Here is a 72,089-nt window from a genome sequence, read left to right as displayed (position 1 = left end):
TTGCCTAAGGTGTCTAAGCTGTCCTGTGCACAGATGGAGCAAGAGAGTCTTTGTCATGCTGGGTAATATGCTTCCCTTTTCTTTTTCTATTGCTAGATTAAAAGGTACTTATTTAGGGGTAGGAAAAGTTCACTAAAATGAATGAAAAGTCCACTAATGTTGGTTGTGAGTGTCTTTATTCTGAGTTGCTTCTGGATCTGATCATAGAACTCCTGAGTAGTGGCATATGGCTTGGATAGCTTGTAAGGGGCCTGAAAGAAATGAGATGAGAGTACAAACCTCCAGAATGAAGTGTATGCTGTAAACTAACAACCAACATATACAACTGTGTCCCCAATAACGAGAACTCATGTCCCAGAAACCAAGGGATGGGAATATGATTGGCTTCTCTCCTCATCACTCACAGTGACCCAGCTTTGGAGTTTAAACTTGAGTTCACAGAGGTGCTGAGTTCACAGAGGTCTTAGTTCACAGGGAGAAATTCTTCTGCCAGAGTCCTAGTAAATGTTCTACTGAACTTGAAGTTGAAATTACCACTTGGTCTTCTTGGGCTCTTCGTGGCAATAGGCTGTTGTTATTGTTGTGTACCACCAAGTTTATTCCAACCAATAGCAACCCTATAGGACAGAGTAGAACTGCCCCATAGGGTTTCCTAGGCAATCTTTACGGGAGCAGATCACCAGGTCTTTTTTCCCTCCAAGAGGCTGGTAGATTCAGACGTCTGACCTTTCAGTTAGCAGCCAATGGACTAGCAGGTTAAAATATGTCTCTACTGATAACCTTAATTTACCCTTATGATGATGAGCTAATGGTGCTGCTGCAGAATGGAGGGAGGGATAAATATATCTGGAACCTAGGGGATTAATCAGCATGTCTTTGTGTTTCTATGTTCAGTGGTAATGATGAATGGGTAAATGAAGCAACCATGGCCTGACAAGGGCAAGGCATCTAACAGTTTAGACTCCTTGGGAATAAAAATCTGGTATACCCAGCATGCAAGCAACCTGGACTAGTCAAAAGTTAGAAAAGAGTTAGAAAACACTACAATGGGTAGTGAAGAGAAGATGAATATCAAATACAACCTTTAAACCACCTGGAACAGTAGAGATTATAGCTTATTTCACTTATTCTCTTGCCTCAAACTATTGTACAGATTACAGCTAGCCAGTCACTATTTTAAAAGTAAATCCATGAATGACTGAACTTGTACTTCCCTTTTCTGGGATAAAGTGAAGGCATCTGGTTTTCACAAAAATACATGTCACATATTCTGGTATGGAACCTAGATGTAACAGAGAGCATGAGTAGATATACATGGTGCAAGGGGTGGAATATATCCATCACTTTTTTTTTTTTTCTAATTCAATCATTTTATTCTACGGTGTTGGAAGAAACAGATACAAAAAACTGAATTTCCCTCTCAAATCAGAGATGCTCCTGATGTTTAAATGTTTGACAGCAGGTGAAATAATATGACCCGAAGTGTGGATAACTTCTTGTTTAAAATTTTGATTCTTAGGTTTTACGTAGTAACTGTTATCAGTTAAAAAAAAAAAAAAAAAACCTTTGTAGATTAGTAGATGACAATTAATCATACAGCATGACTTTAGACAATCTCTATACTTCATTCCCCACAATTTTTTCATACAGTTTAATTTCTGTTACCACTTATAACATTATTTTAACAAGGAATAAATAGAACTATTTTGAATGGCTCCGTTTACATTAATGTTCTCACCTGGGCAAAACATTGACCCTCCCTAAACTTGACTTAGAACATCTATTAAACTGAGGTATGGATACATCATGGGAACAATGAGGGATACATGAAATAAGAAATTCTAAGGTAGGATAGGTGGTATATCACTCCCAAGTATGTATGTATGTATGTATATATATATATCTTTCTTATCATCTTCTTGCTTTGAATGTAGGGATTAGAAACTAGTTAAATTGTCCTACAAACAGACACATACATCTCCTATCAGATTTTATGATGAAATATATAAAAATAAAACTGCAACATACATTTAGGAGGGAAATCAGGAAAAACATTAATGTGGATAATATGTTGTTAACAAAATTAAATTGAGCTGTTGGTATCATTGATTACGTGGGCACTTAATATTAAATCAGTAGCCTATATTTTTCTGGCTACTAAAGTTAAAAAGTTAATTAACATATTTGGTAGTAATGTTTAAAAATCCTGTTTGCCCTTTAGGATGCAAGTCAGCATTGTAAAATCTGGACTCTAAGTCAACTAGCGTAGCCACTAAATACACACAGTTTTTTCTTGTTGGTATTAGCATGTGACTCACGACAAACTTACTTTTCTGGATTCTGATGAATCTAAACAATTTTAGGAGAATAGTCTTTGGAAACATGGAAAATTCTCCAAAGATTAGAGGCTGGAGGTCACTGACAATTCAAAAATTTCATTCTTTTAAATATATTTTCCAAAAACTCAAACCCTGTTTATAATATACAAACACTAAGCATTGTAAAAAAACAGTACATATATGTATGTTCCCACTATAGCTCAAGTTGTGATATGCCACATCTCAATTTAAAGCCTCAAAATAACAGAATACATTCCAAAACAAAGGCAATAAAGGTGATTACTTGTACGTCAATTCTGGATGGCCTTGAAGTTAGTTTTTTTTTTTTTTATTAACTTTTATTGAGCTTCAAGTGAACGTTTACAAATCAAGTCAGTCTGTCACATATAACTTTATATACATCTTACTCCTTACTCTCACTTGCTCTCGCCCTAATGAGTCAGCCCTTCCAGTCTCTCCTTTCGTGACAATTTTGCCAGCTTCCAACTCTCTTTATCCTCCCATCCCCCCTCCAGACAGGAGATGGCAACACCGTCTCAAGTGTCCACCTGATATAATTAGCTCACTCTTCATCAGCATCTCTCTCCTACCCTCTGGCCAGTCCCTTTCATGTCTGATGAGTTGTCTTCGGGAATGGGTCCTGTCCTGTGCCAACAGAAGGTTTGGGGACCATGACCAACGGGATTCCTCTAGTCTCAGTCAGACCATTAAGTTTGGTCTTTTTATGAGAATTTGGGGTCTGTATCCCACTGATCTCCTGCTCCCTCAGGGGTCCTCTGCTGTGCTCCCTGTCAGGGCAGTCATTGATTGTGGCCGGGCACCAACCAGTTCTTCTGGTCTCAGGATGATGTAGGTCTCTGGTTCATGTGGCCCTTTCTGTCTCTTGGGCTCTTAGTTGTCGTGTGACCTTGGTGTTCTTCATTCTCCTTTGCTCCAGGTGGATTGAGACCAATTGATGCATCTTAGATGGCAGCTTGTTAGCATTTAAGGCCCCAGACGCCACATTTCAAAGTGGGATGCAGAATGTTTTCATAATAGAATTATTTTGCCACTTGACTTAGAAGTCCCCTTAAACCATGGTCCCCAAACCCCCGCCCTTGCTCCGCTGACCTTTGAAGCATTCAGTTCATCCCGGAAACTTCTTTGCTTTTGGTCCAGTCCAATTGAGCTGACCTTCCATGTATTGAGTGTTGTCCTTTCCTTCACCTAAAGCAGTTCTTATCTACTAATTAATCAGTAAAAAACCCTCTCCCACCCTCCCTCCCTCCCCTCCTCCTAACCACAAAAGTATGTGTTCTTCTCAGTTTATGCTATTTCTCAAGATCTTATAATAGTGGTCTTATACAATATTTGTCCTTTTGCCTCTGACTAATTTCACTCAGCATAATGCCTTCCAGGTTCCTCCATGTTATAAAATGTTTCACAGATTCGTCACTGTTCTTTATCGATGCGTAGTATTCCATTGTGTGAATATACCACAATTTATTTAACCATTCATCCGTTGATGGACACTTTGGTTGCTTCCAGCTTTTTGCTATTGTAAACAGAGCTGCAATAAACATGGGTGTGCATATATCTCTTTGTGTGAAGGCTCTTGTTTCTCTAGGGTATATTCCGAGGAGTGGGATTTCTGGGTTGTATGGTAGTTCTATTTCTAACTGTTTAAGGTAGCACCAGATAGATTTCCAAAGTGGTTGTACCATTTTACATTCCCACCAGCAGTGTATAAGAGTTCCAATCTCTCTGCAGCCTCTCCAACATTTATTGTTTTGTGTTTTTTGGATTAATGCCAGCCTTGTTGGAGGAGATGGAATCTCATCATAGTTTTAATTTGCATTTCTCTAATGGCTAATGATCGAGAGCATTTTCTCATGTATCTATTGGCTGCCTGAATATCTTCTTTAGTGAAGTGTGTGTTCATATCCTTTGCCCACTTCTTGATTGGGTTGTTTGTCTTTTTGTGGTTGAGTTTTGACAGAATCATATAGATTTTAGAGATCAGGCGCTGGTCGGAGATGTCATAGCTGAAAGTTCTTTCCCAGTCTGTAGGTGGTCTATTTACTCCTTTGGTGAAGTCTTTAGATGAGCATAGGTGTTTGATTTTTAGGAGCTCCCAGTTATCTGGTTTCTCTTCGTCATTTTTGGTAATGTTTTGTATTCTGTTTATGCCTTGTATTAGGGCTCCTAGGGTTGTCCCTATTTTTTCTTCCATGATCTTTATCGTTTTAGTCTTTATGTTTAGGTCTTTGATCCACTTGGAGTTAGTTTTTGTGCTTTGTGTGAGGTATGGGTCCTGTTTGATTTTTTTGCAAATGGATATCCAGTTATGCCAGCACCATTTGTTAAAAAGACTATCTTTTCCCCAATGAACTGACACTGGGCCTTTGTCAAATATCAGCTGCTCATATGTGGATGGATTTATATCTGACTTCTCAATTCTCTTCCACTGGTCTATGTGCCTGTTGTTGTACCAGTACCAGGCTGTTTTGACTACTGTGGCTGTATAATAGGTTCTGAAATCAGGTAGAGTGAGGCCTCCCACTTTCTTCTTCTTTTTCAGTAATGCTTTGCTTCTCCGAGGCTTCTTTCCCTTCCATATGAAGTTGGTGATTTGTTTCTCTCTCACCTTAAAAAATGACACTGGAATTTGGATCGGAAGTGCATTGTATGTATAGATGGCTTTTGGTAGAATAGACATTTTTACTATGTTAAGTCTTCCTATCCATGAGCAAGGTATGTTTTTCCACTTAACTATGTCCTTTTGAATTTCTTGTAGTAGAGCTTTGTAGTTTTCTTTGTATAGGTCTTTTACATCCTTGGTAAGATTTATTCCTAAGTATCTTATCTTCTTGGGGGCTCCTGTGAATGGTATTGATTTGGTTATTTCCTCTTCGGTGTTCTTTTTGTCGATGTAGAGGAATCCAAGTGATTTTTGTATGTTTATCTTATAACCTGAGACTCTGCCAAACTCTTCTATTAGTTTCAGTAGTTTTCTGCAGGATTCCTTAGGGTTTTCTGTGTATAAGATCATGTCATCTGCAAATAGAGATAGTTTTACTTCCTCCTTGCGGATCCGGATGCCCTTTATTTCTTTGTCTAGCCTAATTGCCCTGGCTAGGACTTCTAGCACAATGTTGAATAAGAGCGGTGATAAAGGGCGTCCTTGTCTGGTTCCCGTTCTCAAGGGAAATGCTTTCAGGTTCTCTCCATTTAGAGTGATGTTGGCTGTTGGCTTTGCGTAGATGCCCTTTATTATGTTGAGGAATTTTCCTTCAATTCCTATTTTGGTGAGAGTTTTTATCATAAATGGGTGTTGGACTTTGTCAAATGCCTTTTCTGCATCAATTGATAAGATCATGTGGTTTTTGTCTTTTGTTTTATTTATGTGGTGGATTACATTAATGGTTTTTCTGATATTAAACCAGCCTTGCACACCTGGTATAAATCCCACTTGATCATGGTGAATTATTTTTTGATATGTTGTTGAATTCCATTGGCTAGAATTTTGTTGAGGATTTTTGCATCTATGTTCATGAGGGATATAGGTCTAAAATTTTCTTTTTTTGTAATGTCTTTACCTGGTTTTGGTATCAGGGAGATGGTGGCTTCATAGAATGAGTTGGGTAGTATTCCGTCATTTTCTATGCTTTGGAATACCTTCAGTAGTAGTGGTGTTAACTCTTCTCTGAAAGTTTGGTAGAACTCTGCGGTGAAGCCGTCCGGGCCAGGGCTTTTTTTTGTTGGTAGTTTTTTGATTACCATTTAAATCTCTTTTTTTGTTATGGGTCTATTTAGTTGTTCTACTTCTGAATGTGTTAGTTTAGGTAGGTAGTGTTTTTCCAGGAATTCATCCATTTCTTCTAGGTTTTCAAATTTGTTAGAGTACAATTTTTCATAATAATCTGAAATGATTCTTTTAATTTCATTTGGTTCTGTTGTGATGTGGTCCTTCTCGTTTCTTATTTGGGTTATTTGTTTCCTTTCCTGTATTTCTTTAGTCAGTCTAGCCAATGGTTTATCAATTTTGTTAATTTTTTCAAAGAACAAGCTTTTGGCTTTGTTAATTCTTTCAATTGTTTTTCTGTTCTCTAATTCATTTAGTTCAGCTCTAATTTTTATTATTTGTTTTCTTCTGGTGCCTGATGGATTCTTTTGTTGCTCACTTTCTATTTGTTCAAGTTGTAGGGACAGTTCTGTGATTTTGGCTCTTTCTTCTTTTTGTATGTGTACATTTATCCATATAAATTGGCCTCTGGGCGCTGCTTTTGCTGTGTCCCAGTGATTTTGATAGGAAGTATTTTCATTCTTGTTGCATTCTATGAATTTCCTTATTCCCTCCTTGATGTCTTCTATAACCCAGTCTTTTTTTAGGAGGGTATTGTTCAGTTTCCAAGTATTTGCTCTCTTTTCCCTAGTTTTTCTGTTATTGATTTCTAGTTTTATTGCCTTGTGGTCTGAGAAGATGCTTTGTTATATTTCGATGTTTTGGATTCTGCAAAGGTTTGTTTTATGACCTAATATGTGGTCTATTCTAGAGAATGTTCCATGTGCGCTAGAAAAAAAAGTATACTTTGCAGCAGTTGGGTGGAGAGTTTTGTATAAGTCTATGAGGTCAAGTTGGTTGATTGTTGTAAGTAGGTCTTCCGTGTCTCTATTGAGCTTCTTACTGGATGTCCTGTCCTTCTCCGAAAGTGGTGTGTTGAAGTCTCCTACTATAATTGTGGAGATGTCTATCTCACTTTTCAGTTCTGTTAAAATTTGATTTATGAATCTGGCAGCCCTGTCATTGGGTGCATAAATATTTAATATGGTTATGTCTTCCTGATCAATTGTCCCTTTTATCATTATGTAGTGTCCTTCTTTATCCTTTGTGGTGGATTTAAGTCTAAAGTCTATTTTGTCAGAAATTAATATTGCTACTCCTCTTCTTTTTTGCTTATTGTTTGCTTGATATATTTTTTTTCATCCTGTGAGTTTTAGTTTGTGTGTGTCTCTACGTCTAAGGTGTGTCTCTTGTAGGCAGCATATAGACGGAGCGTATTTCTTTATCCAGTCCGAGACTCTCTGTGTCTTTATTGATGCATTTAGTCCATTTACATTCAGCGTAATTATAGAAAAATAAGTGTTTAGTGTTGTCATTTTGATGCCTTTTTATGTGTGTTGTTACCAATTCCATTTTTCCACATATTTTTTTTGTGCTAAAACGTTTTTCTTAGTAAATTGTGAGATCCTCATTTTCGTAGTGTTTGACTTTATGTTTGTTGAGTCGTTACGTTTGTCTTGGCTTTTATCTTGAGTTATGGAGTTGTTATACCTCTTGGTGGTTACCTTAATATTTACCCCTATTTTTCTAAGTAAAAACCTAACTTGTATTGTTCTATATCGCCTTGTATCACTCTCCATATGGCAGTTCTATGCCACCTGTATTTAGTCCCTCTTTTTGATTATTGTGATCTTTTACATATTGATTTCAGTGATTCCCTGTTATGAGCATTTTTTTTTTCTTAATTAATCTTATTTTGTTTTTGTGATTTCCGTATTTGAGTTGATATCAGGATGTTCTGTTTTGTAGCCTTGTGTTGTGCTGGTATCTGATATTATTGGTTCTCTGACCAAACAATATCCTTTAGTATTTCTTGTAGTTTTGGTTTGGTTTTTGCAAATTCTCTTCACTTGTGTTTATCTGTAAATATCTTAATTTCGCCTTCATATTTCAGAGAGAGTTTTGCTGGATATATGATCCTTGGTTGGCAGTTTTTCTCCTTCAGTGCTCTGTATATGTCGTCCCATTCCCTTCTTGCCTGCATGGTTTCTGCTGAGTAGTCTGAACTTATTCTTATTGATTCTCCCTTGAAGGAGACCTTTCTTTTCTCCCTGGGTGCTTTTAAAATTTTCTCTTTATCTTTGGTTTTGGCAAGTTTGATGATAATATGTCTTGGTGTTTTTCTTTTTGAATCAATCTTAAATGGGGTTCGATGAGCATCTTGGATAGATATCCTTTTGTCTTTCATGATGTCAGGGAAGTTTTCTGTCAGCAGATCTTCAACTATTGTCTCTGTGTTTTCTGTCCTCCCTCCCTGTTCTGGGACTCCAATCACATGCAAGTTACCCTTCTTGATAGAGTCCCACATGATTCTTAGGGTTTCTTCATTTTTTTTAATTCTTTTATCTGATTTTTTTCAGCTATGTTGGTGTTAATTCCCTGGTCCTCCAGATTCCCCAGTCTGCATTCTAATTGCTCGAGTCTACTCCTCTGACTTCCTATTGTATTGTCTAATTCTGTAATTTTATTGTTAATCTTTTGGATTTCTGAATGCTGTCTCTCTATGGATTCTTGCAACTTATTAATTTTTCCACTATGTTCTTGAATAATCTTTTTGAGTTCTTCAACTGTTTTATCTGTGTTCCTTGGCTTTTTCTGCAGTTTGCCTTATTTTGTTTCTGATGTCTTGAAGCATTCTGTAAATTAGTTTTTTATATTCTGTATCTGGTAATTCCAGGATTGTATCTTCATTTGGGAAAGATTTTGGTTCTTTTGTTTGGGGGGTTGTAGAAGTTGTCATGGTCTGCTTCTTTATGTGGTTTGGTATTGACTGCTGTCTCCGAGCCATCGCCGGGAACCTTGTTTTTCCAGAAAATCCGCTAAAAAAAAAAAATGCAGTCAGATCCCTATCAGAACTGCCTTTGGATTATAACCACCACCTTGCTCTCTGTAAGGATGGAAGTCCGAGATTTGGATCATATATGCTTGGCTGTCGCTGGTTCTGTGTTTTTAGTACAATTAGGGATAGATTTTTGGTCCCTGGGTTTTTTGTGGTTCCTTCTCTCAGGCCAAAAGAGTGGGCTAGGAAAAGACGAAAAGAAAAAAAAGGGGGGGGGGCAGAAGCAAAGCCGCCGCGGAGCCGGAGCCGTTCTCCCTCTGGCTCAGGAAATTCCAATGTTAATGACGCTACCTGGGGAGAGTGGGGGAGGGATCAGAGAGATAGGAGAGTAGCACCTCAGAATATAGCCAGAGTTGCTTGTCTTGCTTGGAATGACTATTTTATCTGAGATTCCCGAGGGGTGTGTCACCTACGTGTGCTGGCTGTGTGGAGATTGCCCCCGGGGGTCTGGCCCGCTGAAGCCGCGGTCAGATCCTCCGCTGCCAGTCCAAAGCTCAGAGTCAAGGTTCTCCTGCTGGGATGCTGCTCTCCCGACTCCAAAATCAGTCGCTGCCTCCCGTGGACTTCTCATCCCGCCAGCTGTGTTGCCGCCCCCGCGGACCGGCTGGGCCCCCTCCTGAGCTTAGTTCAGGGGGGTAGAGCTGCGCCCCGTGCTTGCACCATGGCAGCACCCAGTCAAAGCCAAGTTTCCCTGGCTGGTACGCTGCGCTCCCGGCTCCGAAACCAGTCACTGCCTCCCGGGGACTTCTCCCACCAGCCGCGTCACCGCGCCGCCTGCGCGAACCCGCTGGGTCCCCTCCCGGGTTCAGTTCAGGGGGGTAGAGCTGTGCCCCTTGTTTGCGCCGTCACAAGATTTATGACTTCAGCTCCCCTGGGCCCAGACCTAATCACGGCACCAAGGTTACCTGGCTGGGACGCTGGTTCCAGGCTCCGATAACAGTTGCTGCTTCCCCGTATTTGTTCGTTTTCCATCTCTAAATCTGTGTTTGTTGTTCAGGGTTCATAGATTGTTATGTCTGTGATCCTTTCACTTCTTTTTCCGAGTCTTTGTTGCAAGAGGGATCCGAGGTAGCATCTACCTAATCTGACATCTTGGCCCCGCCTCTCCATCACTTTTTATACACTGCTTTGGAGCCTCTTATCCTCATCTATCTCCTTGACCTCTGTCTACTTATTTCATTCAATCCCCTGATGTGGCAACTTCTCTGTGTGGAGTATGGTCAACTTCATGCAGGCACTACCAAGCAGTTCTTCACCCCATGCCTAAGTCACTTATCTCTCACCTGTCACCTCTAAGCTTCCTTGTTAACATGAAATCCTAAGTTGCTGTGGAACTTGCTTAACGCCTATGCATGAGCAACACAGAAGTAGGATCAGTTTGCCCCTGATGCAGCCGGTCTTTATGAATGGGAAATGGGAGCCATCAGATAAATCCTTTCCCCCTCTCTTCTTAGACAGATTTTTCTAGGATGACATTGTTCATATTCCCTCTGACAGAAAGGTGCCAGGATGATGAGCATTGTTACACTCGTTACAAAAATGGTGGCAATTTTGGTAAAACACCTTTGTCTCACTCCCCTTTCCTCACTCGTGCTTCCTTGAATTATATGCCTTAACAAAGTAATAGTATATAAGTTTTTGATTCAGGTTTTCCCTCCTGGGGGAACTTGGGTGAAAATAGTCTGTTTACTGTCTTTAGCCTTCCACTCTAGAATGTACCTTTATGCACGCAGGCACTGCGTCTGTTTCCCCCCTTTTCCTCAGCTCAATTCCTGGCATGTAGTACACAGTTAAATATTTGTTGGATAAGTTCAACAAGTACTAACGCTGCATGAATTACATTAATGTAATTGAAAGGAAATGTTTTTTCAAGAATGAAAGAAACTGGAAGTAGAAATATTATTTGGGAATCCCTGGGCACTAATTCTACTTTTTAGGCTTGAATAGGGATGTTGCCTTGTTGACAATGAGTTTGATTCAAGAAGCCAGAGGACCTGATCTTTGTAAACATTCCCTTAAAGAATACACAGAATTAATAAACGTGTAATTTGTGTTTATTTTTAATTTTTTTCTTGAGCAGAAACATAATTCCTCAATCTAAAAGGGCAGATCCAGGGACATTCTAACTATTGCTAGCAGTGTCCCTGGCAGCTGTGACCCCCAGTAGGAGCCCTTCTGAAATATGCTGCTTCCACTGCTTCTCTGGGTGGACACCCAAACTCTGATAAGTTTTTGCTTTGTAGGGTAAAAAAATCATGGGTTTAATATAACCATATATTACGTATACGTCTATATATATTACAGCACATATTAGATATCTTATTTCTCATCCATGACTGACCAAGATACTTTACAAATTAATTATGTACAACCAAACACCTCATGGGATTTTGTTCCTCGGTTTGGAGGTTTAGGGTAACAGCTTCATGGGACATCCCAGTTAATTGGCCTAGTAACATATTTGGTGTTTCTATTCTGTCTCCTAGTTCATTGCATAGTGCCTGGGCCATCCAAGGTACAACAATTGGTCTCTATTTGCCTGGAGCAACAGAGAAAGAAGGAGAGTCAGAAATAGGAGGAGGAATTGGAATGTGTGGCTAATTGCCTCCATGAACAACTGCCTTCTTTGCCATGAGACCAGAAGAACTAGATGGTGCCTAGTTACCATTAATGAACATTTTAATCAAAGTTTCTTTAGAAGAATCCTGATCATAAGGGGGAAAATGCAGAACAGAATTCCAATTCTCATGGAATCCATGGAGGCTGGATAAACCCCTGGATCTATTGCCCTGAGATAACCTTTAAAGCTTAAATCAAAAACAGCCCCTGAAGTCTTCTTGAAACCAAACAGTAGTTTAGTTTAGCTAGTAAAGCATGTCTGCCTAAAGCATCGTGCTCTTCTAAGATCTATCTATATGGGATCAAATTGACAACAGCAACTCCAAAGACTAGATGGGAAACTTAGGAGGCAGTGAGTTTATGTTGGTGGAGGAGGAATAACTCAGAAAAGGAAGGTGAGAATGGTTGTACAACTCAAAGAATGTAATCAGTGTGACTGAGTTGTACTTGTAGAAATTGTTGAATGTTCTACTGTGCGTATTCTCAACAACAAAAATAAATTTAAAAAATGAATTACATTAAGAAATTACCTAATTTTAACCTAGTTTTCTTTTTCTTTTTTTTTTTTCCTGACTAGAGCCTCTTGGTTATTCTTTATTATTATTACATGTTTGGTTTTTATTTGCTGATTTTTATTTTTTAAAGATTTTGTTCCTTTTGTCATAAGTGAATTGGTATACGATTTTTTTCCTATACTATTAGTATTCTAATTGGAGTTCAAGATGTTATGCACATAAAATGAATTGTGAAGTTTTTGTATACATCTTATATTGTACAGTAGGTATGTCATTTGGGTGTCCATCAGAGCTTTTCTATCCTCCCCTATATACCTTTCATCTGTACCCAGGAGAGTTCTTCATACGTCAGAGATGCTTGAGCACCTGCTTCTCATTTTTTTTTATGCAATGACGAATTGAACTCACAATGATGCAATGCTGCCGTTGAATTACTTTTCACTTTTAGTCATCTCTAGGGAATTAGAGAATCTTAAAAAAGAAGCAAAGCAGTGCTAGTAGGTAACTATCTTAGTTTCCTAGGTCTGCCATAGCAAAATAAAATACCGCGAAGTGGATAGCTTTAAAAAACATAAATTTACTGTCTCACAGTTCTGGAGGCTGAAGTCCAAATCAGGGTATTGGTCATGTGGATTCCTTCTGAGGGCTTTGAGAAAAGAACTGTTCTGTACTTCTCTCCTACCTTCTGGTGGCTGCCAGCAGTCCTTGGCAGTCTTTTGCTGCTTCTAGATATATCTTCACATGACATCTTCTGCATGTGCGCCCCTATCTCTCTGTCTGTTCTCCCCTTTTTTAAGACGACACTCAGAGGGTATTAGGACAACCCTTCTCCAGGGTGACCTCCTTAACTGATAACATCTGCAAAGAAAATCTGTGTTTTCCCTAACAAGGTCACACTCACAAGTATAAGGGTTAGGATTCCAGCATATCTTTTTGAGGGGCACAATTCAATCCATAAAAATAACTTTGGCATTAGTTCAAAGCCTTTATCATGTAGTTTGGGAAATGGAGGTCTATAGTGGAGAAGGGCTTTTCATGCCACATCCGAGAAATGCTTCAGCCTTGGACCCCCCACCCCTAGAATTGTGCTCATGTTCTATGACACCCTTTCCCAGGATTGCCTATACATTGTGTGAATTCTAGCTCTCCTTCTTATTTCCTGAAGTCCCCAAATTAGTCTGAATCTTACTCTCTAGGTCATGTTATCTTTCAAAATAAGTGATTCTGTTTAGTGAACTACTGGGAAGTACCATGGACAACAATATAGTGATCAGCAAGCAAGTCATGTTTATCTGTACTTGGCCAGTTATCACGTTTAATTTTGAATGAGTTATTTAATATCAAAAAGACTCAGTTTTTCACCTATTAAAAAAAAAAAATTTGCCGTTGAGTCAATTCCAACTTATAGCAACCCTACAGGACAGAATAGAACTGTCCCAAAGGGTTTCCAAGGAATGGCTGGTGGATTCAAACTGCTAACTTTTTGGTTAGCAGCCAAGCTTTCAACCACTGCACCACCTGGGCTCCTTCACCTGTAAAAGAGGTATGAAAATAGCCACCCCACAGGGATTAAATGAGATGGTGAATGGTAAAACCCTCAACCCCTGACGCGTCGTGTAATTAGTTCTCTGTAAATATTGAATCTGTGGTAGTCCAGAGTCAGCTGGATATACTGGCCTGATGTTAATGGGGAGATCTGGATCAAAGTGAAAGATTTGGGAATCATCTTCAATTTGCACAAAGACGATGAGTAAAACCCGTGAGTGATTAAGCCAGTGGTTATGAACCTTGGCTACACATTGAAATCACCCAGAGAGCATTAAAAAGCAAAACTTGATGTTTGGACCCTGTCACTGGAGATTCCAACTTAATTGGTTTACAAAGCTGCTGTTGTGTGCCAACGAGTCACATCCGACACATAACAACCCTATAGGACATATAGGACAGAGTAGAACTGCCCCACAGGGTTTCCTAGGCTGTAATCTTTACAGGAGCAGATCACCAGGTCTTTTCTCCTGAGGAGCGGCTGGTGGGTTCAAACTGACAACCTTTCTGTTAGCAGCCCAGCACTTACCCATTGAGTCACCAGGGCTCCTTTGTATACATTCAGCACATAGATTTTTCTAAACTTCATCCCTACTCACTGAGGCAATCTCAGTAGGGCTAAGAACTTTTACTTTGAATAAGCTTCTTAAGTAACTCTGCTCAGCCAAGTTCTGGATCTCCTGCTCTGGATGGATTCAAATTATGTCCGCATGAACTTTCTCTTGAAACGTTTACAGTCACAGCCAAGTAATACAGGGGCTACATCTGAACATATTTTTATTTTCCTTTAGAAAAACAAATAGAAGGGAACACAGTCCAAAAAGGTGTGAGGATACTTAAGCATACCCTACATTATGGACATGGTTTTAACTTTTTTTTTTAATTTTTTAAACTTTTCTCTGTAGTGAAGAATGCAGTTATGTAGAAGTTTCTTTTTGAATTGGGAAATCTTTCTCTTTTAAATTAATTACTGGTTTTCTGTCAAGAGAACAATTGAGGCCTAGGAGTCACATTTAATTTTTTTTTAAATTGCAAATTTCTACCAATAATTCTTGGAGCTCTGGTGGCTCAGTGGTTAAGAGCTTGGTTGTTAACCAAAAGGACGACAGTTCAAATTCTCCAGCTGCTCCTTGAAAACCCTATAGGGCAGTTCTACTCTGCCCTATAGGGTCTCTATGAGTCAGATTTGATTCGATAGCAATAGGTTAGAGATAGAAACATTACTACGGAAATGGAAAGAACTGTAACATGTATCCTCATTATACAGTCGTATTTTGAAGTATAATTAGGCAACAAAGACTTAAGCCTCACTGCCACCACCTCTACTAGGCTTTGCTTACTTTTAAAAATGCTTAAAGTGAAGATTCCATTGTAAATTTACTAGTGCCACACGAGCTGAAAATTGACCAAAATAAAAGCCAACTACAGAATATTTCTTGCAAATAATTTAGGTTTTCAGACAAACTAAGCATATAGCTTTTCCTTTTGTTGTTGTTGTTGTTGTTAGGTGCCATCAAATCGGTTCCAACTCATAGCGACCCTATGCACAACAGAACAAAACACTGCCCGGTCCTGCGCCATCCTTACAATCGTTGTTATGCTTGACCTCATTGTTGCAGCCGCTGTGTCAATCCACCTTGTTGAGGGTCTTCCACTTTTCCGCTGACCCTGTACTCTGCCAAGCATGATGTCCTTCTCCAGGGACTGATCCCTCCTGACAACATGTCCAAAGTATGTAAGACACCATCTCCCCATCCTTGCTTCTAAGGAGCATTCTGGTTGTACTTCTTCTAAGACGGATTTGTTCGTTCTTTTGGCACTCCGTGGTATATTCAATATTCTTTCCTTTATGTATTTGGAATATTAAAAGGTCCTTTTGTGTACTTTAGTTGGCTTGGTTAACACTGGTGTATGAACTGTAATAGTTTACTAAATCTGAAAGATTTAATTTCTTTTTCTCTTCCCAGTTCTCTTAAGCATTCATTACTATTGTCAAAATTCAATGGCCAACAAGCTGTCTGGTGTAGTCTGTATTGCACAGTGTATAAGACCTGTAACTCTGATGCATACAAATGCATTGTGTGTATTCCTAAGGAGTACAGATGGTGACATGGATGTTAAGTCCTCATGGGAGGCACTTTGTTTACACTTCCACAATTTCTAAGTAACCTGGAGGCAATCAGCAATACATGTCTTTGGGAGAAGAATGTTGCACCTCAAGATTACATTTCAATTTGTCATTTTTGTAGCATCTTCGAAAGCCTGGATTATACATTCAGCCAGGTTCGGAGTCAGCCAAAATAACTCCAATTGTTGTTTTTCTTTTTTCCCCCCAAACCAGAAAACTAACTCAGGGAGGGTGATATTTTTCTGTGAGCTCCAATTAAACGTGGACCTACCCTATATCATCCTGAGTCTCTGAATACAGATATTGTGTCCAGAAAACAAAGAGGAACTAGATACAAGTCACAAATTTGTTCTTATGCAACATCCAGAATATTATACAAACCATAAATATTCACAGCTCTTGGCAAGGAATTTCTGCTTAATACTGTGGAAGAAACAGAGTATGATCATTAAACAAGTGATCCAATTACAACATTATTTCCAACAATTCCTTGCAATTCATTATGAAGAATAAAATGGGGCACTATGGAATACTGGATCAACTGTGGAAGATTTTCTAATATCAGATAAGATCAATCATCCTTGAGAAATAACTTAGCAAGCCTCATTTCAAGCTGGAAAGGATTTCCTATAGTTAAGACTCTTGAAGAGTCTGGGAGAGAAATTCTGGTTTTAAGTCAATATCTGAGAGAATCTGGATGAAATACCCAGACATTTAACTAGCATTCTACAGTTAGGAGACTAAGGCCTTGTAGTGTCTAGCTGACAATTCGATCAGCATCCTAACTGGCATTTTTTTCTTCTCAACTCTGTTCCATATCTGAAACTAACTGCTCAATGACACAGCTTCCTACAGAGGAAATTACATGGCTAGAGGTCATTCCTGCTAAGAAAACTCCCCCGAAGTCTAGCTTTATAACCTGGGCAGGAAGATAAAGTTGTCTTGAGAGTTTTGACTCCATGATGTTCCTGAGTGTCTTTAAAATGCTGTCTGCTAAAAACTCTTTGGCCAGTAAGATGCCCAAAGTATATGTGATACATAAGAGGAATGCCAGCTAGTCTGTACAAAACAGTTCAAGGGCAAAAAAGAAACAGAGACAACATCCAGCCTACCTAATCTTCTACCATTATTTCAGCACAGAGAATTCTTGTTGTTGTTAGTCTTGAACACCTTATGTAAACACAGACCGGGAAGATAAAAAAAACTCCTGGCCGTCAAGTCAATTCCAACTCCTAGCAACCCTATAGGACAGAGTAGAACTGCTCCGTAAAGTTTCCAAGGAGCTGGTAGATTTGAACTGTCCACTTTCTGCTTAGCAGCTGTAGCGCGCCATAGCCCTCAACCACTGTGCCTCCAGGGCTCCAAACATAGACTAGTACAGTTCAATTTCAGATGATTTAGAAAGCCAGTGGTGCCAGTAAAAACAAGGAAACGCCATGGAAATAGGCCAAACTCCCACGTTGATAATCTTTACAAGGCTGGTCTGTTCTTATCGTAGTTCAAACGAATCAAGCTCTGACTTAGGAAAGGTGTAGCGAAAGAACCATGTTTTTCATTTATCTAAAATGTATTCTTAAACTAGAACTGAGTGATTTTTTTTTTTTAACTTTAAAAAGGTGTATCGTGCTGTGTAACCTTTCCGTATTTCTTCACATATTTGAAGATTGTGTGTGTGTGTGTGTGTGTGTGTGTGTGTTGCTGATAATCCATTATGTGACAATATTTTACCTTATTCATTTTCTTATCAATGGGTGTTTGGGTTGTTCCTAGGGCTTTGCTATTATGAAAGTGCTGCTGTGAATACTCATACATGTTTCCTGTTGTAAGCTTTCTGTTGGCATACTTAGAGTAAAACCTAAATTGCAGGGAATACAAATATTCAGGTTTCAGAGACAAGGCCAAACTTTCATCCAAAGTCATGGTATTGATTTTGTACCATAAGAGAAGCTGTGAACTAACATCCTCTCTAAAACTTGTCAGATCTTTTCAGAAAAGTAAAGGCTGTAAAATGATCTCATTGTGGTTTTGATTTGTATTTCTCTGATCACTAAATATGATGAACATCTCTTCCTGTGTATGTTTGAAAATGTTTCCTTTTCTGTGAGAGAACTGTGTCTTTTTGTCCAGTTTTCTCTTGGTACTGGGGCTTTTCTTACTGATTTTACAGGAATTCCTTAGACCTTCTTGGTGCCGATCCTTTGTTTATATCATGAATCTCTTCCCATTTGTAACTTTTCATTTTAAGGCACTTCTGGAAGAAAATCTAAATTAGTCAAATTTTCTAACTTTCCTCAGAGTAGACAGCTTTGTTTGGTTTTAAAAATCTTTGTTTAACCCAAGGCCTAAAATTTATTTACCCATAATTGCATTCCTACCTTAATCCACATATAGAAATTAACTAGAAGTATAAAGGACTTAAATGGGAAACAAGAGTTCTAAAGTTTTGCTTCACATTTAAGTCCTTAATACTTCCAGAGTTAATTTCTATATATGGATTAAGGTAGGAATCCAGTTATCTTCCATGCACATAGTGATATTTTTTTCTAGCTTGACTTATGAACAGGCCCTTCTCTTAGTAAGTTATCTTGCTGAGTGTAGATAAATTTTGAAGGCTGTGTAGAGGAACTACCACACAGGATAGGGGTCCTAAACTCAGGCTGGTAATCCTCATTATAATTAAAACTCATTTGAGTGACTAAAGATAACCTCTATCCTGAAGCTCCACCAGGAGTATTTGCAGTCAGTCATATATCCCTTATGCCCTCTCTTTTCCCATCTGTTTTCTGGGTCCAAGAGTTGGGAGGCGGTTCTCTACCCATAATCATATTTGATGTAAAAATAAGACGCTGCAGAGCAAAATTGAGGAACCTGGGCTGTAGCAGTGTCAGTCTGCTAGTCCAGAGCAGTCCAAGAGGCTGTCTTATAGCTGTGTTTTTCTGCCCTGGGGCATTCTTAGTTTTGTGGAATGCCTATGGTAAGGTCAAGGAAGTTGCTCTACCTTTAGGCTACACCTTGACTTCAGTTTCAAAGGGCACTTTTATGATGCTAAGTCCTTCAGATTCATATCTGCACTAGAACTGCCCTCTTGTATTCTGTCCTGGAATGAGGAAGAGAAAGCATTGCTGAGCTTCATTTACATGGTTTTTTGTTTCTTTTTAAATAGCTTTGAGAGAGTCATATGAAAAATGACCTCAAAGGGCTCTATATTTGTAAGAGGTATTAACTCTTCCAACAGGGACTAACTTTTAGGGGCATAAAATTGAAGATTTTGCAGTAAGACTCTCTTCATAATTGCATCAGAATGGTTTCTTCAAGAAGATGTCATGATGGAATTGGACATGTAAGGTTAACTGGGTGGTGGGGTTGGGAGGGATGTCTGTGAGGTCAACTTCTGCTTGGTGAGGTATGTGGTACTATCAGTGGATCCTGTTGTCATGAGCCCTATCCTGTGTACATCCTTTGCTGTTTTAAACTGGTCCCCTGGTCAGATGCTGTGTCATGTGGGATTCATGCCTGTAGATTAGCTATGCCCATCTATGCAGTAGACCCTAAAAGAATGATGCTGGCCAAGGCTATGTGGGCAAGAAAGGCAAACACACACCAATAAGTATGTATCACTATGAACCACTGGCCTTGCCAGGAGAGAAGCAGCCCAATGTAAAGTAGACCACCAAGTGCCTCCTGGAGGAATAGTATCAGATCTGGGGTTCTACACAGGAATTTATTGCTGATAGACTGGATATAAAAGGCAGCAGTAGCTAGTCAGCCTCAGTCAGTTGGAATCTTACATGTTAGTCTCCATTTCTCCTACTCTACTCGGGTATCCATTATGCCAATTCTAAGGTGACAACCAATGAAGGCTAGCTAATGTCAACTAGCAGAATCATTTGTCTGCTTAGTCGCTCAATACCTCTTTTGTGGCAGTTGATTTTGGGTGATACAAAAATGTTCACAACCTGGGCCCACTCGGATATGTCTATCCATTTGCCTCTACCCCAGAACTCCTTGCTTCTGATGTTCCAGTCTTTTTCTTTCTAGGCCACTGACAAGATAGCAGACCACTGGCCACTGCCCAGGAATTTATATTCTCACCTTGGGCCATTTTTTCTTTCACAGAAAGTGAATGATCAGGTGTAGTACTTGCAGTTCCACCCATCAGGAAGTCTTTACTTCTCTGCTCTTTCAATGCCATTCCTTTATTTGGCTACAATGCAACTGCCGTCCATTTTAGGTCATGCCTAGCCAACTCATCTGTAAGTCAAGCTCTGGTTTTCTCCTCCTTTAGTTGGTTGTATGGGACCATTTCATGTGTCCATTGATGTGATCTGGAGAAGGAGGACTATACAAATGGCATGATTGACATGAGAGTCAAGGCTACCTGTTTATGCAACTTACTTAGGGTCCTCCAGTCCTACTATATTTGATCCTAGATGAACAATTTCCATATTACAATGACAGATGCTAGGCCTAATTTTATGATTTGGTGGGTCTGACCGAACCCAACTCACACTGGGCAGGATGCATGATCACTTCATTCCCCATGACCAAATGTTCTGTTTCTACTAACCGTTGCTGTCAAGTCAATTTCAACTTAACCAAAACCAACTCAGTGCCGTCGAGTCGAAGCGACCCTATAGGACAGAGTAGAACTGCCCCATAGGGTTTCCAAGGCTGTTATCTTTACGGAAGCAGACTGCCACATCTTTATCCCGTGGAGTGGCTGGTAGGTTCCAATCACCAACCTTTCAGTTAGCAGCTGAGTGCTTAACCACTGTGCTACCAGGGCTCTTTTTTGTCTCTATTAGGGCCTGATAAAACACCAGGAGCTATTTCTCAAAAGTTGTCAGTTTTCTGATGTAGATGACATAGCCTTGTTCCAAAATACCAGGGGGTCACATAGTGATTCTTCCACTGGGCCTCTTCCATAAGGTCCGTCCTTTCCTCATCATGGATGCCTCCAGCACCTCATTCCGCTAGATCCTAAGGCCTAAGTAGCAGGGCTGCTTGCACCACAGCCTGGACGTGCTACAGAGCTCTTTCCTGTTCTGTCCACTCAAAGTTGGAAGCCCTCTTTCACAGCCAAGGAAAAAGAAGATCAGAGAGGTTAGGAGCCTCAGGGTTAAAAACAAACAAAATTGGGCTTAATTCCTGCCTCCTGGCTTTATCTCTTATAAGCTGAATGACCTTGGACTGTTTCTTACCACTTCTAGGAATCTCAGTTTCCTCACCTGCAAAGTGGGATTACTGTCATTAGTACCTTAAGGCGTGATTGTGAGAGTTACATCAGTAGCTTTCAATCAGCCTTAAGTGCTTTATGTCAATTAACTATTTTTTTTAGGTATTGAGCAAATAAGTAATCTGGATAGTAAAGTCAATGTTAGTTTCTATAAATTCTAGAATTTGGAAATTTACCTTATTTTGAGCTGATCCATTTTAGGAACACAGTACGTCATGAACAAGGGTCCTACAGATGGATCAGGGTTCAGAGGGGATTTCTATGGGAAGGGGAAGGTTTTCCTTTCCATGGAGCCCTCACATCCTTCAGGCCGCTTGATGGGAGCAGGCCTGCAGGAAAACACAACAAGGGCAATTTTGAGATATAGTCATCTTGTCTCATTTCCCTTCATTGAGCTGATATTTTTTTCTAGGCCACTTTCTATTTTCATGATTGGTATCGTCATACCTTGCTAGGCATACAGCTCAATATTTTTCTAGAATTATTAGTACAAGCAGTTTTAGCCACATTCCGGTTGCTAAAAGCTTAACTTGTAAGTTTGTTAGCCAAGGCCACTTCCATGAAATGATCAGTTTTTAGGATTTGCTTATTAAAATATGCACAGAAAACAGACTCTAAGTACAAAGTGTAATACATTATCAGGTTAAATACTAATAAACTTCAACCAAAGCGTTCAAGCTAGGCAGCATAAACAACTTTTTATGCAGCTTATAAAGCAAGACTGTTCTATTTCCTGATGTATAAAATACGCACAATAATACCTACCTCACAAGATGCCAGGATGTTCATAAGAAGTATGCAATTATGTATATATACATATTTGTATCAAACCAAAGAACCAAACCCATTACCGTCAATTCAATTCCAACTCATGACGACCCTGTAGGACAGAGTAGAACTGCCCCATAGGGTTTCCAAGGCTGTAAATCTTTCTCCCCTGGTGTGGCTGGTGGGTTTGAACCTCTGACCTATTTGCTTAGCAGCCAAGCACTTAGCCACTGTGCCAACAGGGATTTTACATCAAACATTAGCAGTTATTTGTGTTATTGATGTTGCTATCATTTTTGTTGATTTACCTCCCTTGGGGCTCAAATATCCTTTAATCATAAAAAGATTAGATATAATCTTCCATTCATAGAAATGAGAATTGTACACTCTTTCTTGCCATTTCTTTGGAACTACAAAAAATTTGAGACCACAGGGCCTAACATCTCAGACTGCTTGAGAAGCTCCCAAATGGAGAAGCAGGCTTCTTTTTAAATAAAGATGTAACAGCCTTCTTCTCCATGAGCATTTTTGGAAAGGAAGAAGGAAACAACAGTCATCTGTTCCTCATCTCTCTCTTCAGGATCTGGAGAAGCCTCTCTCAGATCTGTTTGGTACGGACAGCATAGACAATAGGATTGAGGATTGGAGGAGTGAGAAGATAGAAGTTGGCCAGCAGGGTGTGGATTGGAGGAGACACATGGTGACCAAACCGGTGAATGAGAGAAGAAACAGCAATGGGAACATAGAAGATCAGGATGGCACAGATGTGAGAACCGCATGTCTCCAGGGTTTTAAGCCTGGCCTCAGGGGTGGCTAGCCCCATCACAGCCCTGAAAATCATTACATAGGAGGCAGCAATGGCTGCTGAGTCCAGGATTAGCACCAGAAAACCAATGCTCAGCCCATAGACATTGTTGACCCTGCTGTCACTACACGCCAAAGTAACTACAGCCATATGTTCACAGTAGGAGTGGGAGATTATCCGGGACTTGTAAATGGACAGCTGCAGACGGATCATCAGAGGCAAGGGTCCAATGTAGAGTACCCCACGAAGGAGGGCAGCCAGTCCCAGACGACCCACCACCTCATGGGTAAGCACTGTGGTATGATGTAAGGGGTCGCGGATAGCCACATAGCGATCAAAAGCCATGGCAAGGAAGATGCCTGACTCGACAGTGGCGAAGCAGCGGATGAGGAACATTTGGGCCAAGCAGGCAGCCAGACCAATGTCACCAGCACCAAACCAGAAGATTCCCAGTAATTTAGGCATAGTAGAAGTGGACAGAACCAAGTCAATGACAGCCAACATGCACAGGAAAAAGTACATGGGCTGTTGCAAGCTGCACTCTACCCTTACCACTGCCAGGATGGTCACATTCCCCACTACAGCTACCAGGTACATGGAGCCAAAAGGAATGGAGAGCCAGAGGTGCTGAGACTCCAGCCCTGGGATGCCAGTGAGCTGGAAGGAGCTGGGTGCCCAACAGGTATTATGAAAAGTGAGCATGGGTATATACAAATGAATGTTCTCACTTATGCCCAAAAATGCAGCAGAAATTTTTTTTCTCTAGAAATAAAAGAGAAGCATATTTTACTGTTAGGTCCTATAATAAAGAATAGGATTATTGGATAGTTAAGATATTACACAAAGAACCTTTCTTTGTTTGTACTAATTGCAAAAATAATAGTATAGTGTAAATATCATGTTATTACTACATTATAAAAAAACCAAAAAACCAAACCCATTGCCATCGAGTCAATTCCCACTCATAGTAACCCTGTAGAACAGAGTAGAACTGCCCCATAGAGCTTCCAAGGAGCGCCTGGTGGATTTGAATTGCTGAACCTTTGGTTAGTAGCCGTAGGACTTAACTACTATGCAACCAGGATTTCTGAAATGTCCACAAAATTTTCCAAGCACAAGCCAAAATAAATATTTGAATGAATAAATGGATAAGCATCTTTTTGTAGGATGGCCCTCAAGGAGTAACATCCTTGCATCAATGAGTGAATTAACCTAAGGCAGACAGATACCTATTTGGTTATTTACCTCCACAGGTAGGCTATGAGATGGCTCTCACCATTACATTGGAAGGTTTCAGAGTGTGGGCTCCTGGAGAGAAAAGGGGACACACTGAATCTGAGAGATAACAGGGTCAAAAGGACTCTTGGATGCTATGTAGACTCTATGGCAAATCAAAGCTTTTAAGCTTAGGGCCAGTATTAGCTATTGAATGAGCTGAAATAATGTCTAAACTGCAGACAAAAATCTCAAAGTAGAGATGTGGGTTGGTGAAGATAGGACTTCACCAGCCAACATCAAGGTGATTTCTGAAAGGCTAAAGCTGATGACTGGAGCTCAGTTTACGCATGTCGGTTACCCAAAAGCAGTATCTTACAAGGATCTTCTCTCTTCATGGAGGTTAAGTATGAGGGTAAGATTCTAGAAATGGAGAGGTCCACCCCCAGCAGGAAAGGAGAGACATTCAGCACAGAGTGGCATGAAGCCTAGGACATATATATTTGGTCAAAGAAGAAATGACCTTGCTTACACAGGGTTCAGAGCAACCAGCTAGAAGGGGATGCATATTAGAGAAAAGACACAAACAAGTTTTTATTTTTTTTTTCGGCATCTAAAAGATCATACCAGCGTATGCTCCTAAGTATATTGTGGGAATGTAAATGAGGGCAGGAGTACACAAGTAGCTTTCTCTTCTACGTTTGAAACCTAATTAGGTTGAGTATAACAGAGTAGTCATTAGTTTGGGCTCTGGAATTCTCTAGGTCTAGTTTCAGATCCTGACAATGGGGGGGGCGGAGAGGGAGGGTAGGCAAATTGCTTTATCCCATTAGCCAAATACAACTAACCTCACTTCACAAAAAACGTAACTGCTCTAGACTACAACTAATTTTTTTTTTTCTTTTTTTGGTCGTGGGATTAAATGCGAATGCAATGCCTGATACAAGGTAACACTAAGTGTTAGCTCTCATTATTCAGTTGTTGAGGCTAATGTGTAAAACCAAAAATACATTCAGTAAACCTCAAAGAACTTTGGAATATCTCTTTCTGTAGGGTGCCATGGTGGGGGAGAATGACTGCCCATGTAAGCCTGCTGTAGTGACTTTATCCCTCAGAATTTCTCTCCAGGAGCTGGGCTCCCTTTCCATCTTAAGATTCTCACTGACTACTACAAATGGATATGGAAAGACCTTTGGTGGGAGATGTAAAAAAAAAAAAAAGATGTAAAAAGGGAAGATAAAAAGGCTGAATCATTGGTCCTGGGAAAGAAAGGGCTGCACAAGATCCAGCCTGTAATAGAAAAGACCAGGCGAGGTGGGCTGGGAGGCTTAGCTGGTGGAAGCCTGACTTGGCTTCCTTATCCTCTGTGCTGGTTACTCTCCATTTGCCCTTCTAGGTCCTTGCTCTGTGCCCTGAAAGCTGACTTTTACAGGCTACATCACCCAGATTCCCCTTTTTCTCTGGTTTCCAGCTGAGTTCAACTAATGTGAAGCACAGCAGGAGATGACAGAGGTAGAAAAGAGGTATCAGGCATTTAGTCCCCAGTTCTATTCCTGTCATTTTCTACAAAAATCTGCTGCTCGTGAAGAGTGACCCCTCCTGTGTTGCGGTAACTACACCTTCCCTTGCCTGAGATAGGTAGTGGCTACTCACTCATGTTCATCCCAGGTGCTTCATCATCCTTTGATCGTTTCCTTAACCCTGCCCATGCCTCTGTAGATAGACCTTCCGTTAAAGCCTCTCCAATTGCCCCCTTGAGTGTGCCATTTGTCCCCCCTTTCATGTATATATCAGACAGGGCCCCATCAGTATGTCTTTACCCAATATTGCTTTTTGCCAAGCTGACTGCTTGCTCAGCCCACATTCTTTGAGGTACACATAATCTAAAAGGCGACAACTTCACAGAACTAATTTTAAAGTCAAAGAGCTATAGTGGCATGACAATCAAGGGCAGGATGGCCTTTTCCCTGATTATGGATTTCCAATTACAGGAGACTTGTCTACCTCACCCCTGCCTGTAATCAAATGGCTCTCGTAATTTGAGGAAGATGTTATACTAATCAAAATGTAATGAAGTAATCATATGGAGAATAAGAATTTTGCTTTATTCCAAAAAGGAAGGAGTCCTTCAATGCAAAGATCAGCAGGACTTGCCAAGTGGATTTTTCTTCTGTTCCCATGATTCTCCATGATCAGTTATCCTCTTCATCTGCTAAACTACTGAAATAGTTTCCACACTATCTTCCCTTCTGATGCCATTTGAGACCCAGTGGTCTCTTTCTAGTTTTGGGCAGAGAGGTCACATTGTAGGAAGAGTTCACAAGACCCAAATGTACAAATGAGGCTAAATGTACACCTACTTAAGTATGGGCATCAGAGAAAGTGATTTCTCTGCAAAGTGAGCAGTCCTCTGATCCATCACAGCCTTTGTTAGATCCAAGCCAATTTCCCCTGTCCTCTCAACTGGCCTGGAACCCCGGAGAGGATGGATTTAATTTTGATTTCCTCTCCCTTGCTTTCTTTCCCTGTATCTGCCAATAGACAGAGCTGTTTTCCTGATGGATGTTTCATTTCCATCTCATCTCTTCCTCTTCCTATCCATCTCCAGGAAAATGTCACAAAACTGGAAAGGACTCCCAAGACTGAAGAGATGCGCTTCAGCTGCTAGATGTAGGTGGATGGAACTGAGCCCCATTCCTGCCCTCAGATCCTAACACTGTGAAAATATCTCCTTGATGTACATCTCCCTAGTCAGAAGCAACTCCTTAAATATAGTTGAAGGAGGCTGCTTCAGCTCCTATTTGGCAGCAGTGGAAGGGTGTAAAGACCCACTGTAAAACAACTCCCACCTTAGCTCTCTTTTCAAATACATATGCCATGACTTCCCACAGCTTTTGCCATCTCTCACCCTGCTCACTACCTTCCAAAGAGTCTATTTTACCATTTCCCAACTGCACCACGTTCTTTTGTCTCTAAGAATGAGCCCTGTTCTTTCTTGGGATTGTAATGGCACACCATGTTCCTGTCTTCCACACCTGGCTCATCCAAGAAAAGTCTGCCTTGACCATTCATCTGTGTTCAGCACCCTCCCTTACTCTGCACATGTATCATGGTCTGAATTGCCTGCTTAATATATGTTTCCCCAAGAAGAATATAAGTTCCATGAGGGTAGAATTCATACTGTCTTGTTCTCTACTCTAAGTTCTATGTTAGCAACTTTATTGAATGAGTTTAAAATATCGTGCCTATTTGAAGAACCTGGAGGTATTTTGGAAACCCTGGTGGCATAGTGGTTAAGAGCTATGGCTGCTAACCAAAAGGTCAGCAGTTTGAATCCACGAGGTGCTCCTTGGAAACCCTATGGGACCGTTCTACTCTGTCCTATAGGGCCGCTATGAGTCGGAATCGACTTGACAGCAACGGTTTTGGTTTTTTTGGTTTTGGAGGTGTTTTAGATGCCCTTTTTAGGCGTCAGTTAACTAGAGACCTCTTCAGCTTCCTTGCTTATAGATCTATGGGGACTTCATCCTTTCTAACTTCTAAGAGAATTCCTTCTAAGATTGTCTTAGATTTATACAGGAGCAAGATCTAAAGTGGGCTCCCCCAGAGTCCCAGGTCTGTTCATCCTAATAGGCTGGGGATTCTTTCTGATGACCGCTGTTCCTTTTATAGATTCCCCTTTATAAGATGTCCTTACCTGGGCTGGATAATGTCATGAAGAAAGAGCCTGGGGCTACGAAAATGCTTCTAAGGCCAAGCACTTATAAGCATTCTGCTCAGGAGTCTAGGGAGTTCATCTGGACTCTCCACCTCCCTAATTTCCTCAATAAAAAAAGAAAAAAACCTCAATAGAGAAAGAAAATAGCAGGCTTTGTGCCAAAAGGATGGGCACAGAATCTAACACTGAGCATAACTATTTCTGGCATGTCAGGGTTAGTCCAGAGGGGACTGAGGGGAAGTACAGACCTTTTAATTTAGTCATAATCCCTAGGGTCTGGACCCTGTGCTTTTTTCTTATCACTGGCCTCCCAGAGGTTCATATCTATTTTGAGGGCACCAAATAGAAATCTGAAAGACCTTCCTAGGAAAGGGATGAAGAACCCCTTGGGCAGCTCAGCCTGGTTGTAAATCTCTAACAAAGTTTGGTCTCTTTACAGCATTTGGAGATGATGGTCAAGAGTCCCGAATTAACTTTAAGACAACCAATGATCATTCCTTAAAAATTAGATACTCTGGTTTATATTGTATGGGAAGGACTCACGGACTTGTGAATAGAACACTGCATATCTTTACATCTTTCTCGACTCTAGTTCCTTCACAACCTAACATCTCATTCCTCAAGAAGGAGAGAAGGCAAAACTGAGGAGATGTATTTTATCTCTTAGTGTATCTTAATGGGATGTTCATGGGTCAGTGGGACATCAACTTCAGGACATGTAGTAAGACATGGTTTTTGGAGCTCCAAAGGCTTGAGTTTGAAAGCCAGTTTAATTACATACTCACTGCATGGTCTTGAGCAAGTTATTTCATCTCTATTAGAATTGTTTCTTCAAATATAAAACAGGAATGATAATACCGATCCCTTTGGAGAGTTGTTGTTTAACTGAGATACTGTATGTAAAGGGGCTAGTAGTAAGACTGAAACACATCAGGTGTTTAGTAAGTAGCATCATTATCAACAGCATTCCAGCATTATTTCTGTGCTATCAGGATTAGCTCTATCCTAAGCCTGGAAGACATATCCTGAACCATTCCTTTAGACCAGGGCCCAATATGGTCAGAACAGGGCTTAATGTAGTAGAATCGATATAGAAAGAATCTCCGTTTATCATGTACTCCTTTCAGCTGAACCTACTTCTTTGGAATCTCAGGAGAACCTGGAAACTTCCAGAAGTTTTCTACCTGCTCTCCAACTTAAAGTTTACATTCTGTGTAAAATTGCTGGTAGTTGCCAAAATAAACAGGACTTTTTCTTGCTTCCATGCCTGTGCACGTGCCATACTCTCAGCCAAGTGGAAAAAAGAAGGAAGGTCTTTCCACACAGGTCCATACCTAGCTTTTGAAACTCTGTTTAGTATTCACTGCCTCCAGTTGGTTTCTGCCTTTGATAAACTTAAGGAGGTGAGATGTGTCTCTTTTTGTACCTGGTTTTTTTTCATAATATTAATAATTTATAAGTATTCAAGAAACCAATGCATTCGTTGAATCAAATCATGTTGTTTAAGGTTATAGTAAGGCCTTTCTTCTCAATAATTTGACTTTATGGACCAACTCTCTAAACAACTTTTTCTTCATTTTTTCCAATTTATGGATAAGTACACATATAAGAGGTGCATAAGAACATTAAAGAAATGTATTCTCTAATGGAGAAAGTTAGTACTTTTAAACATATTAAATTAGCCAGAAGAGAAACAAAAAGGAGAGGTAGAAGCAAACATTATCAGTGTCCATTCTAACACTTCCCAGAAGAGGGCGTCCTGGACCAAAGATGAGATGATAACCAATGGCAGACCAGGGTCTATAACACCGGAAAACATCCAGCTTGATGGTATTGGTGGAAACCCAGGTGACATAGTGGTTAAGTGCTATGGCTGATAACCTAAACGGTCAGCAGTTCAAATCTGCCAGGCACTGCTTGGAAACTCTATGGGGCAGTTCTACTCTGTCCTATAGGGTTTTTTTTTTTTTTTTTTTTGATGGCATTAAATATTTTAATCTTTTATATGAATGCACCGGGTCGTCCAGGCAATCCTGTCACTACAATTTAGCTTCCCATGTAGGTCAATCAAAGGTGAAGAGAATATGCTGGTCAGGCCAACACAATAATACCAATGGCCAAGACAATTCTATTTCTGTTTACAATTTAATATTGGATTTCCGGTTTATAGTTTTCTTAATGAGTTTAGTATTGCTGTCTCTCTGAGGTAATCCGTTGTTTATGTGAGATTCTAAAGAAAGAATTTGTAACTTACTAGGTCAGATGCTGAGTAGGAGAATATGGGAATAAATACCATTTGAGTGACTTGTATAAATCATCTCTGAAGTTTTGAAGATTAATTCCTTGGTCTATAAATGAGAATACTAATTCTCAGGACAAGTAAGACATTTTCCCCTAATCCCCCTAACTTATAAGTGGTAGAGCCAGGATTTGGGCTTTGAGATCAGACAAATATAAGTTCATGGTGTTTTGTTTTGTTTCCTATGAGGGAAGTGGTATATATACCACAGTGGTTAAGCGCATGGACATGGGCCCACAGCTTTCTGATTCTGAATGCCAGTTCTTCCACTTACTATATGTGTATTCCTGACCAAGTCTTCCCTAAACCTCAGTTTTCCTTATCCTCACTGCATCCTTGATACCCGCCTGTGAACTTCACCCCTTTTGTAAGTCTTATCACATCCTTCATCCCATTCTGAACTCCCCATATCCCAAGTCCCACCCATAAACTTCATCAAGCCACAACCCATCCAATCTCTAGGACCCCACTAAATCCACTCCTCACTGGGCCATTGACAGTCTATAGTTTTCTGTGCTTTCCAACTCATGGGAGGTTTCTGTAAGAGCCTCAAGGATCTGTGGGTGGACAAGTAGCTGAGAGAATCCCCTTCAGATACAGATCCTCATCTTCACTCTGAGATGTGGCTACATACCACTTGGAAATCTCAGCCAATTTAGGTGTCAGATTGACTTGGAAAATGTTGGGTTGTTTGATGCTGTCATGGATTGAATTGTGTCCCCCCCAAAATATCTACCAATTTAGCTGGACCACGAGTCTTGGTATTATGTGATTGTCCACCATTTTATGTGATTTCCGTATGTGTTGTAAATCCTATCACTGTGATGAAACGAGATGGATTAGTGGCGGTTATAACAATGAGATGTACAAGATCAGGTAGTGTCCTAAGCCAATCTCTTTGAGATATAAAAGAGAGAAGCGAGCAGAGAGGCAGGAGGACCTCATACCACTAAGAATGCAGCACTGGGAGCACAGAACGTCCTTTGGACCTGAGGTTCTTGTACTGAGATACTGCCAGACCTGATGCATCACAAGGACCTTGCTCCAGAGCCAACAGAGAGAAAAAGCCTTCCCCTGTAGCTGACATCCTGAATTTGGACTTGTAGCCTACTAGACTGTGAGAGAATAAATTTCTCTTTGTTAAAGCCATTTTCTTGTGGTATTTCTGTTATAGCAGCAGTAGATAACTAAGACAGACCCCAATCAATATTTAAAACCAAATCTTATCCCCTCTAATTTTCAGTAATTGAATGAAATTCCTATCTAGCACCTCTAAGGACTCCTATCTTATCTCGTGTTCTCATCTCATTATTGCCTCTCGCTGCCCTACTGTGGCTCTTCTGGCTATTCAGTCCTCCCTGCATATTTTTTCTCCTCTTTTATCACCAAATAATCTATGAGATATGGATTTTTATAATCCCCACTTTTCAGATCAGAAAACTAAGGCACAGAAGGGCTAAGTAATTTGCCTAAGATTTATAAACTGGTTAAAAGCAAATGTTTTGGGTTCAGATGCCTTAGGTTTAAATTCTACGTCTTCCATATACTAAGTATATTGTATCCTCAAGTTTCTGGAGCTCTTATCCTGTATAAATAAATAATCCTAACTTGTCAAACTTTCCAAGAAAACTACTCTCCGAGATCTTTAGCTTTTGACTAAAAAAGGCTGTCTTCTGAGGGCGCTGTTTACCTTAGCCCTCAGTAATGGTGGCTAACCATTCTTCCACGCCCCATGCACTTCAAAGCAAAGCAGACAAATTTGGAGTTACCCATTAGTACTTTCAGGGTTTATTCTTTCAGCTTGTCAGAGACTCGCGACCAGATGGTATAAGCTGCAAATAAAGGTAACACCATCTCTCTATCCCTCCTTCTCACGTGAAGGACCTATTGAGGCTGTGTGTGGACAGAAATAATTTATTGAGGGTTTTTCAACCTCCATCAATCTGCCACTTTACCCCAGCTCCTGACATCAATGGTGGAGGTTTTATTTCTATGAAGACAAGCCACTCAACTCCCTGTCTGATTCCTGGACTTTCTCAAATCCACTGTCTTTCATTTGCATCTCCATTACATTTCAGTATAAAATTTCACTATTTGACTATGAGTTACAATCTTTTCTGCTTTCTCACTCCCTCATTTCCTCTGTCCTTACACCCATTAATTTCAATTTTCTCAGTCAGATGTAGTTACCTATCTGAGTCAAGTATGGCTAATTGCCTGAATGACTTTCACATTAACACCCTCATTTCCCCTGTGCCTCATAACTTCATATTCTCCAGCCTCACATTGCTCATTGGCTCTACCTTGAAACACTTTTTTTATCCTTGGCCTGCAACTTTCAGAGAAGGTATGCCTCTGGCTCTCCCCTCTCTACTCCTCCACAAAGAATGAGCTGTCTGTGTTGCAACATTCCTCAAGTTCTGAAATATATGGGCTAGCCACTTTTCAAATATAATCGCTTCAGTCGAGTCAACCTTACTAGATTTCTAAGGCAACCCATCTTTGCCAGACTACAGACCTTGAGTTGATCTGATGCATGTTACTTTTCCCTTCTCCAGAAGCAAGCATATTAGACATAAAGAATTTTCTTGTTACTGGCGTCATATTGGAATCATGACTGAAAAAACAAACTCATTGTCACTGAGTCACTTTTAACTCATGGAGACTCTATGGGACAGAGTAGAAGTGCCCCCATAGGGTTTCAAAGGAGTGGCTGTTGGATTTGAACCACTGACCTTTTGGTTAGCATTGGAGCTCTTAACCACTGCACTACAGTGACTAAGCCAAAAAAAACCAAACCTGTTGCCATCGAGTCGATTCTGACTCATAGTGACCCTATAGGACAGAGTAGAACTGCCCCATAGAAGTTTCCAAGGAGCACCTGGTGGATCCGAACCGCTGACATTTTTGTTAGCAGCCATAGCTCTTAACCACAGTGCCACCAGGGTTTCCTACTACTGTGACTACTGCCTAATAATGCATGACTACTATATAGTCTTGATATGTGTTGCCTGTGTGTTTCTAGTCCTGGATAGAATGTGAGTCAATATCAGGCCTCTGTGTGACTATAGAGAACAAAAGATCAATTTCTTTATTTAAAGATAAAAATACTGAAATCTGAGGATATAAAGAACAGGCCCAAAGCTACCACTCTTAATGGTAGAGTTATAGCAGGCATGCACATATTTTAGACTCCTGATCGTGATCCTCACCAGCCTCAGCAAGCCTTCTGCTGTCCAAGATCTTGAGGTTAGAGGAAGGGTAATTCATCTGGTTTCTTACTCTCCTTTGCTTACATATTGACCTAGTCTTACCATATCTGTATCCATCCTGCATAGGAAAATTAGAATACGCTGAAATCCTGGGCATTACTCTGATACAGGCATAGGGAGGAGAAGCAAGGACAACAATAACAGGGAAGCACAACTTGAGTGTTTCACACCCAGGAACTATTTCAGAGATGCGCAGCCTGTGAACTGTCAGCAACCCTGACCCAAGATGTCATTTCAAGTTATATCTCAACTAAAACATGAAAAGTGAGAGATTCAGGTAAAAGAGTAGCAGCAGAATATATTCCATAAAGGGGAAGCAGAATATGTAAAACCCTAGAGAGTAGAGAGTGAGAGGTAGTTGTGAGCAATGAAATACTATGCAAGCATGGCACAGATGCTGAAGGCCTCTTCCAGCATCTTGAAGAGTTTTGATTTTATCTTGAAGAGAGTGAAGATCACTGAAGGACTGCACGCATAGGATAGGATAAGAATGTGGGACACTGGAGGCAGAAAAAGAGGTGACAAAAATATAAGGCTTTACGATTGTGCACATTTTACTCTTGCAATGTCATTGTGTCCCACAAAAACTATGTGTATCAGTTTGGTTAGGCCATGATTCCTGGTATTGTGTGATTGTCCACCATTTTGTCATGTGATGTGATTTTCCTATGTGTTGTAAATTCTCTCACCATGATGTTTATGAGATGGGTTAGCGGCAGTTATGTTGATGAGATCTACAAGATTAGATTTTGTCTTAAGTCAATCTCTTTCGAGATGTAAAAGAGAGAAGCGAGCAGAGAGACATGGGGGGAATTCACACTACCAAGAAAGAAGCACGGGGAGCATAGCACGTCCTTTGGATGTCGACCTGGGGTGCACTGAGAGTTCTGGGGTTTCTGCAGATCTCACCATCCCTCACAGTTCAGGGAGTCAGCCTCTTCTGGTTTGCGGTGTGCAGACCTGGGGCATCAGCTCAGCCTCCAGCAGCAGCCACCTAGTGGCCTCCCAGGCCTCCCTCACAGCATGCTGCTTTATTATCAGTATAGCACTTGCTGTTTTCTTTCACATGAATTTTTTTGCATGGTTTTCCTATCCCCCAGCCCCACCCCAGACTATGTGCGCCTGTGGGGCTGAGACCTCTTCAATCATTTTTAGTCATTTTCTACATCCAGAGCCTAACATAGCTCCTGTTATATGATGTTTGGAGCATAGTTTTTGAATGAATAAATGGGATGATCTCAGAGTCCCCCTTTTCTCCTCTGACCATCTCAGATTATCAGATGGGTGCTAATAAAGGAAAGTGCAAGTCTGAGACAGGTGGGAAACCATAATGACCTCTGGATGACTCTTCCCTGGTTCTTCTTGCACCAGTAAAGCTTAGTGGTCACCAATGAAGAATAAGCTGCTCTCCACCCTGGTGGCCCAAAGTAGCACTGACACTCCATGCAGGAAAACCAAAAAGCAAAGCATATTTGTTTGGGTGTCATCAAGGGCTCTCCCGGCACGTAAAGGAGCAGAACCTGCAGGTTACATCACCAGTGTGAGAGACCTTGGAAACTTTGCTCACCTTTGCCTCCACTGGCCCTGTCATGCCCAGTTCACTCTGGAGGTATCCTCACCACAGCCAGGAGAATGATTCCAGCCCCACTCCCAGAGGAGAAGCCCATGGCGCCCACAAAAACTGGTCTTGCCCATTGACCCCGGATTTATGTTCCAGTGTTCTGTCATGCTCTGCCCTACCCCAAGTCCTCAGCACCTCAAGCCCCAAACCTCTTTTCCCAGACGGACCTCCAGGGAGTGGAAAACACTTTCTAAGGGCCGTGAAGTATGACTCATCGATGGAGGACTGTAGCCAATAGACACTCCTCTGAGCCTGTGGAAACCTTGGGATCATCCACTCCAAGACCCCCAATTTGTAGAGTAGGAAACTGGACTTTTTTCCCTCCAGCCCCACCTCCATTACACTGGGGGCCAGGGGAGGGCTTGCCCTACTTCCTGATGCCCTGAGTAGTGTACTGCAGGAGCCCAGACCCTGTCCTTTGAAGTTGCCCTGGGAATGGCTGCTTGGTACTCTACAAGGATGTAATAGCACACCCAGTATACTACAGAAAGAACATCTCTGCTGATTTCAGGAAGTGCTGGTAAAGCTCTTTGCCATCAAGTCTACTTTTTCAGGCTTCTTTTTGTTAGTGTTTGCGTGGTGTATCTTTTTCCGTCATTTTACTTTCAACCTCTTTGTGTACTTGTATTTTAGCTCTGTCATTTGTAAACATAATTTAATTTTTGTATTCTTAAAACCCAGTTTGATTTTCTTTTTTGGCATTTGTTTTTTTGTTGCTGTCTTTTTGGTGTTGTTTGTTTTTGCTTTTAATAGGATTTTTTTTTATATTTGATGTATTTACTGATATATTTAAGTTTCAGTTTACCATTTAATATGTGCTTTTCTGCCTAGTGTTCTATGACACTTTTCCCATCTTGTCTCTTGTTTTTTATTCATTTTTATTTATTTACTTATTTTGTATTACTCATTTTTCTTTTTTCACTTCAAAATATCTTTCTTTTATCTTCTCTCCAGAGAGTATGAGCTCAATTTACTCCCTTCATGATGATATGTACACACACTCCACAAAAATTACATACGTTTTAAACCTCATGTGAAAATTAATCTATACAGTTGATATTTAGATTTGCCCACATTTATTCTTTTCATTACTCTTTATTCCTTCCTGCTTCCCTGAGCTTCTATTTCAGGTCATTTTTCTTCCACCTGAAGAACACTGTTTAGTATCTTATTTAGTGTAGGTGTTGTTGTTGTTGTTAGGTGCTGTGGAGGCAGATCGGACTCATAGCCACCTTATGTACAACAGGATGAAATGCTGCCTGGTCCCTGCACCACCCTCAGAATCGTTACTATGTCTGAGCCTATTGTTGCAGCCATGGGGTCAATCCATCTTGTGGAGGGCCTTCCTCATTTTTTGCTGACCTTCTACTTTACCAAGCATGATGTCCTTCTGAGGAACTGGTACCCCCTGAGACCATGTCCAAAATACATGAGATGAAGTCTCGCCATCCTCGCTTCTAAGGAGCGTTCTGGCTGCCCTTGTTCCAAGACAGATTGGTTCTTTCTTCTGGCAGTCCATGGTATAGTCAATATTCTTTGCCAGCACCGTAATTCAAAGGCATCAGTTCTCCTTTGGTCTTCCTTATTCTTTGTCCAGCTTTCTCCTGCTTATGAGGTGATTGAAAATACCGTGGCTTGAGTCAGGTGCACTTTAGTCCTCAAAGTGACGTCTTTGCTTTTTAGCACTTAAGAGAGGTCTTTTGCAGCAGATTTGCCAAATGCAATACATTGTTTGATTTCTTTCTTTCTTTTCTTTTCTTTTTTTTTTTGCTCTTTTATTATTTTATTATACTTTAAGTGGAAGTTTACAGTTTAAGTTAGTTTCTCATACAAAAACTTATATACGCATCATTATGCAACCCTAGTTGCTCTCCCTATAATATGACAGGGCACTCCTCCTTTTCACCCCAGATTTCCCGTGTCCATTCAACCAGCTCTCTTCCTTTCTGCCTTCTCATCTCACATCTGAACAAGAGCTGCCCATTTAGTCTCATGTATCTACTTAAACTAAGAAGTACACTGTTCACGAGTGTTATTTTATGTCTTATAGTCCAGTCTAATCTTTGTCTGAAGAGGTGGCTTCAGGAATAGCTTTAGTTTTGGGCTAACAAAGAGTCCATAGCCATGTCATCCAGGGTCCCTCCAGTCTCAATGTCATTTGATTTCTTGACTGCTGCTTCCCCGGACATTGATTGTGGATCTAAGTACAAGGAAGTCCTTGGCAACTTCAATATTTTTTCTGTTTATCATGATGTTGCTTATTGGCCCAGTTGTGAGGAGTTTTATTCTCTTTATGTTGAGGTGTAATCTATCCTAAGGCTGTAGTCTTTGATCTTCATCAGTAAGTGCTTCAAGTCCTCTTCCCTTTCAGAAAGCAAGGTTGTGTCCCCTGCATAACACAAGTTGTTAATGAGTCTTCCACCAATTCTGTTGCCACATTCCTCTTCATACAGTTCAGCTTCTTGGATTATTTGCTCAGCATACAGATTGAATAATTATAACAAAAAGATACAATCCTTAGGCATAACTTTCCTGATTTTAAACCACACAGTATCCCCTTGTTCTGCTCGAACAACTGCCTCTTGGTCTATGTACAGGTTCCTCATGAGGACAATTAAATGTTCTGAAATTCCCATTCTTTGCAATTTTATCCGTAATTTTTTATGATCCACACAGTCAAATGGTTTGCATATCAATAAAACACAAGTAAATATCTTTCTGGTAATCTCAGCTTTCAGCCAAGATATCAGCAGTGATATCCCTCTTTCCATGTCCTCTTCTGATTCCAGCTTGAATTTCTGGCAGTTCCCTGTCGATGTACTGCTGCAACCATTTTTGAATGATCTTCAGCAAAATTTTACTTACATGTGATATTAATGATATTGTACAATAATTTCTGCATTCTGTTGGGTCACCTTTCTTTGGAATGGGCACAAATAGTGTAGGTGTGCTGATGTTCAATTCTCTTAGTGTTTGTTTTAAAGAAAGATATTTTATCTGAGTTTAGAATTTGGCTGTTATCATTCAGCCGTTTGAAGATATGGTTCCATTATCTCCTGGCTTCCATTGTTTCTTTTGAAAATACTGCTGCTGTCAGTCTAAATGTTGCTCCTTTTTCAGTAGTTTTTTGTCCTCTGGCTTCTTTTAAGATCTTTTCTGCCTTATGTTTGGTATTCATCAATTCTACAATGATAGGTGTAGGTGTGGGAGTTTTTCTTTTTTTTAATTTACCTAGTTTGGTTTTCATAGGATTTCTTGAATCTGTAGCTTTATATCTTGAGTCATTTTTTAAATTCTCAGACAGTCTCTTGCAATAATGCTTCTGCCTTGCCTTCTCCTCCTCTCTTTCTAGGACACCATTTAATTGCATGTTAGTCCTTCTCATTTTGTCCTCTATTTCAGAATATTTTTTCCTTTACTTTTCTTCATTTTTATCTGTCCATGCTTTTTTTTTTTTTTTACATATTTTGAGCTAATTTTTGTATTACTAACTCTTTTTTCAGTTTGCCTAACTTGCTACCAAATCTATCCATTGAGTTCTTAATATAAATTAGTGTTCCTTTTCATATCTACTAATCCTTGTGCATAGTTTCCAGTTCTGTGCTGGAATTCTAAAATCTTTTCATTTACCTATGTGAAATAGTACTACTAGTTATCTTAAATTCTCTTCCTGATAACTTCAGTTTGTGGGGCCTCTGCAGATATGTTCATAACTAGTTCTCGTTCATGTTGCCTTTTCTCCTCTGTACTTGCTTTTTTTTTTCTGTATACTAGATATTTTGTTAAAAAAAATTTTTTTTTAATGATATAAGGTCTAAGATAATGTAATTTTCCTTCAGAGATGATTTAGTTTGGTTTCTGCCAGGTACCAAAGGATATTAGTAATCTCAATCAGGGATTAAGAAGATGTGAAGCTGAGCTTCAATCCCTGCAAATTTTGGTCTATTTCCAGTTTACCGTTATTCTCACTATGCAGCCTTTAAGAATCCAAACTTAAAGTGTGTGAAGGAGTGGGGTTTGGCATATCTTTACCAAGGCCACTTTCTCTTCAACAAGCCCTGGGCTGCAAATTCTTTTTCCCTAGCCTGTCTTGACTGTCAAAATTATAGCTCAGCCTCCCAGCTACCTCTTCAGAATTAACAAATGCCACCAGGTGAAATGTGCTCCCAAATGTCAGTTTTACCACTCTGGATTTCTCTTGTCTCAGAGCTCAGCCTAATAATTCTTCACTATTATATTAACTCTCCAATGCTTCAAGAAGATGTTTAAAGCCCATCTTTTCTAGGTCTCCTTATCCTGCCGTTACCCCACAGCAGAATCCCTATAGACTCAGTGAATAGCTTCTATGGCCATTGTTTGGACTGGAGCTGTCAGATATTCTTGTGATAATTTTTGTCCAATTTCTCTCCCAACCCCCACTCTACTTTTTCCAATATTTCTATATCAGAGGAGGAACTGAAACAACAGTTCCCATCATTCAAAGATCAAAGTAAACAGGGATGATGAGCTTCTAAGATCCCTCCAGTTTAAGTACTCCATTTGGCCCTTAGGAGCTGATGTGTGTAGGGTAAGGGTGAGAGTGTCACGAAGTCTTGCAAAGCAAGAATCTGAATACAAGAGATCAGCTGTTCTTTTGAAAGTTAAGCAAGAAAAAAAAAAGCAGCAACTGGAGACCAGGATTCACTTCTCCAAACATTTCCTGAGTACCAGCCGTGGCCCAAGTCCTTTACTGTCCATTGGGGATGGGATCTCTGCTCTCACAGTCTCTAGTATAGAAGATAAATGTGAAAACAGATACTTCCAACATTAAGGCTCTGATTTATGAAGTACTTGCTGTGTCTAAATTGACTCGACAGCAACAGGTTTGGGTTTTTTTTTTTTTTTTTGGTTTTACTATGTGTCAGATAAGGAACCTCCTGGAGCAATGGTTAGAGCACATGGCTACTAGCCAAAAGATCAGCAGTTCCAACTCACCAGCCGCTACATGGGAGAAAAGACATGGTAATCTGCTCCAGTAAAGATTATACTCTAGGAAACCCTCTAGGGGCAGTTCTACTCTGTCATATAGGGTCTCTGTGAGTAGGAATGAACTCAACAGCACATAACAACAACATGTGTCAGATTTTTTTTAATGTGTTTTCAAAACCAGCTGTAGAAACAAATATTTGGAGATTAAGGACCTTATTCCAAGTCACACATCTATATGGAAACTGAATACAATTATTCTTAAATTTTTTTTTTTTTGTATCTTAAGGCACGACACACACAAATTTATTTACTTATTATACTGTCTAATATTATTTTGATGTTATAAGTAGAGCAGAAATTGTAACCCTGTTTTGTAACAAAACCCAAAGAGAAAGGGTGACTTATCCAAAAAATTACTTGTAAATAGAAGAATCAAGACTCAGATTTCAAGAGATTCATGCTGAATTTTCTAAAAATGTCCATGAAGGGAGATAATGGGGAGCTTTGAAGAAGCTGTGGTAAAGACTAAGACCAAAGCTAAGGATTCACAAAAGAAAGAACAAGCTGCCCCAACTTATTTATCATTTGCCCTTTATGGAAATGTGCCAAGCTGATCACCCAGACAGAGAGAATAAAGGCTGATTTATTAGGCTAGGACAAGTAACTAGGACACCCACAGATCAGTTCTGATTCAAATATTGACTAGGGTTCAGTATGAGACAATGACGGATTAGACAGAGAAACTATTTTGGGGCAGCCTTCTTACTATTTTTGTTATTAACGTTGACACTTATTAGGCAATTATTATTTGTCAATGTGCTAACTCTTTAAAAAAAAGTTGTAAAAAATAGGTCCATTTTTCACAGTAAGTATTTTATGGACTAGAAAGATAGATCAATTTCCCATGGTCATATGATTCTTAACCATTCTAATTAGTTAGTTCCAAAGCAAGGATTATAACTTAAGAGCAGGAGTTGTACAGTCAGATTCAACTCTTCTATCCTGAATCTAAATTTCTATATCCCTACAGTTTTACTTGAGGTGTTGACAACTCTTTTAGCTTGAGCCTGCTCCAGGGAGAGAGCAATAATCTTCCAGAATTACCTGAGGATGTTAATTTGTGTTAAGGCAGCCGTTTCCCAGCGATGGTGGGAAAATAATTATATAGCTAGATGGAAAAAAATCAACATTTGGGGAGTGAAACAATCAATGTTACACTTTCAAAATGGCACTTCAGCAGTAGAGAGGAGAATGAATAGGAGGAAAGTAAGACAATGACAGTAACTTACAGATGAGAGAAAATATTCTGTGCATAATTAAGAAATCTAATTGAGGGAACTCACAATCAAGATAGAATATTATGAGTCATGCAAAGTGATTTTAAATGTATCTCCCTGTACATATTTTCAGAACTTCCTATAGAAAACATTAAAATCTTTGACATAGTTCCTGAAATTTTTCTTCCCACTTTCATTTAAGAATATTAGGTATCTAGTACAGCTGCTAACCAAAAGGTTGACAGTTCGAATCCACCAGGAGCTCCTTGGAAACCCTATGGGGCAGTTCTACCCTGTCTTATAGGGTTGCTACAACAGCAGCTGGTGTGGTTTTTTTAGTAGGGAAAATGGGGAAATAAGTTGTTAAAACTAAATAAATACAATTGGCTACAAATTGTTCAAATGTAAAAAGTGTTCATACAAGATCCTTTTTTTTTGCCAATCCACATAATGAATATTTTTAAAATTACTACACAGAGATTTGGCAAACTAACTCATTTATTGCTGGGTTAAAACAAACTGGAAAAATGCTTTGGGAAAACAATTTGACAACAGAATTACTGAGCCTACAGAACGGTTGATAATTTCCCTCCTGGGAGCCTAGCCAAAGGTCGGGCAGGAAAAGAATACTGAAAAATATGTCTGTGCCACTTTGCTCTGGGGGAAAACTCAAACTAGCCTTCCCACTACTCTGGGATTTTTAGGTAAAGTAAACCACAGGAATGGACAAACAGCTACGGTGATTTGTGGTTATAAATAATTATTTTTAAGCAACCATGAGTAGAAAAAAAGCAGAAACAGAATGAAAAATTACAGTACTGATAAAGGTTATATTTAAGTAATTGTCTTCTTTCTCCTTCTTTGTATAGCCTAGTTTTATATTAAGTTCTGAGTATATACATATATGTATTAGAAGCAATGAACAACCCCCCTCCAAAAAAACAGTGTCTATATTGGTCATACCAATATCTGATTTTTTTTTTTTTTTTCCCCACATTTCTCTTGTGAACTCTATCCTGATATTCTCTTTGGAGCCATTGAGTACCTCAGGCCCAGAGGTGGGTAGACAGAGACCTGGCCCAGCCAATAGCCACACAAGGGAGTAGGAATGAACTTCTGGGTTCTAGTTCTGTGAGGTAGAGTGGGATAGACAGTGAAGGCTCCTCCTAAGGGGGTAACTAAACATCCAGAGGGAAGGAGGCCGGTTTCTCTGTGCAACCCTTGGGAAATAACTAGCTATTTTCAGGACTGGATAAGGAGGGGGCATAGGAGAAAGTGGTGAAGAGACCAACATCCTAGCCTTCTTTGACTATGAGCTGAAAGTGTCTGAGCCTCCAAAGAGTTGACCCCTGTAAAGAGCTGAGCCTAGACATCTGTAAACAGCACCCCAAGGGGTAAGTACGTTCCAGAGAGGTGGCCAAAGTCACTGGAAGCAGTTTTCAATTTCCAGAAGCTACATTTTTCCTTTGATCCATGCAGGACTGATCTTCAAAGATCTAGTCAAATGTATAGGAAACAAGCTCAATATAAGTGGGTTTCATCACGTCTTTTATGTAGTGAAAATCGTGAAATTGTTCACTACCAGTAAGTAAGCACAAGTAAGCCTGTGCATACCTTGCTGTCAAGGGCTGTAAATTTGAAAAGTGGCTTTGATCCTGTAGGAAGGTGCTGTGGGGTTGGGAGAGAGACAGATGCCAGCCATACCTAGAAGCACAATCTTTGATGTGGTGAAAAAATATGGAATCGTTCACTACAGCTGACCTTGTAAGCGTGATAAGCACCGTGCTTACTTTGTGTATTGGATAATCCATCCCTGATTGTGTGTCTGTGTTGTGTGAAAGAGGGCAAAGAACAGAGGAGAGGAGTAGGTGAGGAAGCGAAACTGTGCCTTTTCCAGAAGCCAGGCATCGGAACATTTGGCCTTCTGTGTATACACACACACAAACACACACATTTATATACAGTTTGCTTAATACATGAAACAACCCTAAGGTGCTATTACTCCTCTCGTTTCACAGACTAGGAAACGGAATAAAAATGGAGACTGAGAGATTAAGTTGCCTAAAGTCGCAGAGCTGGAAATGGTGGAGTTAGTATTTGCACGTCTGTCTGTCTTGCTTCTAATCCATGCTTATTTGACCATAACGAAAAGTCTGTTCCTGGAGCCTCAAACCCACCTTCAGAATGTCTCTCCCAGGAGAAGTAGGCATGTCACCAGTGTTCAGGTAAGGATCCCCTTTAGTAGGTTGATGCCGAAAATGTTTCTCTGACATTCAAACCACCACTTAAGGTGCCAATTGTCAACTTGGTGGATATTACTTGTATACATATGCTCACGTTCTCTTCATTCCAGCCTATAACTTAATCATAGTATAATTGGCTTAACTGGGGTAACACAAATCAAAGTTAGGCTCCTGGGTTTAAGGCTATCCTCTGGACACTGACTTTTTTGTGGTGAGTAGCCACTACCTTGGTTTGTCCCAGTATTGAGTAATTAAACCCCTTTCTGCTTTAAGATTATGATCCATCACAATATTTTTACAGAAAACTTCAGACATCCCCCCTGATGTGTGATCAAATTGTTTATTGACCATTGTTCACCTTAAGCCCCTGCCCCATTCCTATAATTCCTGGACTTTTGATGTATCCTCTAAGATGGCCCATGTAACAAATACAAGGAAACTATTTCAGTTTGTAGATTGTACATTTTTGGTCTAATCTTCATACTTAACACTAAGAATTCAGGAAAGGGAAGCTACTGCCATGTGATAAGGGTTTCACATTTATCTCATACAGTCATTATTCTAATCCTTTGCAGTACCTTTATCCCCATTTTATATATGAAAAAGGCTGAGACTTCAAGAGGTTAAACATTTTGACAAAACTCACAGAGCAATAGGAAGATCTGAAATAGGAAATCTTGATTTGTTAGACCACGAAGTTAGTGCCCTGAATTGTCTTATGGTGCTGCCTCCCAAGACCTTTATTTCTTTGCCATCTTTATCTGACAGATTCAGCATAACCTTATGTTTGACTCCTGAGGAACTGACTTTACAGAAGTTATCACTTATTTGCATAGTAAAGTACCCTATTCATGGAATTTCTGAAGAGTCAGTGAGAGTTAACGTAAAAAAGCACTTATGAACCATTTTAAAGTTTATAAAACTTTTATTCCTTTTCAGTACCTAGTCAATACCTGACCAAGAAGTAAGCAAACTCATAAAAACATGAACTGTGTTTTGAAGCCTGAATTAAGGACCTCCTTTGAGGCTACACTGGTGCAATGGTTAAGAGCTTGCCTGCTAACCAAAAGGTCAGCAGTTAGAATCCACTCCCCACTCCTTGGAAACCCAATGGGGCAGTTCTCAGTTCTGCTCTGTCCTGTAGGGTTGCTGTGAGTTGGAATCAACTCGACGGCAATGGGTTTGTTTGTTTTGAGGCTACATTAGGGTATCTGTTATGCTTACATGATATGGAAATATATTTACTACTTATAATTTAGATAAAAAAAAATTGAAATGTCATGGGCTTGTTTAAGACAATTTAGGAGGATTTTGTGATTATGTTCTCTTCCCTCCTTAACGTATCCACTATGGTTTAGACTAGAGATAACACAGAAGGCTTTCTGGAAGAGTTATCTAGAATGGGCTTATCTAGAAGGGTTATCTAGAATGGGCCTTGAAAAGTCGGGGAAATTTGCCTGGGTGAAAACCAAGGAAGTGGAGAAGCCTTTCAACAAAAACACGTCTGTGTGAAGAAAGTCACTATGGCAAGTATGGGATTTCTGAGACTTGCTGACTCTGCAGAAACCAGATGGGAAAGATCAGGAAGGTAGGCCTGAGGCGGGGAGGGCCTCAATCAGGCCATGTTGTGTGTTCTTAGATTTTAAATGCTGAAGGAGTGAAGCCATAGGAGTCATTGCTAGATTCTTAGTTGGAGGTATCTGAAGGGCAGAAGGGCAAGAAGGTGCTGATCCACCCCCATGCCCACATCCTTTCCCCAACCCTCCCCATCTCTTTAAAGAATAGAAACGAAGATGGTTGTGGTTAATAAGATCTCGTTGACTTTTATAGCAGTCCCTTCTTTTGAATCCCTGCTACCAGACAATGGGCAAAATGTCCAGAGATTTGCTCATAAAACAATGTGCTTAATGTATGACTTCTCTCAATTACAGGTGATTCTCAAGCTCTCAGCAAAAAAGTTTAGTAATATTTCCTTAGAGTACACTTTTCTTAAGGAACTTCATTTATTCTTCCTCATTCTGTTTATCCATGAAACCTGGGTTTTCTTTGAGACATTAGGACCTACGCCAAATGTGGTCATCTTTGAAGAAGTCAATTCATTTGACAATCTTAGCAAACTGGTACGAACCCAGTTAGAGAAAGGGGAAATTGTACTTCACCAAGATGATATTCAAGGAGCCCTGGTGGTACAGTGGTTAAAGCGCTGGACTGCTAATCAAAAGTTGGCAGTTTGAAACCACCAGCTGCTCCTTGGAAACCGTGGGGCAATTCTGCTCTGTCCTATATGGTCTCTATGAGTCCGAATTGACTCAACGGCAGTGAGTTTGGGTTTTGGTTGGTGGTGCAGTGGTTAAACACTCCACCACTAACCTAAAGTTCAGCAGTTTGAACCCGCTCTGTGGGAAAAAGATGTGGCGGTCTGCTTCTATAAAGGTTTACGGAATCTTTATAGGCTCTTTCTTCACACAGCCATATTTCTGCTGAGAACCTTCCCTACCTCCTAGGTTTTTACCTAGGCAATTTTTCCCCATCCTTCAAGGCCCATCCTAGATCACCCTAGTGGATAGATAAGGAGGGAAAGAACATAATCACAAAATCCCCCCAAATTGTCTTAAACAAGCCCGTGCACATTTCTTTCTTTCTCTCTTTTTTTTGGGGGGGGGTCTAAAAAAAAAATTGGGGGTGGAGGCAGTTCTCTGTCCTACAGGGTCACTATGAGTCAGAATCAACTTGATGGCAACAGGTTTTTTTTTTTGGTTTTAATATTTTCCTTAGTAAATTGTCCCCTTACATGTTTTTGACTAGACTTTATTATTTATATGCTTGTTTTTAAAACTCTTGGTCGTTTCTAAATGATAGAATATACATGTATAATAAAGGAAGAAAATTAAAAGCACCAATGATCATACCTACCCAAAATCAACAAATATTAACTTGGTACAAATCTTTCTTTTTCTATTTAAGACCACACCAAATATCTATGTGTGTGTCACACCACATCTATGTGACACACACATATATATTTTAATGGAATTATATCATAGCTTAATCTGCCTCCTGCCATCTCCTTTCTTACCATAATATGATCTAAGCATTATTCCAGGTAAACACATAACTCTAAAAAAGTTATCAATAATTATAATTCAATGAATGGATGCACTAGAATTTAAGCAATGATTTTTTTAACACATCTTGTTTCCAACTTTTTATTGCTATAAAAATCAGCAGTTGCAAATAGCTAATCAGTGTTCGTTATCAATGTTATTATTATTGTTATTGATACAGTGAAAAGAGAAGTATATGCAGATACCAGGATAAGCACATTATATGGGTTTGCATTTAATCATTGAACATAGAACTTGTATGTGTTTACAATTTCCTTTAAGAAAAGTTCCCCGAAGCAAATCAATTAGGTCAATGGGGATAAACATTTTGGGGGACTTCTACACTGTAGAAGGACAATTTCACAGTAGAAATAAAGAGAATTCCTGTGTCTGCATTTAACAAGGGGGTGATATCATGGACAGTTTCTTTTCCAAATATTTAATATATTGATTTTCAAGTTGGCGTTCAGAAATCTTCTTCATTATAGGTTCCACCACTTGCCCAGGATAGAAATGAAAAGCTAGTCTACAGTTGCCAGAGGCAGTGTCTTACACAGGCGTAGAAGTCTAAAACTAAGACCTCCTGCCTCCTGGATACATCACATTCCCAAACATGTTTACCTCTAATAATGTCTGCTCAATGCCTACCTCCTTCTTGCTAACTGGAATCCCAGGGCTGGAATCCTTGCACATCTGGTTCTCCATTCCCTTTGGCTCCATGTACCTTGTGGCCGTGTTGGGGAATGTGACCATTCTACTGGTGGTAAGGGTGGAACGAAGCCTGCACCAGCCCATGTACTTCTTCCTGTGCATGTTGGCCATCATTGACCTGGTCCTGTCAAACTCTACCATGCCCAAACTACTGGCCATCTTCTGGTTTGGTGCCTGCAACATTGGCCTGGACGCCTGCTTGACACAGATGTTCTTCGTCCACTGTTTCGCCACTATTGAGTCAGGCATCTTCCTTGCCATGGCTTTTGATCACTATGTGGCCATATGTGACCCACTACGTCACACATCAGTGCTCACCCATGAGGTAGTGGGCTGTTTGGGGCTGGCTGTACTCCTCCAGGGGCTACTTTACATTGGACCCCTGCCCCTGATGATCCACCTTAAGCTGTCCCTTTATCGGACTCAAATAATTGCCCATTCTTATTGTGAGCACATGGCTGTGGTGCCCTTGGCATGTGGTGACACAACAGTCAACAACTTATATGGAATGGGAATTGGATTCCTGATATTGATCCTGGATTCAATAGCCATCACTGCCTCCTATGTGATGATTTTCAGGGCTGTGATGGTCTGGCAACCCCTGAAGCCAAGCTTAAAGCCCTGGGGACATGTGGTTCTCACATCTGTGCCAACCTTGTTTTCTATATCCCCATTGCTGTTTCCTCTCTCACCCACCGCTTTGGCCATCATGTGCCTCCCCATATCCATATCCTTCTGGCCAACTTTTATCTCCTCATCCCACCTTTCCTTAACCCAGTTGTATATGCTGTCCATTCCAAGCAGATCCAAGAGAGACTTGTACACATTCTTAAGGCAGGGGCTCAACCCAGGTGACTGTTCTGCATCTATGGCACATATAAATGTTTAGTAATGGCAGAAAAGGCTTGACTGTGGAAGCCTCTGCAATCCCCGGGTCTTACCTGATCTGTGGGAATAAGAGTCTAAGTGAAATGTTAGAGCCTATTTTGTTTGATCATGAGTTTTCTGTGCGGTGTAGACCCACCTTCAGGAAATGGAGAGGGAAAATCAGGGCATGAGTTTTGTACTACAATATCCCTTTCCATACCTATTTAACTTCATAAAACTAAGCACAATAAGCACAAGCATACAGACCACAAGAAGTAAGATTTCTATCCTCGACCCTTTTGGTAGATAATTTCTAATGTCTCTTTGACAGTGTCATAAAGCACAATTTCCAGAAGTTATGTTATACTCTAACACCTTCTTGAAGACAGTCTACAATTCTGTTAGTAAAGGTCTAGAAAATTTCAATCTTGTTGGTAAGCTTTTCCAGTCCTTTTACTTTCCCCAGAAAAACATGGAGGCAATATGTGATAAATCTTAATCTAATGAGTCTTGGAATGAGACCTTACTGTCCAATGGAATTGAAGTCCTCAAACCAGGTTATTCTCCAATCTAAATAGACAAATGGCTGTGCGATATCCCATATCTCCTTCTAATAATAGGGTTAACAGGGAGCAGGAAGGAGGAGACAAGGGAACGATTTTAGGAAATTTCATTTCAGAGGATCTGAATGGCATACGTGAAACTGAGGGAAGAAGGTAACCATGAAATATTGATATTAAAGAAATTGGGTAAAGGATTGAAAATCAGGGGGCAGTGATTGTTAACTTTTTTAAAATTTTGGCCTTCCATGCAGGAGACTCACATTTGATTCCCGGCCAATGCACCCCACGCACAGCCACCACCTGTCTGCCAATGGAGGCTTCCATATTGCTATGACACTGAACAGGTTTCAACAGAGCTTCCAGACTAAGACAGGCTAGGAAGAAAGGCAGAAGGCTTGATGGTCCACTTCCAAAAATCAGCCAAAGAAAACCCTATGGCTCACAACAGTCTGATCCACATGCGTTCATGGGAATGGCACCAGACTGGGCAGTGGTTCATTCTGTTGTGCATCAGGCCACCATAAGTTAAGGGCTGACTAGACGGTAGCTAACAACTATGCTTATATGTTGTGAGTATGTAAAGGCTTTGTAAGCTTCCAACATGCCCCAGCTATGCACAGAAGAAACAAGCAAGGGATTGTGACTACAAAGGAGCTAGAATTAGAGTATCATTACCCTGGAGTATTTGTGTTGGTGTCAGAGGAAATCATGAGAACAGAGGTGGGAAACAAGGGAAAGGAGAACTTTAGGTTCTTGCCACTCCCTTCACCTCCTAAGCTTCCACAACTCCCAAATTTCTACACCCCAGCTGACACGGGCTTAGAGATCATCTTTCAAGGCTAAATAAAATAGAGAGGTGATATAGATGTACATATGGACATAGACATAATTTTATAACTTATAAACAGTAGTCTCTGTGGAAACAAAAAGGTCACAAGATAAATGTAGAAGAATGCACTTGTGGAAGATGGTGTATGAGGGCTTGTGTGAGCAGTAAAGCTGCACTTGTCAGCATTAACATTAAGAATTCTCTAGTATCTGGTTTTGCATGAGAAAGAGAAAAACACATGTCAATATTCCCATCTCCCATTCGCTTTTCCATCACATTTCTTCCACTATGCTGGGCCCCTGGGTGGGAAGTTCAGAGATCACAATGCACTGTGATTATCATTTCTTTCTCTGTCTCAGAACAGAAACATAGGTGTGGCATCCCTGCCTTAGCAGCCTGTGTATCACCTGTACTGAGCAAGGAATTAGCACACTCTTAATGTTCAATATTTAGTGGAGAATTAGTAAATGAGGGACTCACATCCTTGTTGAAGATATAAAATATGTCTATGTGCAAAAAAAGAGTTGCATGATGTACAAAGAGATGTCAAGGACATGTCTTATCCAAAGTGTTTAATGAGAAAGATTAGCCATGAACATGGAGAGCTCAAAAGAAGAAATCAAAAACTCTGTAGGCTGGTTCAAGTGAAGAAATAACTTCCCAACAAGCAGAGTTGTCTGACTTGGAATCGGTAGCACTGCAAGGTTGTAAACTCCCCCAACACAGGAGTGCTTAGGCAAAAGTTGAACATCACCTGTCAGAGTGACTAAGGAGAGATTCCTACAACAGATGTAATGCTGGTCCTCTCAGGTGGTGAGTGGATAGCTCACCAAGTTCCCAGTTACTTGGGATAGAAACTCACAGTCTCTTAAATAAATGAACTTGGAAATATTTTTGTGTCTCTAGGTGAGCTCGCCAGAAGATATTGGGTCAAGAATCTGACAAAAGGGAGGGTTCTGTAAAGAGACAGCAAAATCACCAACTCAAGTCCAGAGGCTATGAGGGGACACAGACCTGTGAGTCCTGATTAGAAAATTGTGAGTTTCAGGACACCATTTATTTTTTTCATTATACTGGGAAATAACTAAACATGGAGATTCTGGCAACCCTCCACTTGCTATTATGCAACATTCAAACTGTCCTATATGGCTCCACACATCCCATGCCCTCCATTTACACATCCTTTCTCAGGAATAGTCCTATGACTCGCTCACGAATCTGCTTCGTCTTGACGCCATAGATGATAGGGTTGACCATGGGTGGGAAAAACAGATACAAGTTAGCAAGAAGAATGTGGACATGGGAAGGAGCCTGGCGGGCCACACAATGCATGACTGAGGAGATGACCACAGGTGTGTAGAAGGCTAGAATGGCACCTATGTGAGAGACACATGCCCCAAATGCCTTATAGCGAGCCTCCTGAGAAGCAAGCTGTAGAACTGCCCGAAGGATAAAGATGTAAGATAGGATAACAAACAGCAGATCCAATACCACAATAAACATGGCCACAGCAATGCCATAGATATTGTTGAAGCGTGTGTCTCCACAGGCCAGCCTTACAACAGCCATGTGTTCACAGTAGCAGTGGGCAATCACTGGGCCTTGGCAATAGTGGAAGCGTTTGAGCAGGAAAGGGAGTGGAGTCATTAGTGTCACAGCTCGGAGTACAGCAGCCATGACAATCCTGGTGATTAGGTGCCCAGTCAGCACCATGGTGTAGTGCAAGGGCTTGCAGATGGCCATATAGCAATCAAAGGCCATGGCCAGCAGCACTGCTGACTCCATGATGGAGAAGGAGTGATTAAAGAACATCTGCACCAGGCAGGCATAGAAGTTGATCTTCCTATCCCTGAACCAGAATATGGCAAGCATTTTGGGCAGTGTTGTAGAGGACAGAACCAGGTCAATGGCTGCCGACATGGCCAGGAAGAGGTACATGGGCTCATGGAGGGCTGCATCCCCTCGGATGATGAAGAGCAGGGTGCAGTTGCCTAGCAGGGCCAGTGTATAGGCTGAGCAGAATGGGATGGAGATCCAGATGTGCAGGTGCTCCAGGCCTGGGATCCCCATCAACAAGAAGGCAGCTGGATGAGTTGAGGTCATATTGGAGGCTGACATATCCACTGGGAATTCTCTTTTTTCTTGCCTACTTCCACAGGATTCCTAGAGAGTATCTAGGGTCAGCAGAAGCACAGGGTTCAAGTTCAAACTCTCATCACCCATGTGGAAGTATTAGCACTTGTTCCCATATCTAGACCTTAAAAGAAATTGGAAAATAATCCCAGTGTACACGGAGAAATGTACTAAGTCATGTTTCCTGCCCTCTAGGTACTTATGAAGTCATTTGGTGATTCAGATATTAAATCCCAATAAAGCTAGAGCCACAATACAATAGAATGGAGAGAGAGCTTTCTGTTTTCTTCATGATGCCAAGGGCAGCTTTATAAAACTGGTAAATTTTGGCTTAAGTTAAATTTTTATCCAAAAATATTCATGGTCTCCCTATTGCCTCCCAACTCAACTTATAGTCCAGATTTTGAAAGGAGGCGTGTGTTTTCAGGCAGGGGGTTGTCCTGAAATGTCAAGCTGTACGTAAAAATAAACAAGTTTTAAAAAAAAAAAAACTATTGCTGTTGAGTCGATTCCAACTCATAGCAAACCTAGAGGACAGAGTAGAACTACCCCATAGAGTTTCCAAGGAGCACCTGGTGGATTCGAACTGCCGACCTTTTGGTTAGCAGCCATAGCACTTAACCACTATGCCACACGCTGATTAGAATGGCTAAAATTCAAAATACTGACCACACAAATGCAGGCAAGGATATGAAGCAACAGGAACTCTGATTCGCTCCTAATGGGAATGTACACAAAAAGGAATTCTCTGATGGGAATATGAAATGGTACAGTCCCTGTGGAAAACAATCTGGTGTTTTCTTACAAAGTTAAACACAGACCTACCATAGGATCCAGCAACCACACTCCTAGGTAGTTACCCAATTGAGTTGAAAATGTATGTCCACATAAAAACTTGAACACAAATGTTTATAACAGCTTTATTCATAATTGCCCAAAATTGGAAGCAACTGAGATGTCCTTCAGAAGGTGAATGGATAAACAAACTCTGGAGCATCCGTGCAATGGAGTATTATTCAGCTACAAAAAGACACCGGTTATTAAAGTACCAAAAGACACAGAATAACCTTAAATACATATTGCTAAGTGAAAGAAGCCAAACTGTGAAGGCTATGTACTATACGATTGCAATATATGATATTCTGGAAAAGACAAAATGATAGAGACAGTAAAAAGATCAGGGTTCAGGGGAGAAGTGGGGAGGGATGAACAGGTGAAGCACAGGCACTTTGGAGGCACTGAAACTATTCAGTGTGATACTGTAATGGTGGACACATGACATTATACTTCAGTATAAATCCTTAGGACTGTACACCCCTAAGAGCGAACCCTAATATAAACTATGGATTTTATTTAATAGTAACATATTGAAATTGGTTCATTAATTATAACAAATGTACCACAGGAATGCAAGATAACAACAGGAGAAACAGAGTTCAGGAGACAGAAGGGATATATGGAAATTTGCTATACTTTCTGCACAATTTTTCTGTAAACTTAAAACTGCTCTAAAAATAATGGCTGTGAAAAAAAACTTAGGACAAATCTTGGGACATAGAAAGTACTTAGTAAATGCTGGGCACTTTTCTGAATTTGGATAACTACAGGTTAAGTGACTTACTGACAATCACATGACTGGTAAAGTAAATATCACAGATTAGATTTGAACCCTGAGAACTCTGATTTCCTGCCTTAATGTCATAAATCATACACCTGCTGCCTCAATCTTGTAGTTTCACAGACAATTCGTGTCCAACGTGTTCAAGTTAAAAGAAAGAAAGTTCAAATTCATTTCTCTCTGTAGAAACTGACATGAACCATTTATATGTTTATGGTCTCAACTTCCTTGTCTATAGATATAATCAATAAGGACATCTCCCATGCCCATCTTACAGAGTTTTAGTGAGGAAAGATAAAACATGTGAGAAGGACTTAGTAAACGGTAAAGCATTGTATAAATGCTATTTGTCATTACTATCACCCTCCTTCCATGCAAATCTGTCTCTTTTTCTAAAAAGTCTATCTTTTTGTGTGTGTGTGTATGTGGGTGTGCTTTAGATGAAGGTTTATAGAGTAAATTAGTTTCTCACTAAACAATACACATGTTGTTTTGAGACATTGGCTGCTAACCCCGCAGCGTGTCAACACTCTGGCCTTCTTGACCTTTGATTCCCTGTTGCCAGGTTACCTACCCCTCCTGCCTTCTTGTCATTGCCCCTGGGCTGGGGCGCCCATTTAGTCTCATTTTGTTTTATGGGTCTGTCTAATCTTTGGCCGAAGGGTGAACCTCAGGAGTGACTTTATTACTGAGCTATACGGATGTCCAGGAGCCACGCTCTCTCAGTTTCATCACTCTCTGTCAGACCAGTAAGTCTGGTCTTGGTGTGTGTGTGTGTGTGTGCGCGCGCGTGTGCGTGTGTGTATGTGTTAGAATTTTCTCCTACATTTTTCTCCACTCCGTCTGGGACCCTCTACTGTGATTCCTGTCAGAGCAGCTGATGTAAAAATTTATGCTGATTAACATTAGCACAGTCCTTCATTCCTCGGCCTTATCTATTCCTCTAGCTAACACCCCTTAACTCACAAACTCTTTCATCGCCTGCCTTTCCCATCTCAAATATTACTGCCACCCATCGGAAACCTAAGAGTAATCCTTGATTTCATTCTTCCCCTCATTCTTCACATCCATTAATTAATAAATCCTGTCAAGCTGCAAAATATGTTTTACTGCCCTTTCTATTCCTGTCCACTGCCACTACTCTTAATTAAGTCCTCATCGTCTTTCATCTCAACTACTCAAAAAAAAAAACCTCTTGCCATCAAGTCAATTCTGTCTCATAGCGACCCTATAGGGCAGAGTAGAACTGCCCCATAGGGTTTCCAAGGAGCAGCTGGTGGATTTAAACCGCTAACCTTTGGATTAGCAGCCAAGTTCTTAACCATTGCACAGCCAAGGTACAGTGCCTCGTAATTGGTCTCTGTGGCCTGAATCTTGGTCCTATAATCAATTCTCTATGCTGCAGCCAAAGAGACCATTTTATTTTTATTTTCTTTTTTATTGTGGTGAAAATAAACATACCAAAACATTCACCAACACAATAACTTCCACATTTACAATCAAAGAGGCCATTTTAAAAAGCAAATTATACCATGCCAGGCCTTGTTTAAGATCTTTATGGACTTAGCGTTGCACTTAGAATGGAACGCACACTCCCAACACTGGCTTAGAAAATCTCGTACAGTATAGGTCCTGCTCACTTCTTCAGCCTCATCTTCCACCTTCCTTCTTCACTCTGCTGCAGCCAAACCACCCTCTGAGAGATGCTAGAGCTTGAGGAGCTCCTTTCTAGTCAATGATGATGCCCCTTGATCCTGTCCCTGAATTGTCTCTCATACTTCTCTTGTGCCCTTTGTGCCTTCCCTAATTCACATCTTATCATCCCTTGCCTGTGTCACTGTAAAAACTTCAGCTTTAGTTTTTCGCCAACAACCCCCCCGAACTTCAGTATGACAGAACACATATTTTACTTCTCTGCTAAAAACTATTTATGAGATACTATTGCTACAAGAAAAATGAAAACCACTAAACATGTTTGCAGACTTCTTCCTGACTAAATGTTAGCTTCACTTCCTGCCATTCCCCTAATATGCATCATAAGTTGAACCACAGTGGGTTGCCTGCCATTTCCTGAAGTAGCCATGCTTGTAGCTGTTTCTCTGGAATGTTTTCCTCTGCCCCTTTCTTACCTAGCCAAGATCCTGTCATCTTCTTGGTGAAGCTCTCTCAGAATCCTCCTGGCAGATTTTCTCACTCATCTCAATGAAGGGTCACTAATTCTTTACACTCAGTAACACAATGAGAGTAGATCTGTGTTACCCACCAATGCATGTGTTTGTCCATTCACTGGCCTGTGGGCGCTTTGAATACAAAGGCTGAGTTTATTTGTTTCTGTATTCACAGACTTCACTTAATGTGGTTGGCGATCAATAGGTGATTTTTTAAATGAATGCATGAATGACTTCCATTCTGGAGAAATGTGCTCATCCCCTGCCTTTGCACAATATACCACCCAAAAAAAAAAAAAAATAGAGAGCAGTAAAAGGTTTCTTCTCATCATGGTGGAATGGGAAGATGTGAAGTTTAGAGAAGATGAAGTATTTGCAGAAGATTGTAGATAGACAGAAAAAAGGCCTCCTGTTAAATAAGGACATCCAAAGATTAGAAGGATAGAAGAATCAAGAGTGAAGCAATGCCTAAGACCAGGATAAGTAGTTTTTTTGGGCATGAGAGGTACATGAGAGCTGGTCTCTGCCTTGTGCACTCTGTAGCTTATGCCCCAAGCTACCATATGCCTTCAGAATTAAACACCCTTCCTCCGTCAGGTCTCTGCTCAGCGTTGGGGTATTCTTCATAGCAATTACTATTTTCAACTTGTTCTCTGCTACTATTCCGGTTATGCCAGTTTTCTCTTCCAGCCCTTATCTCTTTCCGTTGATCCTGTGCCACTATGTTACCTTTTACAGTCATCATAAGTTTGGATCCACTCAACAGACAAAGGGTTTGTTGTTTTTTTTTTTTTTTTGCTTTTTTGTAGGAGCCATTGGATCCCAGCATCAGTACTTACTCCTGGTTTGCTTGTCCCTCTCCCATCTGTGTCAACTCCCCTACCACCCTTGGCCCAAGGTATTCTCACCCCTAGACGTGAGGCTTAATTCTTGACATGCTGCGTAGGTTTCAGGAAAAAAAGAATGCGCTGTACCTCTCTTAGTGAGAGAAGGGTAGGAGAGAGTTGAAAAGAGAGGCCTGATTTATTATCATATTCTTTTCCCAAAACAAAGAAAACAGCACTGTCTGTCCCTGAAGAACATCCTGAAGGGCCTGGTTTCTTCTCTAGGGGTGACTCCAGGGGACTTCTGTGCCCCAGTCTTCTGGGGTTCCAGCCCCTGACTTCCTGCAGACCCTACTCTCTCCCCATTGTGTGCCTTTCAGTCATGCCTCCCCTGAGGCAGAATGTATTCTGGTTTCAGTAATCTTTGTGCCTCTCCCCATCCTCACCTTCCTTTCTTGCAGTGCCAACCGAGAAATAGAGTCTCCTTAGAAATACACAAACAGATGCCTATTGTGTGTACTTTTTGATTGTGGCTTATAAGGTGAATTTCAATCATAACTAGTCAAGGCTATCTATAATCTACTTTTGTTTTGATTTTTGGTGTTTTGCTTCATTTTATGTTCTGATAGGTGTGTGGCATACTAGAGAGAGCTGTGGCTGAAGCTACGGGTGGGAATCTAGATTGAGTACCATTTGTGACCTTGATGAGGCATTTAACCTCTGATTCCTTGGACTGTTTCCTTATCTACTCAGTGTGGTCAGTAATACTGGTCCTGCCCACCTCACAGGATTTAGGGGAGGATCTAATGAGATAATTGAGGAACAATGACATTATTGTTTACTCAGAAATTATCAACTACTACTAATAATAGCGAAGGGGGATGCTTTCCTCCTACGACTAATCTCAGCACCTATTCTGCCAAGGTCCTGAGAAGGGAAGCTGGTTTTCACAGGAACCCCTACGTCCTTTAACCTGAACTAACTCTTCATGACACATCCCGACAGCTCCTGTTGAGCCTGTCTCTGGTCACTTCCACCTGTCTTCCCATAGAGATACCCAGATCCTGCAATAGACATTCTAGCTCTTGCCTCTCAGGGATAAGAACTCACCTCTCTTGCCTGAAGTGTAACACATTGGATTCAGGTGGGGTTCTACACAGGGCTTGCTTTATTAAAGTCTGAGTTAGGCTAAGGAGACAGAACATGTGGAGGTGGTAATTCTGACTTGAGGTACCACAAACTGATTTTGGGAATAGTCAAGGAGGAAGATATCCAAGCTGGGTTAGGGAAAGACCATGACAAATGTTGAGAAAACACATGCTGGGTTAAGCAGTTTATGGTTAACATTAAAAGAGACCCAAGTTTAGATCACATGACCAAGTATTAGGGTAAGGTGACATAGGCTAAGGCTGTGGGAACCCAGACAGGACTGAAAGACAGAGTTGGGAAGAATAACCAAAAGTTACAGTGCAGGGGAAAAATATATGCATATAGCAGCCCTATAGGACAGAATAGAACTACCCCATACGGTTTCCAAGTAGTGACTGGTGGACTCGAAATGCCAACTTTTTGATTAGCAGCCCTTAGCTCTTAACCACTGCACCACCAGGGCAATACTTAGAGGTAAAAGGGAACACAGTGGCACAGGTCAATGGAAAGAGATAAGGGCTGCCAGAGAAAACTGGCATAACCAGAATAATGGCAGAGAACAAACTGAAAATAGTAATTGCTACGGAGAATACCCCAAGGCTCAGCAGAGACCTGATGGGGGAAGAGTGTTTAATTTTTGAGGGCATAGGGTAGGTTGGGGCATAAGCTACAGAGTGCACAAGGCAGAATCCAGCTCTCATGTACCTTTCATGCCCAAAGAAACCAGTTATCGTGGTCTCAGGCAGTACTTCCCTCTCGATTCTTCTATCTTTCTAATTTTTGATGTCCCTGTTTAACAGGAGACCTTCTTTCTATCTATCTCCAACCTTCTTCAAAATACTTCATCTACTCCAAACTTTAGATCTTCCCATTCCACCATTATTTGAAGAAACCCTTTCTTGCTCTCCAGGTGGTATATTGCTTTTAAATATATTATTGCTGATGTCAGATGAGTCTTGGCTAAAAGCAGAAAATACCAGAAAGATGTTTCCCTGTGTTTTATTGACTATGCAAAGGCATTTAACTGTGTGAATCATAACAAATGATGGATAACAATTCTAAGAATAGAAACTTCGGAACATTTAGTTGTGCTCCTACGGAACCTATACATAGACGAAGAGGCAGTTGTTTGAAGAGAACAAGGGAATACTGCGTGGTTCAAAATCAGGAAAGGTGTGCATCAGTGTTGTATCCATCACCATACTTATTCAACCCATATGCTGAGCAAATAATCTGAGAAGCTGGACTATATGACAAAAACATGGCATCAGGATTGATGGAAGACTCATTAACAACCTGCAATATGCAGATAACATGAACTTGCATGCTGAAAGTGAAGAGGACTTAAAGCACTTACTGATGAAGATCAAAGACTACAGCCTTCAGTATGGATTACACTGGTCAACATAAAGAAAAAAAATCCTCACAACTGGACCAATAAGCAACATCATTCTATGTGGAGAAAATATTGAAGTTCTCGAAGATTTCATTTTACTTGGATCCACAATCAACACCCATTGAAGAAGCAGTCAAGAAATCAAATGATGTATTACATTGAGCAAATCTGCTGCAAAAGACATCTTAAAGTGTTGAGGACTAAGCCATGATATTTTCAATTGCCTCATGCATACGAAAGCTGGACAACGAATAGGGAAGACTGAAGAAGAATTGATGTTTTTGAATTATGCTGCTGGTGAAGACTATGGAATATACCATGGACTTCAAAAGAACAAAAAATCTGTCTTGGAAGCAGTACAGCCAGAGCTCTTCTTGGAAGCAAGGATGGCAAGACTTCATCTCTCATACTTTGGATATGTTATCAGAAGGGACCAGTCCCTGGAGAAGGACATAATGCTTGGTAAAGTAGAGGGTCATTGAAAAAGAGGAAAACCCTCAATGAGATGGATGGACATAGTGGCTGCAACAATAGGCTCAAACATAGCAATGATTGTGAGGATGGCACAGGACCAGGCAGTGTTTCGTTCGGTTGTACATAGGATCGCTATGAGTCGGAACTGACTCGACTGCACCTAACAACAACAAGTACATTTTGTAGACTAACCTTTTTAGAAAATTGGGAGCTTTGCAATCTTAGAGGCAATATATGCATGACTTCGTCCCCTTTAATGGTTTTAATTCAGACTTCTGCTTCTACTGTTTATGGACAGACAGCCTACCTGTAACTTTCACGGGCTTCTTCAAACTTTTATCAAATTCCAGATTTCCTCAGGCTTGTGGCCAACCCTGCTTTTAAGTCTCTATTTTTTTTTTTTTTTTTTTGCTTTAGCACACTAAGCTTTAAAAAAAAAAAAAAAAGCTTTTAAGAAGGAGGCAAATTCTTTCATGTCATTCTTCATTTTTGTCCTATTCCATGGAGGTAGAAATGCTGGAAGCTGATTGTGGTCTTTGTTTTGTTCTCTACTATCTGCTTATGTGATTGCATACACTTAAATCTTACTTCCAATTTTATACAGGTAGTACCCCAAACAAAATCTCAATCTATCCTGGGGAGTGATCTAGATGAAAAAATGAGAAGAGGTTGAAAGCCCAGCCTAAATAACAGGGAGTCATGATTAGTGGTGTAAGATCCAGAGGGAGAGGACATGTTAGAACTTCATGTAGAGGGCTGCTTTCCTTGAGGTATTGGGATAGCCAGTCCATTTCAGGGCCGTTTACTCAATTTTGATGATAACCCCACTCATTTGTTTACATGTTCATGACCTTCTGTAGGAGTTAAAATATTTATGACTGCTTTAGAAATTTTAAGATTTTATGAACCATTATAAATTTGTCTCTCAGTATATCATTTTTACCTTTATTTGGTTTTAATGGGCAAACCAGCACTGACAATTTTGGTAAACAAAAAGAGTCCTGTAATTATTGCTACTGGGTAAAGAGTTCGATATCCTTAATAATATGATATATAACCTGATCAAATATTTGAATTATCCTGCTGGATGGATAAATTTGTCAACTAGTTGTCATGGATTGAATTGTGTCCCCCAAAAATATGTGTCAACTTCTTTAGGCCATGATTCCCAGTATTGTATGATTGTCTACCATTTTGCAATCTGATGTGATTTCCCCATGTGTTGTAAATTCTATCACTATGATGTAATGACATGGATTAGTGGCAGTTATATTGATTAGATAGCATCTTAAGCCAATCTCTTTTGAGATATAAAAGAGAGAAGTGAGCAGAGAGACATGGGGACCTCATACCACCAAGAAACGAGAGCCAAGGGAACAACACAGCATTTGGACCTACGGTTCCTGGGCTGAGAAACTCTTTGACCAGGGGAAGATGGATGACAAGGACCGTCCTTCAGAGCCAATAGAGAGAGAAAGCCTTCCCCTGGGGCTGAATTTGGACTTCTAGACTGTGAGAGAATAAACTCCTGTTTGTTGAAGCCATCTGTTTGTGGTATTTCTATTAAAGCAGCCCTTGATAACTAAGACACCAATTAAAATAAAATACTTCTACATGGAAATGACAGCCATGAAACAAATTAGAATGGTGTCAGGAAAAGTTGAAATGGAAAGATGGGAATACTATATAAGAAACTTTATCTGCAAAGCTTAAATCTGTCTTTATTAACTGTGACAATCTGTAAAGCCCATAACTACTAAGATCTTCAATACTAACAAGGTTATAAATGACATTACTGCAAAAGAAATACAAACTGAAGAAACTTAGAAATTTTTGAAAAAAACACAAAAAAATAAATCTTCAACTACCCAGATGCCAAAACTGAGATGATATAATAATCTAGAATAGAAACAAAATGAGCCTTATTACAGAATCAGTCATAATTCAGTAATAATCAAGTCATGCATGATGATTTTACATCTGAGAATTCTGTTGATTGCAATTTTTTTTTTATCGTTAGAAGTAATTCAACTATGATACAGAATATGGCAGGAAAATAGTTTATAAAATTGAAAGCTCATATATTTGGCTTTAAAATATTATGCTTATTATAAACATCATAAGTAAAATAGAAAAAAAAAGGATATAATAGCCAGGGATATGTCTGCCAAACGTCTCACAATATATTTATTTCATTTTCTCATACAGTGTGATAAAAGTAGATTTCACCAAATCTTAGCAATACCGCACCTTTGTAATATGGCCTCTGGGTGGGCATTAGTTCCCAAAAATGTCTGCACTTTAGAATTACCTGAGAATCTTCTATAAATTCCAGATCCTGTTACACCCTAGAACAATGGAGTCAAAACTTCTTTTTTAAGCTAGTGCATGTAGTTATCCTGAGCAAAGCACCCATGAAATGTTCATCAAGCTGAGGGTGTCCTAGCTAAAATGAGTATCTGTGTCAATCAGGAATCCATGTTCAGGCACTGGCTAAGCAATGTGTTCACTAAAAATTACTCAGACTCCGGGCCATGCAAAACTAGAGTGCACGAGTGGCTGGACATTTTACAATTAAGCTTGAATTACTGCACACACATAGTCTTGTATTGTTTATGTAAGTGTTGAACTTCCAGTTCAAAAATAACATGCATGTATTATCTGTGTTTGTTTTCATGGGTGCTATATTTCATTTAAGCACACAATGTTGATAAAAGATGGGAAATAACTCATTATTTTTAAGTAAAGCTAAGAATGTGTATTTTTATTACAAGTTAATGGAGTTTATGTACTATTAGCCTTGTATGGGGGACAAAATCACTCTCTATGGGAGTGTATGAGTATCACCTAACAGGCAAGGTTATTCTGGCACCAAACATAAGGGAAAAGAAAATTTTGCAGCCTGGAGACATTTGTCTAATGAATTATACTGTTTTAAATTTACTAAATAATAACGATAGATTAATAATTAACTTCTAAATGTAATAGTCAGTTATCACTGTGGAACAAATAACCACAAAACCTCAGTGGCACACAACAATAAGCCTTTATTTCTCATACATCTGGAGATTGCCTGAAATGACTGCTGATGTCAGCTGGGTTCACTTCAGCATCTGCAGATTGGCTGAGTATTGGCTGATTGAAGCTGGGCTTGGCTGTGAGGCTCTGCTTCAAGTTGCCAGTCGTCCAGGCAGCTCTGCACCACATGACTCTCACCCTCCTTGGACAAGTGGGATAAGCAGGCCACATTGTTCTCATGGTGATTGTAGAGTCAGAAAAGACAAAGCCCAACTGCACAAGCAAATTTCAAGTCTCTGAGTGCACCAAATCTGCTAATATCCCATTGGCCAAACTGGGGCGCCTAGCCAAGCCCATAGTCAATATGTGAGAAAGTATACTGCAGCCACCTCCAGGTAGGGAGGGAAGAGAGTGAAATTTTTAAACAGTAATCTAATCTGTCGCACAAAATATCCCAGCCCTGCTGAGGCAAAACAGACAAGAGTTTTGTGTCTCTATATGGGTTAAAAATACAGCAGCATCTCCTCCAGTTTAGCTTCTTGGTGTCAGCTGGAATCATAGAGGGAAAGGCAAAAAAGCAGGGGTAGGTAGGCCTCAGGGCACAAAGTCAGAGGCCCTTTGTCCGTACCACTTTCTTCCTTGCCATCCAGCACCGTGAACTGGTTGGCAGTAGGAATGACGTCCCTGGGAACCGTCCAGGCATTCACTGAACCCGTCACCTTTCACAGGGCCTGTGCTGCAAGCTGTGACACAACAACCGAGGTCTGGAGATGCTTTTACAGAGCCTACCAGGTTCCTCTCTTCCTTATAATTGGACGAGTTTCTTCAGAATTGTTACTAGGGGCACAATATGGTCATAAAATGAATAGTAGAAGAACATGGTAGTGTAAGTAAGCCTTTAAGAAGGAGTTATATGAAAGCATCTATGAAAAAGAACTAACTAAAAGAATGCTCAGGTATGAGCGTTTGCATAAGAAGGAGACAAAGAGAAGCAGAAACATGAGGGAAATCCAGTATCATTTGTAGAATAGATTAGAAGAAGGAATAATGCATTTTCTTCATTTTTCTTCAAATACACAGCCTCGAACTGTATTAAGTTGAAGTGCAATATAGAGCTCACAACTCCAGCAATCGGCTTTCCCTGAGTTATGCTGTGAAGCAAACAACCCCAAAATCTCAGTGATTTACAACAACAACAACAAAGCCTTACCTGTGCTGTATTAACACTTTGGGCCATCTGTTCTATACTCCAGGATGTGAATCAGATTCACATCTGCTCCATGTCTTTTCTCCATCCTGGGTCCATAGTGAAAGAGAAACCCTGATGTGGGACATTCTAATTCTTGTGGCAGAAGACCAAGACAAACTGAGACAAGCTATGCAATCACATTTTAAATTTTCTGTTCACAATGACACATTTCAAGGCCACTAAAATTCTGTTGGCCAAAGCAAGTGACATGACCTGGTTTAACATCAGTGGGGATAGGAAATACTCCTCCCAGAACAAAAGAATATCTGTAAAAATAATATACCAAAAACCAAACCCATTGCCGTTGAGTCAATTCCAATGCCACATAGGGCTTTCAAGGAGTGGCTGGTGGATTCAAACTACCACTCTTTCAGTTAGCAGCCGACCTCTTAACCATTGTGCCACCAGGGCCCCAACAATAATATAGTCTACCACAACTACATATTGTAACTATTTATTTTCTTATTTATCTCCATAAGTCTCAATTTCAAGAGAGAAGTGTGCTTCCCAGCCTGTAACTCAAAGATGATAGTTACCTCCTCATTCAAAAATTTATTCTTTCTAGATACTATGAGAAGTTTTGGAGACACAATACATATGTATGTAAACAGTTAGTTAAGTGATCTTATACATTAATATAAAGGGATGTCAGAGGGCTCCTGTGCTAAGTGTTCCATAAATAAACTGGCCATGAGCATGGGTAAAGCCAGGAAAGGAAATTAAAAAAGGAACTGACTTAACAGAAGGAATAAGTCTCCTTGTAAGTGAAACTCTAACTGTAGAGCCAATAGTCTTGTGAAGTGGTAGGTTAACAAACAGTGGCTATGTTCAGGCAGAGACTGAAGGCCACTTTTCAGAAAATATATACAGGTAATTTCAGTGTTGGCCTTTGGATTATAGAATTTGGGGTTGAATTCCTCACTCACAGCCTAGATGAAGAGCTCACCAATATCTATGCAATTGGGCCAATCTTAGCCGGTATTTCCACTGTCTTTTCACCTAGATGACGATGCCTGCTCAGAGTATATCACTTTGGATGATTCTTTATGCCTTCCTTAATCACTCAAGAAGTCGATGAGAATTGGGAGGTCAAACCTTTGCTATCAGACCAGAGGAAAGGGACAAACCAGGCCTGACCTAACTGGTGGCTCTGTGAGAAATGGGACCTCTTTCCTTATCATATTTGAGAATTGCCAACATGAAAACTATGCAATTTTCCTACTTTAGATTTTCTCATCTACATCAAACCAGCATCCACATAGTACTGGACATGTGTGTGAGAAAACAGCTATTCATCTACACATCCTTTCTCTGGAATAGACTGAGCAACTGATCACGAATCTGCTTGGTCTTAACACCATAGATGATGGGGTTGACCATGCGTGGGAAAAGCAAATAGAAGATAGCAAGCAGTATGTGGACATGGGGAACAGCTGTGCGGGCCACACGGTGCATGATTAAGGAGATGACCACAGGTGTATAGGTGGACAGGATGGCACCTATGTGAGAGACACATGTCCCAAACGCCTTATAGCGAGCTTCCTTAGAAGCAAGCTGTAAAACTGCCTGAAGGATAAAGATGTAAGATAGGATAACAAACAGCAGATCCAATACCACAATAAACATGGCCACAGCAATGCCATAGATATTGTTGAAGCGTGTGTCTCCACAGGCCAGCCTTACCACAGCCATGTGTTCACAGTAGCAGTGGGCAATCACTGGGCCTCGGCAATAGTGGAAGTGTCTGAGCAGAAAGGGAAGTGGAGTCATTAGTGTCACAGCTCTGGCTACAGCAGCCATGCCAATCCTGGTGATCAGGTCCCTGGTCAGCACCATGGTATAGTGCAGGGGCTTGCAGATGGCCACATAGCAATCAAAGGCCATGGCCAGCAGCACTGCTGACTCCATGATGGAGAAGGAGTGAAGACAGAACATCTGAACCAGGCAGGCATAGAAGTTGATCTTCCTATCCCTGAACCAGAATATGGCAAGCATTTTGGGCAGTTTTGTAGAGGACAGGACCAGGTCAATGGCTGCCAACATGGCCAGGAAGAGGTACATGGGCTCATGAAGGGCTGCATCAGAGCAGATGATGAAGAGCAGGGTGCAGTCGCCCAGCAGAGCCAGTGTATAGGCAAAGCAGAAGGGAATGGAGATCCAGATGTGCAGGTGCTCCAAACCTGGAATCCCTACCAACAAGAAGGCAGCCGGATGGGTTGCTGTGATATTGGAGACTGACATGGCTTCTGGAAATTCTCCTTGTTGATTTTCACAGGGTTCCTTAACCTTCTATGTACACCTTCTAAAAAATAAAATTACAGAATTCAAGCTCTGCTATCCCACCTGGGTGGATTAGCTCTTTTTTTGCATTCCTAAACCCTATTTAAAATAAGTTAGGAGTCCTCATAGACATGGAGAAACATAGTCCATGTCTCCTGCACTCAAGGAACTTGGAGTCTCATTGAATAAATAGAATACTCAATAGGATTCATACTACAAGACAGCATTCAGAAAGAAATGGAGAAGAGGTAGTATTTTCTGTGTTCTTAGTGATGTCAGGATTACCTTGATAAAAGAAGTAAAAATATGTTTACTATATTTCTGTCAAACATACACTGGCACCATCCTACATGCCAATCAAACCAAAGTCCCAGTCATTTCTGTTCTGAAATCTCAGATTTGAGTGCCTGCCATTCTCGATTAATCATACAACCTCTACACTTTCTCTAGAACTATGTTGTCTGATACAGTTCCCATGAGCCACATGTGGCTATTTAAGTTTAAATGTGTATTTATTAAAATTAAATAAAATTAAAAAATTGGTTTCTCACTCACAGAATACACTTCTTAAGTGCTCAATTACTGTAAGTGACTGATGGCTACCATATTAGACAATGTAGATACATTATAATTCCATCATAGCAGAAAGTTCTTTTGGAGAGCAGTGCTCTAGAATATACCTTCCAGGTCCTTTCCACACCCACAAATCTCACTAAATACAACCCTGCTGCCAGCTTACTGAGAAAATGAGGAGCTTCTTTTTTTGATTCTTCATTAATATTCATGTTGATTTTTCTGTTCATATGACTCTTCCTCCACACATCTCTCAACTCCTTCATTTTTATCACAGGAGAACTCTCTCACCTCTTCAGCAATACTGACCTCTGGCTTCCACACCAAATACCCTTTTTTCTTAACAATATTTTAATCTTTCCCTCTTCTCTTGTTCATTTTTTTTCTTTTCTTCTGTCTAATCCTTAAACATTGAGTTTACCAGTTTTTTCCAGACTCTATTCTCTTTTTTGTTGTTGCTGTTATGAATTGGCTCCAACTCGCAATAACCTTTTGTGTAATAAAATGAAACATTGCCCAGTCCTGTACCATCTTCGTGATTGTTGGTATGTTTGAGCCCGCTGTTGAAGCTATTGTGTCAATCTACCTCACTGAGGATGCCCCTCATTTTTGTTGGCCCCTACTTTACAAAAGATGATGTCCTTTTCTAGCTGTTGGTTTTTCCTGACGATGTATCCAAAGTAAGTCAGTCAAAATCTCACCATTCTTGCTCCCAAGAAACGTTCTGGTTGTATTTCTTCTAAGACTGACTTGTTCATTCATTTGGCAGTCCACACTATACTTAATATTCTTTGCCAACACCACAGTCAAAATGCATCAATTCTTCTTCTATGTTCTTTTTCAGTTACGCAACTTTTTCATGTATACGAGGCTATTGGAGAGAGCATGGCTTGGGTCAGTCACACCTTAGTCATCAAAGTGACACCATCTTCTCTCATCTGTTACTGCTACAAAAACCACCTAACAAGAGTATAGAGTCACCCTTTTGCTCTCCAATATCTATTCCTTCCCACAAATGCCCACAACATTTTGAAATGAAGGGACTTGAAGTAAAGGGATTGCGCCTTATTCACTTCTATATCCCCAGCCTCTAGCATATACAGTAGGTGTTGAACATTTCACCAACTACCAGACTACTGAAAAATAAACCTTATGACTTTGTGCAGAACACCCTCCCTTCCACCCATCTGCTATGGACTTAGACTGGTTGGTTAGCTCCTAATTCAAAATGTATCCAGGATGGAAGTTCTAAGAAACTCCCCACAAGCCTTGGTTACTTGCATCAGAATAAAATCTTCTTCTCATTGGAAAGTATTTTTGCCAAGTCTTACTAATACTTGTCAATTTTTTCCAAGAATGAGAAGTGAATGTATAGCAAACAAACTCTATGACAGTAGGAGCTTTTTTTTTTTTTTTTCAAACTGTTATATCTCCACTGCTTAGAACAGCACCTGGTAGATGACAGGAGCTCTATTAATGACTGTGAAATGATCCCACATATCTGTTTCACCTTTAACATCCTGAATATGCATTTTCCATAAATCTAAACATGTTTCACTTTATCTCTGAATCTCCATGTCCACCAACTTCCTCCATCCTTCTTCTGAACATCACTGACTATCCCGTGACCTGCCAACCCAACTTCACACAAAGAAAAAATTATTTGTTCTAATTCTTCCCACACAAGCACAAAGTGTCCATCAGTCTATAAGCTTTATTTCCTTTGAAGTTCATGCAAGATCTTCTGCTCCCGGAATCAGAATCTCAGAGTAAGAGAGTGAATAGAGCCATTCTTCTTCCTCTTATCAATAGAACCCAAGAAACTTCTCTGCAGTAAATGTTTAGTGCAATGTTTAGGAGTCATTGTCCTGTACCCATATCCTGTTTCCAGAGCCAAGATGCTCACACTTGATGACAGGATTTGTCTTCTGTTTTTTGCCTCTCCCAAAAGTGTTTAAAAGCGGGCCCCATGCAGAGAAAGTACTCAGTCAACGCTTGCAGCTCTTTGGTAGCCTACATGTTTATCCTAAGAGGATATGAAAATGATTAAAAAAAAAAAATGATAGATTTGGGAAATTAATACCCAGATAAGGGAAGATGGTCACTCACCTAAGGTGCTTCAAGGATGTGGCATGTGGCAGAAGGATCGCTAAGAAATGTATCTCCTACCTTACCTTGTCATCTTCCTGGTACAGGCCTCATTATCTCTTTCCTGAATACTGTAGCAACTTCCTAAACGGGATGGGGATTCTTGTGGGGGCTGGGAGGAGCAATGATAGGAGGTGAGAAGTGATAGGATCCAGCTAAGACTTCTTGGAGATGGCTCACATTGTTTGGCATAAAAATGAGGCAAGCATCCTCTATGATAGGAGGAGGGACTGAATTTGTAGATAAAACATTTGGATGGGACTGTCAAGACTTCTCCTTCCATTAAAAAGCCATAATACAGGCAAGAAGGAAATTGCATTGGGGGCAAGAGGGTGGGGTTGATATCTACGAACAGGACAGGGTGTGGGAGGTTATTGACAGTGCCCTCGTCATTTCTCCCTCACCACACCTGTCACCTATGTCCTGTTTTTCTGCAGTTCCAGCTCTGGTCAAAGTCCGCAGTCTGAAGTACAATTCTTGGTCCTTTCCACTAGCTTCTTGCAACTCCAACACATCTTTCCACCTACAGTGAGAGAAGTTTGAGAAGGAGGGAGCTGGGAAGGATGCAGCTGGCTTTATCTTCATGTATCTCAGCCCTTCTCTCAAAAGGATTTGGAAGCAGAAACTGCTGTACTTTAGAAGAGTCCTCAGGGGCTCATGATAGGCTCAGGACTCTTCTTTAGTAGTTGACTCAAGGGGACACCCCCATCCCAGGGATCCTTTCCCTAGGGTTTCCTGCAGCCCATGCCGTATCCCCGTTTAGTGGCACTAATTCATGCCTCCCAAGGTCATGCTTTGTTCTCAGGGTTGTGAGCACTTCAGGTAGGGCTTCCTTGTGCCTTAGTCTTTGCTGTGCTTTTCCTTACCCCTAGCCTCTTTCCTGCAGTGTCTCCTAAGAAAGAGTCTAATTATAACATATAAACTGCAACTAATGCCCATTCTGACTGTGACCTGAAAGGGCAAGACTTCCAGCCTAACCAGACCAAGGTCATTTATTAAGAGTTTTACTTTCCATACACGTTACAAACTGATTTCAGCTTGTAACTTTGGCATGACAGTTAACTTCCCTGATCTTTGATCTGTTTCCTTATCCCTATAGTGAGAATAATAATCTCAGTTCTTCCTAACTCAGAGTGGATGGGAAGATCTAAATAAATAATTGAGAAGCCATTATTTATGTGGTTTATAATTATTAAAAATATAGAAATAATAAAGAGGCTCTTTCTACCTAAAACTGACCTCAATGCCTGGTATTTTGCAAAGACCTGAGAAGAAAGCTAGTTTTACCAGGAGCTTTTTGGACTTTGCCTGCCCTAACGCCCAATAATACTTTATAGAAGCAATTTCAGGGCACTGTATCCTAGTCATACTCACTCACCACCCAAGAAGTATCCTAGACCTATGTGTATCTTGCCTAACTCTTGGTCCTGAGGGAATGTGGACTCAGCACACCCCCATGATAAATTGGGGCTCCTGGAATGTTGGAAAAGTGGGGTTCCTACATAGGACCTTTAAAAGTAGAGCCTATACTAACTAAGCACAGCCAGACTGATGATTCAGGCAATATGAAGGGAACCTGGGATAGACCTTAAATGGCAAAAATTGGTGTCAGCACACCTATGTTCATCGTAGCACTGTTCACAATAACAGAAAGATGGAAACAACCTAAGTGCCCATCAGCTGGTGACTGGATAAACAAAATGTGGTACATACAATGGAATACTACACTACCATAAAGAATAATGATGAGTCTCATAATGTGCATGAATCTGGAAGACATTATGCTGAGTGAAATAAGTCAATCCCAAGAGGACAAATATTGTATGATCTCACGTTTATAAAAAAGACAAAAATAGGTATACATACAGAAACCAGTGTTCCTTGGTGGTTAGTAGGAATGGGTGAGTGGGGAGAGGGGAAATCACTCTTTAGATAGTAGACAGACACTTGTTAGTAGGCACTTGTTATTTTGGAAATGTACCACTGAATGTGGGAAATGCACACACAGCTTACCAAAGTAAATGATGTCATTCAGAAGTACACACACACACACACACACACACAAAAGAATGTTTTTGGTAAATGCTTTGCAATAACAACCAAAAATATATGTGTAGTTACATATGTGTGTATGTATACATATATGTGTATAGGTTTGTTTATGTGTATATATGTGTGCATATATAAATATATGTTTTTATATGTATATACATGTGTGTGCGTGCATATATGTTCATATAGCACATAGGGAGCACAGTTACAGATGTTTCTTAGACATAACCAAACACCTCGCAGGATTGGTATTATGGGTTTGAAACCTTAGGACCATAGTCTCTTGGGACAACTTGGTCAATTGACATATGCCATTCACAAAGTTTGTGTTCTACATTCTAGTTTGGTGAGTAGTGCCTGGGGTCTTAAACATTTGTGAGCTGCCATCTAAGATACAACTATCAATTTCTTCTTGTCCAGAACAAAAAAGAAAAAAGGAAGCCAAAGACTCAGAGAAGAAACTAACAGTTTATACAAACCACAGTCAGAGACCAGAACTACCCAGAGACGAGAAGAACTAGACGGTGCCCAGCTACCACTAACGACTGTTCTCATCAGGACCAGAATAGATGGATCCTGATAGAAGGGGAGAAAAATGTGGAACAGAACTCAAATTCCTGCAAAGTCCACACTTACTGGGCCTGTTGAGGCTAGAGCACTTCCTGAGACCATTGCCCTGAGGTACTCCATAAACCTTGAACCAGAACTACCCCTTGAAGTCACCTTTCAGCTAAATAACAGATTGGCTCATAAAATGAAGAATATTACCAGTGAGTACCGTGCACTTTTAAAAAAAAAAAAAATCATCTATACGAGACCAAATGGTCAACACTTATTCTAAAGCACAGATGAAGGAGTATGGGGGGCAGGGAAACCAGATTACTGGAAATGAAATATCCAGAATGGAATGAACGAGAATGTTAACACATTGTGAAAAATGTAACCAATGTTACTGAACAATTTGTATTGTTGCTGTTGCTAGGTGTCAAGTCAGTCCAACTCATAGCGAACCTATGTACAACAGAATGAAATGTTGCCTGGTCCTGCACCGTCCTCACAATTGTTGCTATGTTTGAGCCCATTATGTTGCAGCCACTGTTTCAATCTGTCTCCTTGAGGATCTTCCCTTTTCCCTGACCTTCTGCTTTACCAAGCATGATGTCCTTATCCAGGGACTGGTCCCTCTTGATAACATGTCCAAAGTATGTGAGACAAAAATCACCCCATCCTAACTTCTAAGAAGCATTCTGGCTGTACTTCGTCCAAGACAGGTTTGTTCATTCTCTGAAAGCCCATGGTATATTCATCATTCTTCACCAACACCATAGTTCAAAGGCATCAATTCTTCTTTGGTCTTTCTTATTCATTGTCCAACTTTCACAGGTATTATGAGGCAATTGAAAATACCATGGCTTCAGTTGGGCGCACATTAGTCCTCAAAGTGACGTCTCTGCTTGTTAACACTTTAAACAGGGCTTTTACAGCAGAACGATTCATGTAGTAATTGTTAAATGGGAACCTAGTTTGCTGTGTAAACTTTCACCAAAAACATAATAAAATAATATTTTTTAAAAGTTGGCATCAGGGCAGAGGCAATACAAAGAAAAAACAGGCTTGGGGTCAGAAGAATCTCGTGGTTGAACATTATGTAATAGAACAGAGGATATACTGGCTAAATTGCCAGATCATGCTTGTAGGAAACA

At 40.3% G+C, this 72,089-nt stretch overlaps 3 protein-coding genes and 1 pseudogene across 3 annotated transcripts; 1 reads left to right on the top strand and 3 right to left on the bottom strand.

The window, feature by feature from the left end:
• Nucleotides 1-22,342: 22,342 nt before the first annotated feature.
• On the bottom strand, nucleotides 22,343-23,709 carry LOC100665004 (olfactory receptor 52M1-like). The gene has a single exon (XM_064289268.1). It carries the CDS (start codon nucleotides 23,317-23,319, stop codon nucleotides 22,411-22,413), a length of 909 nt encoding a protein of 302 aa, XP_064145338.1. The 5' UTR covers nucleotides 23,320-23,709; the 3' UTR covers nucleotides 22,343-22,410.
• Nucleotides 23,710-46,364: 22,655 nt separating this feature from the next.
• Nucleotides 46,365-51,791, bottom strand: LOC100662168 (olfactory receptor 52K2-like). The gene has a single exon (XM_023542380.2). The coding sequence runs from the start codon at nucleotides 51,420-51,422 to the stop codon at nucleotides 50,478-50,480; it is 945 nt and encodes a 314-aa protein (XP_023398148.2). The 5' UTR covers nucleotides 51,423-51,791; the 3' UTR covers nucleotides 46,365-50,477.
• LOC100664714 (olfactory receptor 52M1-like) lies at nucleotides 46,433-49,226 on the top strand (annotated as a pseudogene).
• A 12,370-nt stretch (nucleotides 51,792-64,161) lies between the features above and the next one.
• LOC135232008 (olfactory receptor 52K1-like) lies at nucleotides 64,162-68,141 on the bottom strand. Its single transcript, XM_064289267.1, has one exon. The coding sequence runs from the start codon at nucleotides 65,572-65,574 to the stop codon at nucleotides 64,630-64,632; it is 945 nt and encodes a 314-aa protein (XP_064145337.1). The 5' UTR covers nucleotides 65,575-68,141; the 3' UTR covers nucleotides 64,162-64,629.
• Between the last annotated feature and the right edge of the window lie 3,948 nt (nucleotides 68,142-72,089).

The sequence above is a fragment of the Loxodonta africana genome, chromosome 7, assembly GCF_030014295.1.
Source record: "Loxodonta africana isolate mLoxAfr1 chromosome 7, mLoxAfr1.hap2, whole genome shotgun sequence".
Classification (NCBI taxonomy): Eukaryota; Metazoa; Chordata; class Mammalia; order Proboscidea; family Elephantidae; genus Loxodonta; species Loxodonta africana.
This window is presented reverse-complemented; position numbering and strand designations above follow the sequence as displayed.

Excerpts from the sequence above, each read along its gene's own strand:
- LOC135232008 (XM_064289267.1), bottom strand. The coding sequence starts at position 65,574 with ATGTCAGTCTCCAATATCACAGCAACCCATCCGGCTGCCTTCTTGTTG.
- LOC100662168 (XM_023542380.2), bottom strand. The coding sequence starts at position 51,422 with ATGTCAGCCTCCAATATGACCTCAACTCATCCAGCTGCCTTCTTGTTG.
- LOC100665004 (XM_064289268.1), bottom strand. The coding sequence starts at position 23,319 with ATGCTCACTTTTCATAATACCTGTTGGGCACCCAGCTCCTTCCAGCTC.